This window comes from Haliotis asinina, chromosome 9 (assembly GCF_037392515.1).
Source record: "Haliotis asinina isolate JCU_RB_2024 chromosome 9, JCU_Hal_asi_v2, whole genome shotgun sequence".
NCBI lineage: Eukaryota > Metazoa > Mollusca > Gastropoda > Lepetellida > Haliotidae > Haliotis > Haliotis asinina.
In genome coordinates, this window is record NC_090288.1 from 19,219,032 (window position 1) to 19,287,463 (window position 68,432).

General features: G+C 39.9%; 4 protein-coding genes across 4 annotated transcripts; all 4 read right to left on the minus strand.

The window, feature by feature from the left end:
- Positions 1–1,114: 1,114 nt before the first annotated feature.
- On the minus strand, positions 1,115–11,642 carry LOC137295557 (uncharacterized). Its single transcript, XM_067826951.1, has 3 exons — positions 11,528–11,642; positions 4,858–4,924; positions 1,115–4,119 (listed from the first exon to the last, which is right to left on the minus strand). The coding sequence occupies exons 1-3, from the start codon at positions 11,540–11,542 to the stop codon at positions 3,647–3,649; spliced, it is 555 nt and encodes a 184-aa protein (XP_067683052.1). The 5' UTR covers positions 11,543–11,642; the 3' UTR covers positions 1,115–3,646.
- Positions 11,643–20,815: 9,173 nt separating this feature from the next.
- LOC137296230 (uncharacterized) lies at positions 20,816–35,886 on the minus strand. The gene is made up of 6 exons (XM_067827967.1): positions 35,726–35,886; positions 33,916–34,004; positions 33,118–33,389; positions 32,441–32,573; positions 27,103–27,363; positions 20,816–26,472 (listed from the first exon to the last, which is right to left on the minus strand). The coding sequence occupies exons 2-6, from the start codon at positions 33,995–33,997 to the stop codon at positions 26,222–26,224; spliced, it is 999 nt and encodes a 332-aa protein (XP_067684068.1). The 5' UTR covers positions 33,998–34,004; positions 35,726–35,886; the 3' UTR covers positions 20,816–26,221.
- A 6,325-nt stretch (positions 35,887–42,211) lies between these two features.
- On the minus strand, positions 42,212–57,229 carry LOC137295551 (serine/arginine-rich splicing factor 6-like). The gene is made up of 6 exons (XM_067826939.1): positions 57,084–57,229; positions 56,457–56,732; positions 50,350–50,594; positions 49,257–49,386; positions 48,240–48,446; positions 42,212–45,788 (listed from the first exon to the last, which is right to left on the minus strand). The coding sequence occupies exons 2-6, from the start codon at positions 56,545–56,547 to the stop codon at positions 44,995–44,997; spliced, it is 1,467 nt and encodes a 488-aa protein (XP_067683040.1). The 5' UTR covers positions 56,548–56,732; positions 57,084–57,229; the 3' UTR covers positions 42,212–44,994.
- Positions 57,230–59,994: 2,765 nt separating this feature from the next.
- On the minus strand, positions 59,995–66,426 carry LOC137296660 (uncharacterized). Its single transcript, XM_067828478.1, has 2 exons — positions 65,819–66,426; positions 59,995–64,682 (listed from the first exon to the last, which is right to left on the minus strand). Exons 1-2 carry the CDS (start codon positions 65,995–65,997, stop codon positions 63,707–63,709), a joined length of 1,155 nt encoding a protein of 384 aa, XP_067684579.1. The 5' UTR covers positions 65,998–66,426; the 3' UTR covers positions 59,995–63,706.
- Between the last annotated feature and the right edge of the window lie 2,006 nt (positions 66,427–68,432).

Here is a 68,432-nt window from a genome sequence, read left to right on the forward strand (position 1 = left end):
CTAACTTAAGAAATTCTGCTGGAATATCATCTTTGCCCGGAGCCTTGTTTCATTTCAGCATACCAATACTATCTTCAATTTCTTTTTCTATGATTTGACCCGTTAAGAGTTCATCAGTAAGGGTCAAGTTATTACAATGGTCACAGGAATGAGAATGTAAAAATAAGATACAGTTTCATCAGAAATATTGTCCTCACTGCCTGGCTCAGGACAAAATAATGATGTGAAGTGCGATAACCAGATATCTGGAGAAATGCCACTTTGCATACTCTTACCACATATCAGGGATTTCAAAGACTTCCAAAACGATTTAAAATCTCCATACCTTGCTGCAATGCATATATCATCCGCAATTTTCTTTTCATAATAATTTTTTTAACGATGGCAACATCTCTTAAATTAACGTTCTGCTGATGAGCATTTCTTTAAATAAAAGTGACACTTAAATTTACAGAAGATAAAGGTATACCGCACAATTTTAAAAACAAAATTCAATATACACATAATGATACCTCATTTTTCAAACAAATTTTGTTATTTGACCATTAGACAGACCATCACAGACAGAGACACACACACAAATACTCAAATATGTATCCTCACTTCTTTGAGTGACATTTGGAAGCTGGTGTGATGTTGTGCATCCATAAAACTCTACCTGTTGTTCGTGTACACATATGCACGCACTCATGCACACACACACATCACTGTTACATGAAAACAAGGTGTAAATCCTGCTACTTCTGATTACAACTTATATTGTGATAAATGTTTTCTACAATGTCCAGTGTCATGAAGAAGTGTCATGGCTCTGTAGTGGCCACAAAATTTCCGAGTCCTGTGCTGGGATTCGAATGATGGACCTACTGATTCGACGTTGGATGCCTTGTCCACATGACCAAAGAGGTTTACCCCGTCAGCAAGCTGACGAGGTAAGGATGTCGTCGGTGTGATGACTCCACGCCCTGCTACATTCTCACCCGTCAACAGAAGGCATGTCATGGGACGCATAGCTGGGTGCTGAAGCTGCAGTTCTATTCAAATCACAAAATCTTTGATACTATTTTCAAACACTAATCAAGAACAGTAAAAGGAAGTACCAAACTTGTCATCATTGATAGTTTCATATGATATTCCAAGTTTATTATCAGTTCTGTGATACTGCATTGTGAATATACAGTGAAATAATTGGCTTAAATCATCATTTAAGTCCAATAAACTTACTAATACTGTATTGAAAGGCAATTGATATATAGTACAGATAAAAAAAATAACTTGGCAAAACCATGATACTTAGTAACTAGTCACATTTAACACTGTCTGATTGAATAACATAATGTCCATGTCAGTTACAACACTGTGTCCATATTTAAGTCTCTCTATTATTCATCTTTACAACCAACAATTGCTTAGCATCATTACACCAGATATGTGTGTCACAGTTACTGCTGTTACATTTTTTATCCACATAAAACATAATATAATATACCATGTCCTTTTCCTAGGGGAAGAATATCAGATGAAAGAGAGAAGCATTATTCTTGATTCGGGATATACAATACTGTTCAAATAACAAAAATCAAGCAAGAATTTCATAGTTAACTTGATTGATTTGCTTTGGTGTTCACACGTCTATGATGCACACATCAGGAAAGAGTTAAATGTTGAAGTACAGTGGTCACAACACAAGGCCAACTAAACATCAGGAAAGAGTTAAATGTTGAAGTACAGTGGTCGCAACACAAGGCCAACTAAACATCAGGAAAGAGTTAAATGTTGAAGTACAGTGGTCATAACACAAGGCCAACTAAACATCAGGAAAGAGTTAAATGTTGAAGTACAGTGGTCGCAACACAAGGCCAACTAAACATCAGGAAAGAGTTAAATGTTGAAGTACAGTGGTCACAACACAAGGCCAACTAAACATCAGGAAAGAGTTAAATGTTGAAGTACAGTGGTCGCAACACAAGGCCAACTAAACATCAGGAAAGAGTTAAATGTTGAAGTACAGTGGTCATAACACAAGGCCAACTAAACATCAGGAAAGAGTTAAATGTTGAAGTACAGTGGTCGCAACACAAGGCCAACTAAACATCAGGAAAGAGTTAAATGTTGAAGTACAGTGGTCACAACACAAGGCCAACTAAACATCAGGAAAGAGTTAAATGTTGAAGTACAGTGGTCATAACACAAGGCCAACTAAATCACTCAGTTGGGCCAAGTATGGGCCCTGGCTTGGTGGTAACAATGATCCAACATGATGGGCCACTGTGCAGCTAAATGGGCCCATCATCAGTTTGACAACCATGGGCCAACCAAACCTGTGATGATGGGCCAACATATCAATGCTATCTGGACACTTGGCAATTTGGCAAAAAACTTGTCTTAACATCCATGGGCAATCCAATCTACTTTTTCAAATAAAATATTAGGATAAGATTGTATCTCAACCATCTTACTTACCAAAGACATATCTATGTCTTTGCACTAGCCAAAGATTACCAACTAACAGCCATTAATGGGGTTCCATACACTCAAAAGATGCGTCTCATGTAAAATCAGACAATAATTCTATACTCAGTTTTCAGTCAGGCTAGATAAAAATTACAGAATGCATTCATTTGCTTTTTCAAAATTAGTACTACATCATCCATTATCTGTGTCACAGTCCAACGTCGCACACTCACGATATTTGACTAACTGATCTGTTTAGTTGCTTCTCAAAACAAGTACAGGTTGCCTTACAATACTACTGGAAAGAGCCCTTCCCCTTTCATGATAACTGAGATCCTTGTTTAAACTAAATAAATTTTGAAAATTAATAAAAGGCACTCGCCTGCTATGTTTACAAGTAGTTTCACTAATCCATAGTTAACTAGTTAAGAATGCTCCGAATACTAACTCTACCCTAACACAGACCTTAATCAAATTTGTTGCCCTGAAAATGCATGCATAAAAATAAAAAAGGCACCAGTTTGGTGAATACATGAGCATGTGTATACAAAGTTTCTAGAATGAGATATTTCATGAACCTAAACATGATGAGCAAACAGAGCCTGTATACGTATACATCAGAGGGACATGTAACTCAGTCACTCTATCTTGGGCAGAAATTACACATGAAATGAAAAGGCTCTCCATGTTTCTATGGAAAGATGGGCTTTGTGATGGTTTGTGTCTGTCATTCTGAAACAATAATCTTCTGACCTTCACCTTCTTATTGTTCATCTGCTTGAAGATAATAATAAATCCAGACAAACATTATAATGACAGCATATAAAGACATCCTACTAAATTTTACAACATATACATTGGAGCAGTTATTGGGGAAATGTATGAAAATGGCACCACTTAACTGTGAACACTATAGACAACAGAGGAACTCAGTGGGAAGGTGGTGAGGTTGTACTCATTGTAGAATCAATCTCAGAAATCATGGATGACCTTCACCTTAGTCATTCAAGGGTTTTCACCTTTGTCCCCAGAGACCCTACATCTTTCATATTTTCTTTCACAATTTTCTAATCACATTTCACTTGCATTGTTTATCTTCTGCAGCAGTGATGTCAGACAGACACCTCAAGATGGTAGTTCACACATACTAAAAACCATTGTGTGAGAACGTCAATGTTTTCTGCACTGTCTGTCAGTTATATCGCACAGCTTCACCATAAGATGGTGGTGGCTCATTTGGTTCCAGGGGGTTGAAGTGTGTCCCTGCTCTCACTTGACCACCACCTCCAGCAGATCCTGTATTGCTGTTCAATAATGGTGCTGCACAGCTTGGAACAGTGTCACTCTGATAACCACGGAAACCGCTGCTTGTTGGAACATTACTTGGAGAAAGCGAGTATGGAAGAGGGGAATTGTCTGAGGATCCCGTATGGTAGCCATTGTTTCGGATTGATGACTGTAAGACTGCCTCGTTAACTTGACTGGTAGAGGTGGGGTAGTTCCCCCCCACTGTGTGATGACCTCCACAGGCAGGGTGGGACCTGCTGTCTACCTCTGAATTGTAGCAGTCCATACACATCAGCAGCAGCACCACAAGTCCAGCTGTGATGGCCACTGACACCAACATCACCAACAGCACTGTCACATCACTCCCGTCAGTGCCCACTAAGAGACAAACACATAAACATTTCAAATTAAACCTTTTCATTCAGGAGTATAGAGTCAGACAGCTTAGCGATTAGATCTATAGAATCAGTAGAGGCAAAAGGTGGTCCTGACACACAGATGAGGTTGAACAATGTTTTCTCAGTATGGCTTAGGTTATACACCAGATAACTGATGCTGATTGGACTATTCAGTCTATCAATTACCAAATGCCTGGACGAGTTTAGTAACCTTAAATCCAAACAATACATAAACACAAATACTTCACAAGAAGACAAATAAGCATGTTACCTGATACTGCAGCTGCCTGGGTAGGAGTGATGAGGAGACCCATAGGCATGTTACCTGATACTGCAGCTGTCTGGGTAGGAGTGATGAGGAGACAAATAGGCATGTTACCTGATACTGCAGCTGCCTGGGTAGGAGTGATGAGGAGACACAGAGGTATGTTACCTGATACTGCAGCTGTCTGGCTAGGAGGGATGAGGAAACACAGAGGTATGCTACCTGATACTGCAGCTGTCTGGCTAGGAGGGATGAGGAAACACAGAGGTATGCTACCTGATACTGCAGCTGTCTGGCTAGGGGGGATGAGGAAACACAGAGGTATGTTACCTGATACTGCAGCTGTCTGGCTAGGAGGGATGAGGAAACACAGAGGTATGTTACCTGATACTGTCTGAATATGTTACCTGATACTGACTGAGTAGGAGGGGCGAGGAGACAGAGGTATTTTACCTGATACTGCAGCTGTCTGGGCAGGAGGGATAAGGAGACACAGAAGAGGCAGCCAACCCAGACATACCTAAAAGTACAATATTACACATTACAGATACTGTTCCACCTCACCATCTACCTATCAACAAAGAAATCAAATGGGAGGCTAGGCCCAAATAATGTACCATGTGTGTTCCAATCAATTACTGTCATTGCAATACGATACCACAACAGTAGACTCCATGTATGATAAGCTGTTATCAAAAGTCAGCATATGTAACTTTATATGATCACTAATCATGGTTTGTTTTCCCTATTAATAAATGAATAAACTTTTCTTCTTTTTGTACTCTTTTAACCAATACATATGAATGAATTGTGGTTATTCTTAGAAAACTTGAGGTTAATTAACACCAAGCGATTAAAAGCTGCCAAAAAGTCATCTGCTTCACAGTCGCCTGCCAAAGAAACCACAGAGTAGCGCTATCACTTGAGCACTGCAGCGAACTGCAGTGACATCATGTGAGAAAGATTTTCAGTTAGTTGTATATTATAGGTCACATGCAACATAAAACACAACTTCGCAGATTCTGATACCTTTCGGTATGCACTTACCAAAACAAATCATCAAAAATGCCAATTCAGCCTATAAAGTTGAAGAAAAAATGCGATGAAAAAAAGTCTGCGAAATCAGAGTTCGAACGATTCACTAATTTTCCCCCAGTGCTAGGGGAAAAACTGGTTTCAACAGCTGTGCTCAAAACGTATGCGTGGTAAGTAGGTTCATGGAGTGTGAGGTCGTGAGCAGTAGCCTAATTATGGTTGTGTGTATCAAAAAAGTAAATAATCTACTCGTTACATGAAAACACTTGTTGATTGTGATAAGCACACTCTGTCAGAGAGAAAACTCAATGTCTGGTTTACTGACACCTATATGTCTGCCTTCCTGTCTGCTAATGACAATGCACAACTTCAATCATTGACCACATGCAGTTTGAAATTAACATCTATCGGGCTTTTAAGCCCAAAACAAAGACACGGCTTAGCGTATCAGCAAATGAACAAGTGGCCAATGAAATGGCTTTGGTACACTTGATTGCACACCTACCAGTTTTGACTGGGTTCAGTATCGCGACTGCTTCGTTTCGAGGGAGGAAAACCCAAGTACAAAATATTGCACTTTTAATTTCCAATTATATGCTTATTATTTTATTTATTTGTTTCTTTATAACTGTGTTTTAACTATGTTTGACTTTTTGGTTGCATGTGACCTTTAAATGTGTAAGGAACTTTGATGATTTCTCAACGTAACAGAGACATGCCGAATCATTGCATTGCAAGATACATATTTTACTACCATAGAAAATATTCAGATTTTTTAACTTGAAAACAATCCTAAACAGCTATTATACTCAGACTGGCAGATGTTTGCACCAGGGCACAGCCATTTTGTAAAATTGTGTCATCACAGTCTAAAGTCAGTTGAGAATCAGTTAGATCATAATTTGTTTTCACCAAGTTATAAGATTACAACTATTCCCCTGTTGAGAATATGTGATGTTTAAAACTGGCACCCAAGGATTGAATCTTTTGATCAAGTTTTGTGTATGACACAGCTGGACTCCTGGGGATCGATCCACAAAACGTTCAAAGCACTATGTCATTCGTATGATAATGCATGGGGTTAGGATGTGCCGTAATGTTATGAACCCTTTGTGTATGGGGACAAGGTATGTAGTGAAGGAAGTCACAGAGGGAAGAGTGCTAAACTCGTATCTTTATGAACTGCTTTTATCATTCAAGGCTGGCTTCCATGGGAGATTCTTGCACATACTCATTGACACTGTCTCAAAACTTTCACTTCCATGGTGAAATCATAATCAAATGACCTCACTGCCATGGAGCTGTTTAAACATACTTTTACCACCAAAACAGTAATTTTACTTTTCACAAATAAAGCAAAGGAAGAAAAATTTTGGATCATACAAAGAATCTCAACTTTGTATCTTTTGATATGAAGTAAATCAACACTCATCAATTGAAGCTCAACATTTCTGGAGAAGACCTGGAGTTTTGGACAACAATGTCCTGTTTGTATATAACAATGGTTTATGTAATGGATGAGAGGGTGAGTATTAATAAGTATTTCTCTTCTCAACTACAACATACTACTACTAGATATTGATAGCCATGGTGTCACTGGTGTTGCCACTGGTGAATTTGATGGCTGACCGTCTGTGTGTCTGATTTCCACTCAAAAGTGCATAGCATATAATTTATACAACAGTCATCAGAAGATGACATATCCCCCCAGGATCCAACATATTTGAAAGGACAAATCATCTGACAGTTACATGATGTCTCTTTAAGAAACAAAGCTCATCTGTCCATTTTGAGACTAAGTCCGAATTGTTTCCATGGAAACCTGGAAAAATACATATGCCAAAACTTTATAGACAGCAAAAGGCATGACTTTGTAGTCTGCCTCAAACATCTTTTGCAGAAAAATACTGAAAGGTTTTTGAGTTCTGCTCCTTAAACAAAGCCTATCCCTCCATTTTGAGACTAAGTCCGAAAGGTTTCTATGGAAACCGAGAAAATAATAAGTACCAAAAGGCCCCACTTTAGGTTCTGATTGATATATCTACTAAGTTTTGCAGAAAAATATTGAACGGCTCTTGAGTTCTTCTCCCGAAACGAAGCCCACCCCACCATTAGACTAACACCAAAATGTTCCATAAGAAAAACAAAAAAAATAAAAATGCCAAAACTGTGTAATAGCAAAAGGCACAATTAAAGGTTGAGATTATTATATCTATCCAGTTTGGTCTAAAAATATTGAATGGTTTCTGAGTTATGCTCAGGAAACAAAATGATTACAGATGGACGGAAGGACGGACAGATGGATGAGGCGTCGAGTACATTCCCCCGGCATGTAAAAAAAACAATTATGACAACCTTTTATGTGTACAGTCGTAGTTGCAGAGGCTGGATTTGTGCAAATCACTGTGAACATGGCTAGCTAAAAACTGGTAGTATACAAAATTTTAGATCTGGTTAAAGCTAGTACAATAAATTTACTTCACTGTTATCTTCGTTAGCTACCACCCCAAATGAGCCGCAGTGCAGATCCAAATGCCACTGGAAACACTTATTACATTGTCTTATATGTAATGTTAAGCACATCAGTGTACCAGGACAACTCATTTCAGGAGTAACCTCCCCATTTGTATGTTAATGTTGATGACGTCACAGGTTGTTGGGGACCCGCAATATGTCATGATGTAACCTGAAATTCTTGGACTACTGATTAAAACCGGTCAAAGCAACTACCTCTCGGTCGTCACTAACAAATCATGGTGTCGAAAGTGAAACACTGGCTGTACAGACCCAGGACTACAAAAGTGTGTGTGCACTGTAAACTCCTAACAGCAAACGGAAACTAGGACAACTTTGAAAACTTCGAAGCCCGGGAGCAATCGGCGTGCATGGCGAAGACTGCAACATGGATTGTTTACTCTGAGGTGAACAAAAGGTGATATTGTTCTGAAATATCAGCTTGAATCAAATACCTGAATTATATACTGTGAACTTAAGACTTTTATTTCATTGATGTTGTATAAAAGTGAACTTTTCCAGTGAGAATTTTAACAGAGGTCAGTAAAGCAGTCAAGGTAAAAAAATATGGCGGCGCTATTCCAACAACCATAGAGGAGCACAACACTTGACTGAAAGCTGTATTGGTGCAGGCTGCAGGAGTGACTTTGAACTTTGACGTTTTTTTATGACAAATGTGAATTTGCTCAAACTCAGAATATGTTCCTGGTTTTCATCATCAACGAATCAGGAATCAGAGCTGACCCTGATAAAGACAAGGCTATTAACGACATGCAAGAGCTGTCTTCTGTTGTAGAAGTTCGTCGTTTCTTCGGGATGGTCAACTTCCTCTGAAAATTCTCACTAAAATTAGCAGAAAAGTACAAGCCAATAAGAGATCTTCTCAGAGCCAACTCTGCATGGTGCTGGGATAAACCACAAAAGGAAGCATTCCGAAAGATCAAGGAAGAGACAAGTTCAATGAAAGTGTTAGCTCACTACGACGCATCAAAAGACACCAAGATATCTCCCGACGCTTCATCATATGGTCTGGGAGCAGTACTTCTCATGCTACATGACGAAGATTGGAGACCAGATGCCTACGCATCAAGATCACTGACAGTGACGGAACAGAGGTATGCCCAAGTGGAAAAGGAAGCTCTAGCTACAACATGTGCACATGAAAAGTTCTCAACCTATCTGACCGGACTGGACTTCATCAAGACAGACCATAAACCATTGGTAGCATTGCTGGGATCCAAGGATCTTGACTTGTTGGCACCAAGAGTACAGCGGTTCTGAATGAGGATGAAATATCGCTACTCTGTTGACCATGTACTCGGAAAAACGCTCGTTGTCACTGATACACTCTCTCGTGCACCTCTTAAGTCAACAGCCTTGAAGCCAGAGCAGGAGCTCAGTCAGGACGTTGATGCATATGTGAAACAAGTTACCCAAATGACTCCAGCATCAGAAAAGCGTCTTGATGAGCTGCGCAGTGAACTCCAACAGGACCAAGTGTCAACAAGAATGGCCTGACCACAGAAAACTGCCTGGAGCTATCAAACTGTTCTATCCCTTCAGACATGAATTCACTGCTGAAAAAGGACGCCTTCTCAGAGGCAACAGATTAGCCATCCCATGTTGATGCATCTCAGCATGCTAGACCAGTTACACAAGGGACATCAAGGCAATGTCAAGTGCAATGGGCAAAACAGTCGGTCTAATGGCCTCCACAACTATGAGAGTTAGTAGAAAACTGCATGGGCTGCATCAAGGAAAACGTAAATCGTCCTGAACATCTTTTGCCTTATATCTACCAGATTGCCCTTGGCAGAAGATTGCAATGGACCTCTTCCATCTGCATAACACAGACTATTTACTAGTTACTGACTACTACTCAAGATACATTGACATAACCAAACTATCTCCAGCTACAAGCTTGGATGTAGTGAAGCACCTGAAGTCTATCTTCGCCAGACATGGTATTCCAGAGATAGTCATGTCTGACAATGGACCACAGTTACTTCGCAATTACTTCGACAAATTCTCAAGGGATACAGATTCACTCATGTAACAAGCATTCCTACCTTTGCTCAAAGCAATGGAGAAGCAGGAAGAGCTGTGAAGACCGTCAAACTTCTGCTGAAGAAGGAAAAGGATCCCTATCTAGCCCTGTCATCCTACTAGACAACCCCCAACAGAATGGTTACAGTCTGGCTGAACTTCTTATGGGGCGGCGCCTACGAACAACAGTTCCTGTACTTCCGGAGCTACTTAACCCGAAACTACCAGATGTCAGCAAGCCGAGGTTAAAAGACCAGGTTACCAAAGCAGACCAGAAGCAGAACTTTGATAGGCGACACCAAGCAAGAGACCCAGGTCAGCCTGACCCAGGACAGTCTATTCAAGCACTCTAGGTCATGGCATGATTGCTCATCAGTCATACTACTCCAGGTCGCATGTCATCGACACCCCAGCAGGTCTCTATCGAAGAACTCGACAGCAGTTGGCATCCATGCCAGCACTTGCTGATCCAGATCTGCCTGCATCACAACAAGCTCCTGATGCTTCAGTGAAATAACAGCAGTTGTCAACATGGACCTGTTCACCACTGAAGACCAGATCCAGCAGATGTGTAGTGCCATCCAAAAAACTCAACTTGTGACTTTTAAATTTGCATGGTCTTTCACGTTGAGCTTAACAATGACATTTAATTTTAAGCACCTCAGAGTGAGTGCATACTAAAGTTGTGACTTTCAAGTTGGAATTTGTGTTGCGTCAAAGATTAGTTTCAAGACTTGTGTGTGCCAAAGTGACTTTTAAATATGGCCAATAAGATTTCCCTTCGTCAAAGTTATCAAAGGAAAGGGGATGTAATGTTCAACTCATTTCAGGAGTAACCTCCCCTTTTGTGTGTTAATGTTCATGACGTCACAGGTTGTTGAGGACCTGCGATATGTTTTGATGTAACCTGAAATTCTTGGACTACTGATTAAAACTGGTCAAAGCAACTACCTCTCGGTAGTAACATTATTAAACTTTCCATATTTTAAAAACAAGAATAAAAAGTTATAGGAATTCCTAAACATGTAACTTCAAAGCCCATGTTTTGATTCTGTAAAATATCTCAATTTTTATTTGGTCTGTTGGTCAAGCACTGTACAGTGGAAGCTGTCTAAACCGGCACTCATTGGGACTGAAGAAATAATCAGGTTTAGACAATGTACTGCAATGTGCTTATGATAAATGTACAAGGCACAGATGGGACTGAGAATTTAAGCCAGCGTTGACAACTTGCCGAATCAGACAGATGTCGGTTTTGACAGCTTCCACTGTATATCTTTATTATATAACCAAAAAATCATTGTTTCCCTTCTGCAAGTTCTGGATATTTGACTAGTCCAGCATATAACTAGACGACTTCGCACTATACCAAGGTGTGCTCGACAACTGAATGTAGGCCTTGGCTGGAATACAAGTTTATTCATATGAACGATAGATATTTGACATTTCAAGTAAACTCGACTGTAACCTAGCTTATTTTAGCAACACATTTTCGATACAAATATAGTAGGTTTACGGAGAAATTCACCTTATCAACTGTCATGACTCTGGACGCCGTCTTCGCATCTACAATAATCCTGGAAAATTCCGAAGCTTTGAGTTGGGCAATACCACCAACATGTTGCCAGTAGCCCAAACCCGGAAGTGTCTGACATCTAAGGGAAATAACTCCAAACTAGTACTCGGTTATTATGAAATCTTACAAATAGCTGTCATGACAGACAGGGTTTCACCAACCCTACAATATCGTCGATGGCGTGCAACTGCAGACGTTAAGTTGGTTAAGGGAAAGGCCGAAGAGCTGGTAACAATGCTAAATTTCTCAAACTGGTAATTTACTACTTATCTTGTGTATCAAACGATCCATTTACTACAGTACAATTGTAATTCGGTCATACACCATATGTTACTAGGCAATAAGGTGTAACGATGGGAAACAGCGTGTTTCAAGTGTTACGGACACTGTTTCCGATAGGGGCGTTGTGTCTATACAGTGCGTAGGGCAGTTCCGGATCACTTACGAAAAACCAACTGCATGCGCCTCCGCAAAAATATATCTGAAGCACCTAAGGGCAATTTCTGACTGAAAAATGTTTCATGTTACTTACACCAAAATATGAAATTAATCCTGACTGACTTATAAATATCGCAAAAGATACGCTCAGCCGTTACAGCAGTTCCGAATCATTTTAGGGTGTTCCGGATCACGTGACATAACGAGGCAGTGTTCGGTTATTGCTGCTCGTTTGGGGCAAGAGGGGTCTGTGTCAAACAGTCACACACGTTTAATTAAATAGATGCGTTAACAATATTCATAATGTTTGATAAACGAATAATTAACAAACATTGCAGTTGATAACAACATCCGCTTGGTAGATAGTTTTAACACTTGCTGCTCATAACAACATACTCCAGAATCATGATTCCAGGTACCAGTGTGGGCTGAAAAATATTTTCTTGGGGTTAATACATAAGTGGTTTATGGTACTGATCTCTTCAGTATTGATATATATTATTTTGTCGTATCTTTTATATGCGACTTTAACTTGTAAAGTACAACTATCGAGGCAAAATAACCCATTTTTTCAGAACCTTTAACGCTCCATTCAGTCAGGAGCTTTTTTAACATCACATCATCAGTTACTGATTGTAAAGCTAACGAGCATAATCTATTAATACCAGCCTATTTGAACTCTTTGTAGGTGTGTATCTTCTTGTGTTGAAAAATGAAACAAACTATAGTTCGAGTTTACTCCAACCTCATTGCTTCTGCCTCTGGCATAATTCATCACTAAAATTCATCAAGTTATTAAAAAAAAAGAATAATATGACTTGAAAATAAAACAAAACAATTTCAACCCCAAAGTATTGTCAAGTTATTTCCAATATTCTTAACCTTTTACCTGACAGACAGTTCTGTACCGCAAATTACTTTTTGGCGAAATGAAGGCCAAAACGTTTTATGTATGTACTCTGTGCAAAGAACATCTAAGACAGACCCTTGAGTGAGTGTATATTTTAAATAAAGGCAACTGAAGTAAGATCGTGAAACTAATTACTTCATTTCAACAGTAATTAACATTTTTCGGTGGTCTTGAGGTGATCCCTATTTTCTGGTGATCCGGAATTGACTTAAACATGTGGTCCCATAAATTGCTCATTTCTCCAAAAATATGGCAGATGTAGAAAAGATTTTTGTTGCTTTTTACAGGTGAAAAGTATATGCATGCAATGGAGAGTTAACGTGAAGCATCTTGATTCTAGTCTTATTTGAGACGGGCCATTCCGAATGAGTTACCTTTTCCTGATGTGCCAACGACAAATTACACAATGATAGGTATCCTCGTTACAGGGGGCTCAAGTAAACTTCTGGTTCAGATCAAGTAAAACAAAATATATGACCTTAAAGAGCAATGTCTCGGCTTTAAAATGAGAGATTGAGTAAAGAAATCCATCGAGATTTACAGTTTCTAGGGGGTAATGTCCATGGCAGTGATCCAGAATACCCTTACCCACTGTATTATTACCGCTAATTTTAAAGGAGCACTGATGCGGAGCGAATAATGTTTCTCTCCAACGGTCTAATTACGAAACCAAACTGCAACTTGGTCAGCGCCCGCTCCCTCGATCGTGGCGGACAAAGGAACTGGGCTCCTGTCCATATTAGCAGAATTTCTTCATCTAAACGGTCAGGAGGCCGGATGCCCATCATATGCCATTATTTAAAAATATCCATGGTATTCCTTGTCTGATCGTAACAAACATCCCAGCAGTGTAGTTTTTTTCGGATGCTTGGATGTTATAGTGACTGATCCAATTTGATCCTATTTCTGTGTTTTTAACCTTGATATTTAATCATGTTACGCGAAAATATGATGTCTACAGGCACATAGCAAGCCATTTGTTTCAGTCCGAAAGATTGCAAAGCTATATATTTAGATAGTTTTGAGTGTTGTTTCAGCTGTGATAGCAAATATCATAGCTATGGTAGCTACCCCGTTTTATTATCCCCCCGGCATGTAATGCGGGGGGATATAGTTGACGCCTCATCTGTCCATCCCTCCGTCCCTCCGCAATCATTTTGTTCTGAGCATAACTCAGAAACCGTTCAATATTTTTAGACCAAACTTGATAGATGTAATGCTCTCAACCTATAGCTGTACCTTTTGCTGTTTACAGAGTTTTGGCATTTTTATTTTTTTTGTTTTCCCATGGAACATTTTGGTGTTAGTTGAATGGTGGGGCAGGCCCCGTTTCAAAAACCATTCAATATTTTTCTGCAAAACTTGGTAGATATATGTGGCAGACCCCAAAGTGGTGCCTTTTGCTATGTACAGGTTTTTGTGATTTATTATTTTCTCGGTTTCCATGGAAATTTTTCGGACTTAGTCTCAAAATGGAGGAATGGGCTTCGTTTCTGGAGCAGAACTCAAAAACCGTTCAATATTTTTCTGCAAAACTTGGTTGATATGTGTGGCAGGCCCCAAAGTGGTGCCTTTTGGTAGTTCCAGGTTTTTGTGATATAATATTTTCTGGGTTTCCATGGAAATGTTTCCCTTCAAAATGAAGGGATGTGCTTTATATTCAATATTTTTCTGCAAAACTTGGTAGATACCAATCCAATCAGAAGCTGCAATGGTGCCTTTTGCTATTTACAGGCTTTTGTGATTTCTTAGTTTCTCGGTTTCCATGGTTAAACGAATCAGACTTTGTCTAAAAAATGAGAGGTGTGTTTCGTTTCCGGAGCAGAACTCAAAAACTTCTTAATATCTGTCAGTGTTACTTGGTAGATATGTGTGGCAGACCCCAGTGTGGTGCCTTTTGCTATTTACATGTTTTTCTGATTTATTATTTTCTCTGTTTCTATGGAAACGTTTTGGACTTAGTCTCAAAATGGAGGAATGTGCTGTGTTTCCGGAGCAGAACTCAAAAACCGTTCAATATTTTTCTTCAAAACTTGGTAGATATATCAATCAGGACCTAAAGTGGTGCCTTTTGCTACTTACAGGTTTTTGAGATTTATCATTTTCTCAGTTTCCATAGAAACATTTTTGACTTAGTCTCAAAAATGAGAGGTGTGTTTCGTTTCCAGAGCAGAACTCAAAAACTTGTTAATATCTGTCAGTGTTACTTGGTAGATATGTGTGGCAGACCACAAAGTGGTGCCCTTTGCTATTTACAGGTTTGTATGATGTATTATTATTATTCCATGAACATGTTGCTGACTTCGTTTCTGGAGCACTACTCGAAAACCATTTCATATCTTTCAAAAGACCTTGGCAGATATACAAGACAGATGTTGCAACATATGTCATATTTGGGATTTCACTTCCTCAGTAAAGTACAAATTCTAGTACTTTTTTGGTTGAGTCCCATTCGGGATTCGAACCCACACCCTCAGAGTCAGACACCTAATCGCCAGCACACAAAGTCAGCCGCCTAACCCGCTCAGCCACCGCGACTTCCACAAAATAAAAGTTGGACAACTGGTAATCTAGACTGCGTACTTTGTGTATCCCTCTGATAAGTGTGAATTGGCACGGCTCCCACGGCCGAAAGCTATGATTACACAATGCCATTTAGGAAGTGGTCAAATGCAACATATGTCATGTTTGGGATTTCACTTCGCAAAGTTGCGGTGGCTGAGCAGGTTAGGTGGCTGACTTTGTGTGCTGGCGATTAGGTGCCTGACTCTGAGGGTGCGGGTTCGAATCCCGAATGGGACTCAACCAAAAAAGTACTAGAATTTTTACTTTACTGAGGAAGTGAAATCCCCAATATGACATATGTTGCATTTGTCCACTTCCTAAATGGCACCGTGTAATCAAGACAGATCTTGAAATGGTGATTTTTTTCTGATTACAGATATATGGCATTTACATTTTTCATGAATTCCATGGAAACAATTCACACTTGGTCTAAAAACACAATAAGTAATTGTCGGATGATTCTTCTTTTCAAATATGTGGGGGCTGGAGGGATATGTCATATTCTGATGACTCTTGTGCTATTTACAGATTTTTGGCATTTTTATTTTTTTTGTTTTTCTATGGAACATTTTGGTGTTAGTGTAGTGGTGGGGCAGGCTTCATTTCCGGAGCATAACTCAAAAACCATTCTATATTTTTCTGCAAAACTTGGTAGATATATGTGGCAGACCCCAAAGTGGTGCCTTTTGCTATTTACTGGTTTTTGTGATTTATTATTTTTTCGGTTTCCATGGAAATGTTTCGGACTTAGTCTCAAAATGGAGGAATGGGCTTCGTTTCCGGAGCAGAACTTTCCAATATTTTTCTGCAGAACTTGGTAGATATATCAATCGGAACCTAACGTGGTGCCTTTTGCTACTTACAGGCTTTTGTGATTATCTTAGTTTCTCGGTTTCCATAGAAGCATTTTTCCTGAGCAGAACTCAAAAACCATTCCATATTTTTCTGCAAAACTTGGTCGATATGTGTGGCAGGCCCTAAAGTGTTGCCTTTTGCTAGTTACAGGTTTTTGTGATTTCTTAATTTCTCGGTTTCCATGGAAACGATTCAGACATTGTCTCAAAAGTGAGAGGTGTGTTCGTTTCTGGAGCAGTACTCAAAAACTTCTTAATATCTGTCAGTGTTACTTGGTAGATATATGTGGCAGACACACCAAAGTAGTTCCTTTTGGTATTGACAAGTTTTTGTGATTTATTGTTTTCTCTGTTTCCATGGAAACGGTTCAGACTTAGTCTCAAAATGGAGGAAGTGCTTCGTTTCTGGAGCAGAACTTTCCAATATTTTTCTGCAGAACTTGGTAGATATATCAATCGGAACCTAACGTGGTGCCTTTTGCTACTTACAGGCTTTTGTGATTATCTTAGTTTCTCGGTTTCCATAGAAGCATTTTGTACTTAGTCTGAAAAGTGAGAGGTGTGTTTCGTTTCCAGAGCAGAACTCAAATACTTCTTAATATCTGTCAGTGTTACTTGGTAGATATGTGTGGCAGATCCCAAAGTGGTGCCTTTTGCTATTTCCTGGTTTTTTTTCTGATGTATTATTTTCTCGGTTCCATGAACATGTTGCTGATGTCGTTTCCGGAGCACACCTCAAAAACCATTTCGTATCTTTCAAAACATCTTGGCAGATATACGAGACAGATCTTGAAATGGTGACTTTTTCTGATTACAGACATATGGCATTTATATTTTTCATGAATTCCATGGAAACAATTCAGACATGGTCTAAAAACGCAATAAGTAACTGTCCGATGATTTGTCCTTTCAAATATGTGGGGGCTGGGAGGATATGTCATCTTCTGATGACTCTTGTTATTTATGATAATAAAAACACACAGTTGATTTATTTGAATTCGTAAACGAAAGTAGATGACTTTGCCTTTGGTAGAGAAATCTGAAAATGTTCTTACATCAAAAAAAACTTATTACACCTATTTACCCAAGTACACAGCAAATGACAGTATGTATTCCTTATGTAACGAAGTTCCGTTGGTATCCTCAAAACAGTTTCGGCCCATAAGTGTTTTCAGGCTGCATGCGACACAGAGATTACATCTTCCTTGCTGTAACTCGCATTTGATGGTGCAAACCTGCACGTGTTATTTGTCATCATTCTCTGGATGGTCAATTAATGAATTTATAACAGGTATAATTAGTAGTAACACCACTTAGGTTATTGAACAAAGGTTCCCACTGGCATTTCTCCTGTATGGAGTAAATACTCAACATTATAAATTAACGTCTGTAATGGCAAATGTATTGTATGTTATGTAATATGTGCATTTAAGTGACGCAAGAGGGTTTATCAGCTGAGTTACAAAAACAAACATCGATCAAAGGATTAACTGATAACACACTGATCGATTAATTACTTTTATCATCTAGTGGGTTTGCCAAAAGTGTGTGTAGATGTACTCATCTATACTGACTACACCCTGTCGTAAAGTGTGTGAAAACAAGATCCTCCCTTCAAAGAATTGACCACCCTTGCGTTGATTGATTGCTCATTATTGGTTAAATAAATTACATGTGCTTAGAATGGTGGACACCATACAATTAGTTGCCAGGTGTGCTATCTTGGGTGACCAATGAGAGGTTTATCAGGTTTTCACCAATGTGAAAGACGTGAAACGATGTGTTACTTTTTCGCAAATTAGACTGTTGTAAGACACACGACATAGAGCAGGATTATTTACCAGCTGCAGATGAATGGAATACCATTTCTTTTATGTGGATATTGATGGATACATTCCTGAACAAGGTAGTATCCTGACATTGTTGCTATAAAATTAGTCAGTTTTGCATTCATTATTTGCATTTTGTTTTAATTTATTTGTTGTAGCATTCAGCAGAATCTATATGACAGAAAACACACACTAGATCGCGTGTGTGTGTGAAATAGGATCCACATTGGCAATCTATACAATGTATAAATGTTGCTGTCATGTTAGAAATTTGCTATATGTATAAGCAGACCGTGTGTTCTTTTATTAATTTTAAAAATCATACAAATATGACAATAAACAAATTAGGGTTATGAGACAAAATATAGAGACGTACATTGGCTTCGTTTTTTTTTCATCCTAATAGTTTTTTGACCATTTCTACCACTCGCAGATGATTAACCTTCAAAGTGTTTCATTTGTTTTCATAATACATTTTTAATAAAGTAAATATGACTTCACATTAGTTGATCTGTCTATAATTCAACTATCACAGTCAATGATGGATGTATGAGTCGTGTTGAGATCTCTTCACAGTGAATGTTGGATGTGTGTGTGGTGTTGAGATCTCTTCACAGTGAATGATTGATGTATGAGTGGTGTTGAGATCTCTTCGCAGTCAATGATGGATGTGTGTGTGGTGTTGAGATCTCTTCACAGTGAATGATGGATGTGTGTGTGGTGTTGAGATCTCTTCACAGTGAATGATGGATGTGTGTGTGGTGTTGAGATCTCTTCACAGTGAATGATGGATGTATGTGTGGTGTTGAGATCTCTTCACAGTGAGTGATGGATGTATGTGTGTCGTTGAGATCTCCTCACAGTCAATGACGGATTTATGTGTGGTGTTTAGATCTCTTTACAGTGAATGATGGATGTACGTGTGCTGTTGAGATCTCTTCACAGTCAATGACGGATGTGTGTGTGGTGTTGAGATCTCCTCACAGTCAATGATGGATGTATGAGTGGTGTTGAGATCTCTTCACATTCAATGGCGGATGTGTGTGTGGTGTTGAGATCTCCTCACAGTCAATGATGGATGTACATGTGCTGTTGAGATCTCTTCACAGTCAATGACGGATGTGTGTGTGGTGTTGAGATCTCCTCACAGTCAATGATGGATGTATGAGTCGTGTTGAGATCTCCTCACAGTCAATGATGGATGTATGTGTGGTGTTGAGATCTCTTCACAGTCAATGACGGATGCATGAGTGGTGTTTAGATCTCTTCACAGTGAATGATGGATGTACGTGTGCCGTTGAGATCTCTTCACAGTCAATGACGGATATGTGTGTGTGGTGTTGAGATCTCCTCACAGTCAATGATGGATGTATGAGTGGTGTTGAGATCTCTTCACAGTGAATGATGGATGTATGTGTGGTGTTGAGATCTCTTCACAGTGAGTGATGGATGTATGTGTGCCGTTGAGATCTCCTCACAGTCAATGACGGATTTATGTGTGGTGTTGAGATCTCTTCACAGTGAATGATGGATGTACGTGTGCTGTTGAGATCTCTTCACAGTGAATGACGGATGTGTGTGTGGTGTTGAGATCTCCTCACAGTCAATGATGGATGTATGAGTGGTGTTGAGATCTCTTCACAGTCAATGGCGGATGTGTGTGTGGTGTTGAGATCTCCTCACAGTCAATGATGGATGTACGTGTGCTGTTGAGATCTCTTCACAGTGAATGACGGATGTGTGTGTGGTGTTGAGATCTCCTCACAGTCAATGATGGATGTATGAGTCGTGTTGAGATCTCTTCACAGTGAATGATGGATGTACGTGTGCTGTTGAGATCTCTTCACAGTGAATGATGGATGTGTGTGTGGTGTTGAGATCTCCTCACAGTCAATGATGGATGTATGTGTGGTGTTGAGATCTCTTCACAGTCAATGACGGATGCATGAGTGGTGTTTAGATCTCTTCACAGTGAATGATGGATGTACGTGTGCCGTTGAGATCTCTTCACAGTCAATGACGGATATGTGTGTGGTGTTGAGATTTCTTCACAGGCAATGATGGATGTATGTGTGGTGTTGAGATCTCCTCACAGGGATGGATGGATGCTAGAGTGGGTATTTATATCTCTTCACAGTGAATGGCGACTCAGCTTGTCGTAAGAGGCGACTAACGGGATCGGGTGGTCAGGCTCGCTGACTTGGTTGGCACATGTCATCGGTTCCCAATTGCGCAGATCGATGCTCATGTTGCTGATCACTGGATTGTCTGGTCCAGACTCGATTATTTACAGACTGCCGCCATATAGCTGTAATATTGCTGAGTGCGGCGTAAAACTAAACTCACTCACTCACTCACTCACAGTGAATGAGTAAGTGAGTGACTTTAGTTTTACGCTGCACTCAGCAATATTTGAGGTATGTGGCAGCAGTCTGTAAATAATTGGACCAGATCTCTTCAAAGTGAACAATGGATGTAAGTACAATGTTGAGATCTCTTCACAGGGAGTGGTGGATACAAGTGTGATGTTAGAACCTCCTCACAACGAATGATGGATGTAGGTATGATGTTTGAGATTTGCCACCAAATTCTCTTTAGAACATGACTGAAATGACACTCTTAAATGAAAGCCAACTAATGTGTGTGTCTGTTAATCTTTATTGACTGCACTCAACCACACCCATCAAATTCAGTTGTGTGACATAAGAGTGTGCTACAAGTCGTAGTCTTGTAGATACATCAGGTACAAATTATTCCTGTGTTTTGGACTACATCAAAATGCTTGAGCAATGGACATTTTCTTTCATATCATAGTTTTGGCTTCTACAATAAAATTTAGGAATGTTGTGTAAATTTAACAATGGTAGAAATGCTACATTCTCGTCTAGCTATTGTTAGTCATTGTTACATAAAATAGCACCATCATGTTATCTGACACACTCAGTAGTTGTATTTTCTGGTATTATGTGGCAGTAAGTCTACTACAAGAGAAGAGGTCATGTAATATCCTCCATATAACATGTATCTATTGTGAATATCTTGATGATGATGCACTGTAACACAGTTTAGTGCCAAAACTGAATCTCACCAGATAACAATATGTCAAATCATTGGTGTTTTCACAGAAACAGAGAAAGGAAATTTTACCTTAAAACTGATATAACTGGAAGGCACCACATGAAAAGTCATCTTGTACATGGTGTTGAATAAAAGCTCAAAACAAAAAATTGCCAAACAAATGAATGTTTTTCAATCTTTTTCAATACGAAACATTTTCCAAAATAAAGGAATCAAAATCCATGTAACAAGAGTACTGGAGCTGCTGAAAGGAGCTGCTGCTGTTGGAATAGGAGAACATGGGGACAAGCAAACTACAGCTACATGGACTTGGTGTCCAAGTGACAAGGTCAATGTCCCAGCAATGTGTAACAGTTGCTGAACACAAATACTAATTCCTTAGCACAATCACAATAAAACATCTGCATTATCTCATGGCAATTAAAAAAAAGAAATGATTGGACAAAATAACCTGTAAAAAAGACAAAAATGGGACAAAATCCATGACAGTTTGAGAGATGATAATTACACTACAATGAACCTACCTGACCTTCTGTCTTATTCTGTTGGCAGAGGGCCACTGTTCATTCCAAGTATTGATAAGAACACATCATTGGTATGAAGCTAACAGCATGTTCAGACTTATGTAGTATTCACCGTAAGATACTTCTCTGTAGAGCACGTTTGAAATGCAACTGATGTTGTAACAGTATGTGCTGAGTGCGACACTGCATTTGTAGCAGGCCACAAGGCTTGAAAAGCCTAATACCTGCCTGTGCAGTGTGAAGTTCATAGGCTCTGTACAGTTGTCCTTGTAAATATTGTATGCTTACATATGCCATACAAAGAAGTGCTTCTGTAACATAGATGAGCATTAGTGTCCAATAATCTTCACAAGGACGTCTTCGTGTCCTACACATGTATCCTTCAGACTTTCATAGTACAGTCAATATCTGACTATGGAAACAAAGTTGGTTAGGTTTCGGCTGAAGCAATCAATTTTCTACCTCTACAATATTCACCATGAGCAAGCATCAATTTCTCAGACTTCAAATTATTTCTTGAACAACAGTAAATTTTGTCTACATATAATCTACATACAGTCCACCTCCAGTTTCTGCCACCATTTTCTTGTTGAGTTGCAACTACTTAAAAGAATGCCTTTCAAAGAACCCAACTACCTAAGTGATTAATACTAAGACTCCATACAATTACCAATTTTGGTGACATCACTTGGAGATGCAGACATGAAAAAAATTCTTTACATCATGATAATAGACCCTTTAAAAGAATCAAACAAAATGAAATATTGAATGTCATGGTTGCAAGTATTGGAAATATGGTGATTGTTACGAAGAAACATGGAGCTATTTACATGATCTACAAAGGATAAGTTGGACAGGGACACACATGGACAATGAGATACATTCACTTTATACACAACTCAAAAGGCACAAAATGCACAGAAGCCTTGTTGCCGTCCCTGCACTTTTCGCAGCTGTACAGGTTCATCACCAAGCTGGGTCATTTCATGGCAACAGTCACCAATCTTTCCTCAGCTCCACAAAAACTAACTCATGGACACAATCACAATACAATGTCTGTACAACCTCACTGGTAGGTAATGGAGATTAAAAAGGCCATCAGTAAAATATTTATTTTCTAAAAAAAGAGAAAAATAGCACAAAACTCGTGGCAGTTTCAGAGATCATAATTACACAACAATCTACCTAATTGGCTTTCTGATTTACTCATATACTGTAATCGTGTATATTTCCATGGAAAGTTTACAAAAGACCTATTAGCACAGTTTTTTTACGCATTTCAAACACCTGAGTGATGGTATCCATTTCATAGTTTCCACAACCGAGACCTGCAATTATCAAAGCTTGCCACCACAACTGAATTGTGTTTACTAAAACAATCAGAGAGAGGTGGAATTATACATGTGTCAACATGACAACAACCGTCCCATATGCGAGAGTGTTCACATGGGCAAACTGTTGATTGGCTGCATTAAAACAAATTGCATGTTGCTTCTACTTGAGTATTTGTTACCACTTACTCTTGCATATGTCATATGGTACGATTACTGATGCACGATCTTTTTGTGCAAAAAGTGTGAAAATTAATCTCATGCGAAAATAACTACGATTACAGTAGTTGATAGCCATTGTACAGTCCAATTTCTTAGTTTTAAAAAATCTGCCATGTCAGTTTTCAGAGAGCAAATGATGTGCAACGCACAAGTAAATGAAGGGAGTCGAATCAGTTGGAAAGCCTCATAGTTATCAAAGGATCAAGAACATTGTGATAATATGGATAAAACATACAAATTATGAAGCATGATCTCTGCACTAGGAATCATATGTTTATGTAACTGGAACTCATGTGCACATGGAACTGATGTCTTGAAAGTTCATATAAAAATGATTAAAATTGTATGATGCTGTAAAAAGCAAATATATCGTCTGGATGAATATGTGTAACAATGAAAAGGTACGACCTGTCAATAAGTCTTGAGACTTTATGTTGCCTTGGTTGCTGGAAGTGGATGTGAGCGTTTCTGCAGTCCAAACATAGCTATGACACTTGTCTCCACTGTATATCCAAATGATTACCAGACTCACACTCACATACTTGATACTGCCAGCAGGCAAGCACACAACAATCTCAAGTATTTCCCATCCCAAGCAGCTTTTCTTCGGCTTTTCACATTCTCACAGAAGTTTGATAAACATCTCAAACTGACTGGTACACATGATTATTTTGCTGTGATTCATCCATATTTCTTAATGTTACATTATTTATGCCATTTTAATGTTCGTGCCAGGAAATCCCTTCTTGACACCTGCCATACTGGGGATAACTGAAACAAACTGTAGCTGTAGGTGGCATCTAACCAATATTTCTTTCTCAGTTTGTATATGCACCATGTTCACATGTGTGCAAACTAAATATCACTGTACTCTAATGTCAGTCATTATCACAGAAAAACAGAAGTATACATCTTGACATGCTTAAAGAATTGCACATGATTAAAAGAAATTAGACAATATCCCTCTTTGGTTGTTGGCAAAAGATGAGTGGCATGACCTTCTAGTACTGTCACAGAAAGAGTGAAAAAAGAATAAAATGAAATAAACGCCTCTGACAATATTTCCAAGATATTTCTAACATGCTGTTGCCAAATTCATCAGTGTTGAAATGGCACTACTGAACATAGTGGAGAGATAATTAAACTTACACTCAATCATTTTCTAATGAGACACCCTTTTTTGACACAAGGTATACAGCGATATACATCAAGGAAATAGTGCATTGGCTGGCACTACTTTCAGCCTGGGCACCAAGACTAAGCTGTCAGGATGTACTCCCAGCAACATTACGCCGCACACAAAGGTGGTCTGATGCCAATGAATGTTATGTATGATTGCATGGCTAATTACAACTGGTGTGTCAAAATATACACAAACTGACACTATCTGGCAGCATTTGCATCTATGCAAACTAAAAAGTATTTTTGTTTCAAGTGAATACACATCTGCCTGTATAAATTAGACCAATCACTAAGCTGCAACCAGCTATAGAAAACTTGCATCTTATATAACTGGTTGCAATGTATGTAGCTATACACAATAGTTTTTGTGATATAGTGAAATAACTCATTAACATGGCTCAAGAGGAAGGAACTATATACAAAACAAATACATGACTGATTTGAAATAATGACAGCACTGTCATACTGGTCAATGAAGTATGACATCGATAAGCACATCACTAGTCCTGTAAACATCTACAAAGGCAGAGACTAACCAGCAAATGGTGATTAAGACAAACAAACTCTTAGTATGAGATACAGGTGGTGTGCAACCACACGTTTCTGTCAGGTTGTCATCATGCAGCATTACATGCTGTAGGATCTGTGGCCATGTTGCCTGGGTGTTCTCAAAGATTATAATTGAAGGTTCTTATCATCTCATTCCATGGCCAAAATTCCTCAATAATTCATGAAACCGCAATTGGGATTACAATTATGTTTAATTGTTAAATCAGCTGCTCAACCAAGTGTCCATGACTTCACAATGATGCCTACTGCTATCAGGGTGTGACAGCTCCCTCAATCTCATGCAAGAATAGACCTGAGCCTTAACTTAAAAGGCCTTTAAACAGAAGCAGTTGTAGGCCACCAGAAGGTCCAGAATCTTGTACATCAGAAACACATATCATGAACTGTTAGGACTATGATGTTAGTAACTTCAGAATATCATTCAGCGTGAAACATGCTACAAAAACTAGCCGTAGAGACCACAATCTTAAACAAGGTTCACACAAAGGTTACAGTGACTAAAATCTGTCCGTGGAAATTATGTGTCATTATACATGTATTCGAACAAAAATGACTTAAGTCAGTCATGTACACAAATTTTTGGAGCATTTGTTGGACTAACACACTTCACACACACAGATGTGAATCTAGTTATTCACAAGTATAAAGAATATCTTTTAATATTTTTTACTTTTTAAGAACCTTTTCCAGCAGAGACATACTCAGACAAGTAGTAATGAACACTGTATCATTACCACACTGAGGAGCAGTATTCAGTCCAAAATTAAAAAACCTCTGTACCCACTGAGAGGAAATAAAACTACATGAACAGGCAGTAGTAACTATGAAGGAATGATTAAACACGTTTGCAAGGCCACGGCAGCTGCACAATCAGGACTAGGATATGCACTTTGTCATAGCTTTTAAAAGTTTGCAAATCTCTGTTGAACTAGCAAATGGATGCTGTTGGTATTGACTGACAAAATTCAACATTTCACAACTCTTCAAGGAACAGTTTGCTGCCAGAATGAATTTGATATTGTTGCTGGCAACTGACAGGGTTGCATGCGAGTTTCCCCATCAGATATCTGTCAAACTTAAAACTGTGAACAAAATAGTCTCATGCAGCACAATCTTTAAATAACACAGTAAAACAGAACTGCACTAGGCGTTGGCATATATTGGAGAATCAGGTGGTTTTGGCATTTCAAGAGCTTCTTCATAAGATGGTGGCATGTCTCCCTCCAAGTCCAGTGAACCTTTACTCTCGGTGCAGTATTCTGGAGGGATCACATCCACATCTATGGACTGGGGCATATGACCATTAGTTCGTGAATTGTTCTGGTTTACAGTTAACAGTGATCTTCTCTCATCCTGCGAGTTGGTGCTGTGAATGCCGCCATTCCGGTGAGCACCTTGAAGCATATAAACATTGTAGTGAGAAACAACAGGCACATTCACACTGCAGTGAGAAACTACAGGTACATTCACACTAGGTATAGTCACACTGCAGTGAGAAACTACAGGTACATCCACACTGCAGCAAGAAACTACAGGTACATTCACACTGCAATGAGAAACTACAGGTACATTCACACTGTAGGAAGAAGCTACTACAGGTACATTCCACACTGCAATGAGAAACTACAGGTACATTCACACTGTAGGGAGAAGTTACTACAGGTACATTCCACACTGCAGTGAGAAACTACAGGTACATTCACACTGCAGTGAGAAGGTGCTACAGGTACATTCACAATGCAGTGAGAAACTACTGGTACATTTACACTGCAGCGAGAAACTACAGGTACCTTCACAGGGCAGTGAGAAACTACAGGTACAATCACACTGCAATGAGAAACTACATGTACATTCACACTGCAGTGAAAAACTACAGGTACATTCACACCGCAGCAAGAAACTACAAGTACATTCACACTGCAGCGAGAAACTACAAGTACATTAACACTGCAGTCTCAACCAGTCTCCTGGAGGCTGTTAGTTCTACTGACTATACACTTGAGGGAGAAGTATGTTGTTTATACCTGTATGAGTGTTAGCACCATTCTCCAGGGTCTGTCCTGGCACTGGTGTATTTAGTCCCCTGTCTTGCCGATCTAGCTCCTGAGAGTTGTACACGTACAAGGCTGACTCAATGGCTCGCTCAGCTCGCCTTTCTCGCAGGACAGAATTTTTCAAACGTATATATTTGATAAGAATAAAAGCAATTACTGCGATGACAGCAATAAGTGCTGCTGATATTCCAATAATGACAGCAACACTTGGACCTGTTTTGGGTGGACCTTCTGGAAAAAGCAAAAAGAAACTGAGGGTAAAAGGAAAAAAGGGAAATTTATAATGTAATTTTCTGAATAAAATTGATATTTTATACTTATCCTGACTCATGCTTAATTGCTTACCTCCTCTTCACTGGTGAAAGTAGTGGAATTACCTGAAATCCCTTGAAGTTCCCTTCTAAAAGAAGTGGACGTAAAATACGCTCAGCCATGAGTAGCCTCCTCTCCTTTCCTGAGCAAATGGTCAGCTGACAGACTATGCTTGTTACTCTCACCTTGTAAATCACCTGACATAAGAATTATTGGAATTCAGTGTGCCAGTGAGGGGCGGATGGAGGGCTTTCATCATGAGTTAGGATAAATATAAAATATCAATTTTATTCTGAAAATTAAATATTTTTCACTATCCTGACTCGTGCTTAATTGCTTACAGAATCCAACAGAAACAGTGGCTGGTCAGGCCAGGCTGGATTCTGGTGGTTGTCAAAATTACGTGCAATAACTTCCCACCTTAACGGGAACTTGTAACGGCGATAAATTCTGTCCTGTTCTTTTAATATTCATTGTAGATTCTGGAGGAATCACATTCAGTCAAACTTGTCTTCTGCAAAAGGCTTTGACTGGAACATGATGATATAAAAAATTACTGACGTTCTGCTATTGTCTGATGCAAATGAATGTCAAGATATTCACATCAAGACTATTTGCGACCATTCTTCATGTACAATTATCTTCATTACGAGTACAGGGTCATAGTCACTCATACTCGTGTGTTCAAGACGGCACATGGACTCATCACCATTATACTCCGCAGAGCGTCTGGCTTCCACAAGTCACGTGACAAATCGGGTGAGTAAACTCAGCATCTTCGGGGAGCCGTCAGCTGCTGTGCAACCACAAGAGGCCCAAATTGGTGAATGCCAGTGACGTCAAAGGGACTTGGCCCCTGTCCACATGAGCAGCATTTCTTCAGCCTAAACAGTCAGGAGGTCGGATGCCCATCACATGGCATTATTTAAAAATATCCATGGTATTCCTTTTCTGATTGTAACAAAATAACCCAGCAGTGTAGTTTTTTCTGATGCCTAAATGGTATAGTGACTGATCCAATTTCATTCTATTTCTGTTTTTCACTTCAATATTTAATCATGTCATGAGAACATATTTGTTTCATATAAGTCCAAAAGACTGTAAAGCTTTACATTTAGATAGTTTTGAAGGTTGGCTGTCGTAGCAAAAATTATACATAAATTTTGATAGCTATGGTTGCTACGGTAGCTACCTTGGTTTATAATCTATGATAACACAAAGACACAGTTGATTTATTTGAATTTGTAAACTAAAAATGACGACTTTGTCACTGGTAGAGAAATCTGAAAATGTTCTTACGTAAAAAAAACTGATTACACCTATTTACCCAAGTACACAGCAAATGCCTGTATATATTTCTTATGTAACAACAAAGTTCCATTGGTATCCTCAAAACAGTTTCGGCCCATAAGTGTTTCAGGCTGCATGCGACACAGAGATTACATCTTCCTTGCTCTAACTCGCATTTGATGGTATAAACCTACACGTGTTATTTGTCATCATTCACTTGATGGTCAGTTAATGAATATATAACAGGTATAATTAGTGGTAACACCACTCAGATTACTCAACAAAGGTTTCCATTTGGCATTTCTCCTGTCTGGAGTAAATACTCAACATTATGAATTAAGGTCTGTAGTGGCAAATGTATTGTATGTTATGTAATATGTGCATGTAAGTGATGCAAAAGGGTTTATCAGCTGAGTTACAAAAACAAACATCGACCACAGGATTAACCGATAACACACTGATTGATTAATTAATTCCACAGCGAATTTGTCAAAAAGGCAGTGTGTATGTATGTAGATTTACTAATCTATAGTGACTACACCCTGTTGTAAAGTGAGACTGTAAAAACAACATCCTCCCTTCAAAGAATTAACTACCACTGCTTTGACTGATTGCTCAACATTGGTTAAATAAACTACTTAGAATGGCGGACACCATACAATCAGTTGCCAGGTGTGCTATCTTGGGTGACCAATGAGAGGTTTATCAGGTTTTCAACAATGTAAAAGACCTAAAACGATGTGTCACTTTTTCGCAAATTAGACTGTTGTAAGACACGACACAGAGCAGGATTATTTACTAGCAGTAGATGAATTGAATATCGTCTTTTTTATGTGGATATTGATGGATACATTCCTGAACAGGGTAGTAGCATGACATTGTTGCTGTAACATTAGTCTGTTTTAAATTCATTGTTTACATTTTGTTTTAATTTATTTGTTGTAGCATTCTGCAGAATCTATATGACAGAAAACACACTCTAGATCTCGCATAGGGCGTGTGTGAAATAGGATCCACATTGGCACTCTATACAATGTTTAAATGTTACAGTCATGTTAGAAATTTACTATAAGTTGTAAGTATAAGCAGACCGTGTGTTCTTTTATTAATTTTCAAAATTATACAAATATGACAATAAACTAATTAGGGTTATGAGACAAAATATAAAGACATTGTTCGTTATTTTTCCATCCTATTAGTTTTTTACCATTTCCACTACTTTCACCATTTCTACTACTAACCTTCAAAGTGTTTCACTTGTTTTCATAATACATTTTTAATGAAGTAAAAATGACTTAACCTTAGCTGATCTATCTATAATTAAACTCTCGATTGCACATAAGGCTGCGCAGCAGAGGTCACGAACCAGTCACGAATTCTGGGATATCATCCAGGTACTCACGGGAGAAAAACAATAACAAAAGGAACAACCAGTCCACGGAAATTGCTCCGCATCAGTGCCCCTTTGAAGCTGATGTGGACAGACTATCTTCCAGGTGATGTGAATTTTTCCACCAAAGATAGTACTGTCACCTATTGTGATCGCTGGTGTAGTTTGCAGTGGTATCTTGTAGTCGTCTCGAAGAACCTTCGTGACGAATTCGTCGTTGAGAATTTCCCAATTCTTCCAGTAAAGTTGAAGACGACCATCCACTTGAGACGGTTGCATGGGAACGGCTAGGGGTAGAAGACTCCAGTCGTTCTGAACCTGATCTTCATTGTTTACCTCCTCTTCTGTCCCTGGACACTCTGGGGTTAAACTTCTTACCGCTAGATCTCTGGACTCTGGAGAATTTGGACTTGTTAGTGTAACACTGACTTGTCTGCTTGTACACCGTTGTCAAGGTGTCGATGGACTTGATCATCATGAGTCTTGGGCGACCGTCCTTGCTCCCTCTTCAATCTTCCCATACAATATTGTGGGCACTGACCACGGGGCTTGATATACGGGCCTTGTGAAAATCTCACTCCATGATGAGGCAGACAAGAAACCTTGTCGACAAAGTAGATTCAGTCCCGTACTAGTAGAGGCGAGGCGTTCGGACATAACTGCTGATCCTAAGTCCATACCATTCCTGATCCACAATGTAACTTCAGAGTCGGAGAAGAGGGCTTCCTCTGGAGATGATGATCAGTAGTATCTGTCTTCATCCATCCTTGAATGCGATGAATTCGATGGATGCCGACGATCCCTCTTATGTGAGTCCAGGTCTGAAGGGGACGACGACGCTGACGGCTCCTTCAACGAGCTGAGAGCACTCACCTGAGCGAGCGTCCTCCCTCATGCGAGCGTAGTCTTTCATGTGAGTGCACTCACCCGTGTGAATGCACTTACTCGACGTAGGTAGATCCCCAAACTGCGACGTGATGACAAGGACGACAGTGACGATCTTCTTGAGCAGATGCGTGCAAACGCCTCCTCTTCATCCCCAGGAGTACGTGCAGATCTAGCTGAGTGCTCACAGGGAGCAGCAGTCGAGGTAGTGTTCGCTCTTCAAAACGATGCTTTTCGAAGCTCATGTAGCATGAAGGCGTCTGCATAAAATGGCTGTGTTGAGTGTAGTGATGGCTGCCTCGTAGAGATGTCTGCTGGGATGACCAAGGCTGCTGACAAAGTCTACGCTGTCTGACAACACTCATAAGGCTTTCAGAGCGGTGACAATGCTGTCAGGGCAGATCTAAGTGACAACTTTCGTTGTCCTTATTTCTGTTGACATTATGCTCGTTGTGTAGTTCCTGTGTATCCGGATATGTTACTCCTGTAAAGAGACGATCTCGTAGCCGAAGGACTTCTTTGTTGAAGTATGTTGATTCTGCGACGACTCCGTTGCAGACGACTTCATCTTCAACGATGATGATGATCTAGATGTCTTTGGCTGCAATGGCCACGTCAATGAAGTTCCCTTCTGTGGTCAACGGTATGAGTCGCTGGACCCAAGGCATGCCCCAGAGACATGCCTGACTGGTCACTGGAATGAATTTCAGCAATTACTAATTAACGCTACCCAAAGCTAAATCATCTGACTTAGACATGACTAATGAAAGCCGACGTTGCCTGTCTCTCGCACGCCTGTGAACAGAACGAATTTATAAAGTAAATTCTGAAACAGATACATTTCTACAAAATTCACAGAGAATAGTGGAAGAACATATGGGCTTACATGCCAACGATGAGGAGGGAGTGACAAGCATGGTTAATTAGCTGATTGTTTGCATGGGAAAGGGGAGGCTACTTGTGGCTGAGTGTATTTTACGTACCTTTTAGAAGGGAACTTCAAGGCATTTCAGGTATTCCACTACCTTCACCAGGGAAGAGGAGATGAGCAATTAAGCATGAGTCAGGATAAGGAAAAATTATTCTATTATTGTGTTAGTTGTACACAGAACAGGTAAAATACTAAATTCTGAAAAGAGGTTTCTAACAAACAAATGGATACCCTTAATGAACAGTGCAGATACTGGCAAACAAATAAATAAGCAACATGGCGACCAAGGTTCAAAACAGGTACCCAATGCTGGCAATGAGAGGAAGGCTGTATGGATCTGGTCGTCAGGTGCTGTGACCTGGCTGATTGCATGTTTTCTGAAGTAGCTTGCATAGTCATTCAAAGTACTATCACACCCCATAATCATTTACAGGCCACCAGCAATAAAACCAGAACATTATGTTCTCACTAATAATGATCACATGGAAAATATGTCTCACCTGATAAAGAAACATTTATTCTGAAATTATAATTCCTCAGGTAGATATCCTCCCTGGAGAGTGTAATCTGAACTGTGTAATCTTTCTTAGCATAAAGAATTCTTGGGCTGGCCTGTTCACACTGTAAGTGCACCTGAAAAGTCATTAAAAGAAATTCTACATGAAGTCTCCATATATAAAGTAAGGTATAATCAAACTGCCAAAGCTGACACAACTCTAGCAAAGTGTACAACAAAACATCCAGTCATGGGAGCTGCATAAAACTAAACTCACTCACTCAAGTCATGGGACAATGTCGTGTTCGAAGCATTTGTTCTTAGTGTAGGTTATGTATAGAGATATAACATAAGAAATGCAAAAAAAACACATGTACAAAATTTGACATATAATAAAGACCTGGAGGAGAAAGCAGGGTCTGGATAGACATGCTTGAAGCCAGATTCTCCTGATGCACGCTGCACAATAACAGTCAGTGTCATGTAATTCAGTATTGTGCCTAGGCATCTTACATCGGTACCATTACCTTTGGCAATAATGGTGCACATATATTACAACCTCAAAAACAAAAACTGACATATTTTGGTACAGTACCATTCCAGCAAGAACCATGACATGGGTGTCATTAACATCACCTGTACTGAGTGTGAAGAAGTAGAAGATGATGAAAATATGAATACCAGTTTTGCCACATCCTGTTCAAATGTGCTGTCAGGAGACTGATCGATAGTCAAGGTGATGCCACAGTTGTTTATGTAGAAACTCTCAAACTTTAGGCTCAGATAGTCTCTGCCTTTCTTTGATAAAGGCTTGAACTTTATCTTGCAAACTTTTGTTGTAGCCTGTTGTATGACTAAAGTGTTTTTGCCAACAACTGATGCGCTCTTGCCATCTTCTATATACTTCATCTGTATCCCATCAGCCAGACATGTTGCCTTGTTATCCATCCCATCTGCAGCATAGACATGTTCACCATACACATCACAGCATCTTTGGAACAAATTTGCTAACCACAAGCTTGTATACAGGTATAGGTTGGAAATATAGCTGACCAACCAAAATTTCATGTCTGCGTTAAATCAGGAACTGAATAACAAACCTGTAGTTTTAATCAGGTCAACATGATTATTCAAATACAGGATCATGAATAAAATCCCTGTTTTTTTCTGTATGACAGGTGTAATTCCCACCTGGGAAGGTTACTAAAATCAACAGTGCCCTGTGACTTCCCTTGAATAAAAACTTGGAGGTGAACACAAAGACATCTCACTGACAAGCTTAATATATTGACAACTTCAAAGTTTTGCCATGACCTTGAAATTTAAGTGAAGGTCACCAAAATTGACTTGAATGGTCTTGAATATGAATTCATACATAAGTACGGACAGAGCCTAATACTATATCTCCCTACTCACTACTGCTGGTTTTACATAATGGAAGTCGTTAGATGTAGTGTCTGTGGCTCTGTATGTACTCACATGTCTGTGCATGTCCACCTGATTTGGTCCAAAGAGTGGCCACAAAAACAAGGAAAGTCAACAGTGTTTTGGGCGACTGCATTTGTCACCTGAAACACAACACAGAGAATAAACTATTGATAGTAGCCATGTTTCATGTTGAAGAGAGAGACATTATCACAGGTGTGTTTCCATACGTTGTATACAGTCAAGACTCATTAATCCAACATCGCCCGTTGCACAACAAATTGTCGGGTTAATGAGGATCTCGGGCTAAATAACTGAGACTAAACTAGGTTTATTCATTTTGTCATTATCCATTGTATTACATTCACTGTCTTCGAGTTTAGGACAGTTTAAGAGGTTCGGACACATGGTGTGTGTAGGCATTGTCCCTGATGACGTTGTTTACAAGATTGTCCTTCAGGGTTTGGAGTCGGGAATCAATGTTCATGTAATGCCTTTTCCTGGGTAGCTCACGCCAGTTGCCCTGCAACTATTGTAACTTCCTCCTCAACCCTCCTCCTCAAACTGACTCGATGAAGTGAATTCTAACTTGTGCATCTGCCATCAAAAATATGTGTATGACAGCTCAGCTTCAGTTTGCAACTTAAATATTATAGCATGGATTAATCTTCCTCCAATGTTTTTTTCTCATTAAATACATATAAAATGCGAAAAAGATTATGCCAATGTTTTGAAAATAAATCTCTTTACTTATGAATTAAGCTTCCTCCAAACAAGCATAAAATTCAAAACAAACTAAGAAAATTATAATAATGTTTTGAAAAGAAATCTCTCTACTCCCGACATAGTTTATGCTTCCGGGCACCGCATCTTTAGCTCTGGCAGTACTCCCCTAATTAACTCTACTGGGAAAACGAAATTAACATATTAGACTTCCCGGGACTCTGAAAAATAGATTTTGGCCTTCCCGATACGACACATAATTAGCACTATCAGGCCTGGCTTCCAGTTGTTTTCTTGTTTACTGCTGCTTTAGGCCCCTGAAAATTATTTTATTAACTGTTGGAAAATCATGCTTGTCATAAAAGTCAACTAACCAAGCAAGTGGTCAAGCTCTCTGACACCCTCTAGTCTGACATGGTCCATACATGTCAGTGTACCTTAACTGAATTGATGCTCCAAGTTTTAATTACTGCACGGTGTGATCATGACTTGATTATTCACAAACTGTCCTCACCAAGACGCAATGTTGCTGTGAGCTGCTACATCATACATACAAGTAAATCTCACATGTTTGTTCACAGAATGCTTCCAATGCTACTCAGATCAAGTTCAGATTTAATTTAACACATGAATTACAGTGTAAAGCATCATTCACAAAACATGACGCAAAAAAGCACACGTACTGTGACATAGGCCAACCAAAAACACATGAGGCAAAAGATCTGAAAACAAAAATACATGAACATTTAAACAAACAACACAATCAACATGATTGTGCTCTAAAACGTCTCTGTCGAAAGGTATCCATTAGGAACTACGCACCTTACAACCGCGACACACCTAGAATGTGAAGAATTGCTACTTACGACACGAGTTCTGCTTTCACTAATGTTAATAACCTGACAAAAAATATTGTGTCATAATGGGTTGCAGGGTGTTTAAGAACGGAGGTTATGACAGACAGGTTGAAGTAGTAAAATATGGTATGAAACATGAAACACAAGTGGCCCCACTTGACCATGCTGGCGTGATAAACAACAGGCCACAGCAATGGAACGAATATTGAGCACCCTGCTCAGCAGCAGGTTCTTACTTTTCGGAAACTGTTGCTAAAGGTTACACATTCCTGTAAGAAATTTACCTTGTGTGATTCTCACACACATTGAGAACAGATGTTGTGTCGGTGGGAACGCTTAACATGCACCACTCATCATCAACGTACACAAATATTTTATTTCTCTCTCGTAACACTTATCTAGTATGTCAACAAGTGCGCAGTGGCGCCACTCACCGATTCGGAAAAAGGGGGTTAACTCTAATTAGAACTGAAAACTCGTGCGCAACTTAAAACGAACTTAGTTCAACTACTGTATAGTCCTTACTCTGATATGAATCGCTCCCATGACACTGCAATGAACCCAGTTACATAGTCAACAGTTTAAATTGTTTCCAACACTTAAAGAACAACTATTTTTGGTACTCTTCTTACCACTGCATATGGAAGATTTCTGGTTAATACCAAGCGCTTTAAAGTTGCTAAAAAGCCGCCTGCTTCTCTTTCGCCCGCAAACGAAACCACAGATAGGTTGCGTAACACTGTCGCCTGAGCCCTGCAGTGACGTCATAGAGGGAACGATTTTCAGTTAGTTGCATAGAAAATGTGTAGGAAGATCGTCATTTTGCTGATTTCTCGACGTCACCAAAGGCATGCTGAATTGTTGTGTTGCCGTCAATTGCTCCTTGGGGTCAGGTGATGGTGTCACTATGCACAGATTTCCACCGGACCCCGTAGTTTATGCTTAAATTGGTTGTATGTGTGTGCGAAGCGAGCCAGACTGTCCGAGTACATCGGCAGTGGTGACCGTGTCCCAAAAAGGGGTTTCCGTCCTCAGAATGATATCCTCCCAAATCTGGTCTAAAAGTTCTAAGTCTACATAACTTCTAGACTGGCGACACCAGCTAATATTAGGTGTGTTGTTAGACAGTCTTCTTCATCAACATTTCCAGCTATTTTACTCAAATAGAACAACTAGTTCGAAAGCAACAGGTCCTTGAAGCATAATCGGGTATCGCAAAGGTGAGAGATGTTGAGGGTTGGAGTTCTGATTTTAAGTATGTGCTAACATCATTGTATAACAGAATATTTGCTTTTATACTATCATGTAAGGCTGTGTAACAGTAAATAATTTGTATTGCCATACATTGCGATTCAGTTACTCGTGTTTTGGTTGTATTTCGATATATTGGGAGCATAAGTATTTGACAGTGAATAACACCACTTGTGCATGTCAGTCCAGTCCTGTTTTCTGTATATTATAAGTCCCTTAAAATCTGCTATGGTTCGGAAAACAACAACCTCAAAATTTGGTTCAATTGTCATGGATTCTATTTAGATTTTTAATCAATTTACAGTATTACAGTATAGCGTTTTGTCATTGAATAACTGAGGAAAGCATTTGATGTTAATGGAAGTCTGTGTAGTTATCTTCTGAGCAAGTCAGAGAGAGTCCAGAACTCAACTGCCGAGTTGTGACACAGGCATAGAAGACAGAGCATATACCACCTGTTCTGATGATATTGCACTGGATACACATCCGACAACGTACCCAGTATAAAATATTGGAACTGATGAAGGCACAACACGGTACCAGTTTCCTATAGGACCATGGGCAAGCATATAAACCAACTCGTCAGCTGAGGTCATCACGACAATGCATGTGGTAGACAGTGGTCAGCCAGACCAAGATATTTGGTTTCTTGTCAGTTTGTTGGCCCAACTTTGTGGAACAAATTACCCCCCTCCTCTGCGGCGAGTAGAGACATTCAATAAATTCAAATCCAGGTTAAAAACTCACTTGTTCAGCATTGCATACAGGGCTCAGTAGTGCTTTTCATCAGTCTTTTTTAGACTGGATGTTAGTGCTATATAAATGTAATGTAATGTAATGTATTGTTAATATAAACCAGAAAGATAATCACAACAATTTCAAGTATGTTCTCTACCCAATATATCGCTTCTGAGAAAATGTATTGCAATACATTGCAATGGTTTGAAAAGCGTCTTGCGATATGCCGGTAATTCGGTGCATTCCTACCAACATGTATAGCAGAAGGAATGTATGTAAACGTATATATTAAGATGTGTAGCAGAAGGAATGTATCTACAAGAATATACTAACATGTATAGCAGAAAGAATGTATCTAGAAGTATATACTAACGTGTATAGCAAAAAGAATGTATCTACAAATATGTACTAACATGTATAGCAGAACGAATGTATCTACAAGTGTATACTAACATGTATAGCAGAAGGAATGTATCTACAAATATATACTATCATGCATAGCAGAAAGAATGTATCTACAAATATATCCTAATATGCATAGCAGAAAGAATGTATCTACAAGTATATTCTAACATGTATAGCAGAACGAATGTATCTACTAGTACATACTAACATGTTCAGCAGAACGAATGTATCTACTAGTGCATACTAACATGTATAGGAGAATCAATGTATCTACAAGTATATACTAACATGTATAGGAGAAGGAATGTATCTACAAGTATATACTAACATGTATAGGAGAAGGAATGTATCTACAAGTATATACTAACACGTTCAGCAGAAGGAATGTATCTACAAGTATATACTAACATGTATAGCAGAAGGAATGTATCTACAAGTATATACTAACATGTATAGGAGAAGGAATGTATCTACAAGTATATACTAACATGTATAGCAGAAGGAATGTATCTACAAGTATATACTAACATGTATAGGAGAAGGAATGTATCTACAAGTATATATTAACATGTATAGCAGAAGGAATGTATCTACAAGTATATACTAACATGTATAGGAGAAGGAATGTATCTACATGTATATACTTACATGTATAGCAGTACGAATGTATCAAGTTCAAGTTCAAGTACGTTAATTCATGCCTTTATGCCGTTGTCCCATCTACATGTACATTGCGATGCATAATTCTTATACAATTTTGACAATAATCACATATTCAATGACATTTGCCTTCTTTTAAGGCTATGTAACATATATTTACATACTTTGAATATTAGGGTGTCATTGTCTGCCGTCATGAGGAACTTAAATTTGAAGATATTTGGGTTACTACAAAAACACAATGGGAAATATAATTTTCTTAAATCATTATAATGTTCGCACACAAGCAGAAAATGACACTCGTTTTCCACGTCTAATTCACACAGTGGACATATTCTTAAACAATAGTCAACATTCGACCATCTGCCTTCATTCACGTTTAACTTTAGTAAACCAGCTCTTAATCTTGTACATAAAGGTACGATATTTCTTTATAGTAATGTCAGTTAAGTATTTTTCTGGAGATAGAAGACTTTTGTACTGCTTATATAATTTATATCTTGTGCTATTTTGTAGAACTCCATTCCAAGATTGATAAAACATGTATATAGCAACATCTTTGAAGCGTCGAAGAAATATCAACTTATTTCCAACTCACTGGCTAATCCATACAAAACCAGATCCATGGCTAAACAAAAAAGACGTATTGATGCAGCATAGCTTGTGTATGAATGTTTATCTAAATTAACCATCATGTCATATGCTTTCTTAGGTATTCGATTATTGAGCATTTCAATTAACTTTAACCAATATTTTACAGCGCGACATAAGGCATTGATATTTAGTGGATATAGACCATAGCCGTACGCTATAGCATTTAGCGTTTGTCGACCAACATTTAGAAATCTTTTACAAGCTGTGATATGTACATTTTCAATCTATTTAGTCCCCACACTTCAGAGCCGTATAAGAAAATAGTGTTATAGTGTCTACTTCAGGACAGCCATGTCCAAATATTTCTACAGACCAAAAACTACGTGGCCAGGCTATATGATATTTAGTTATTATTATTCAATCTGCAATCTTGATCTTTATCACTACCGCAGAGTACATTGTTTTGTCAGCTACCTTGTTCCTCTTTGTCACTTCCATTAATTACTGTATAGGACATTTATGGCCTTTATTGGTCATCCACTTGGCTGTGTCTGTCATCACATCAACTGTAGAAGGAAGTGCTATTGTCATATTGTAACAGTCATCCTATCCATGAGCCAATCCCCAGCCGAAGACCACAGCCCCCGCGTTGACAATACGTTCAACTCGTGAGTCAAAAATTTTAAAAAATACAGTGGGGTCAACAGTATTCATCTTATTCAAGTTATGGAGAATTTCCATCAATGCAGAGCTAGGTCAGATGCACATACAGTCATTTTAGAGGTAGAAGAAAAAATAATACCAAAATACCTCTATGTATTAACAGTTGAGATCCTTTCAGTTTTATAGAGCCATTTTTCACATGTTGCTAAACGACCACCCCTTCTATTTTGCTAAACTTCGTCCACACTTATCAGCAAAATGTTCTAAATCATTTAGTTGTTTCTGTAATCCAGAGATGGCATCGGATACTAGAATAACATCATCAGCAAACATCAGTAGTAATATTTCAAGCATATCAGGAAATAGATGAACACCATATTTTCCAAGATAATATCATCTGACAGTTCACTGATGAAAAAGGAAAAAGGATTGGACTTAATATACAACCTTGTGTCAGACCAACTGGACAGTCGAAGTAGTTTGTTCAACATTTCTTGCTAAAACGTACACAAGCTTTAACTGATTTATATATTCCTCAAAGAACTGCCAGCATTTTACCACAGCCACCTGTGTATCTACAAGTAATTGTTGAAATGTACAGCAGAACAAATGTATCTACAAGTATATACTGATAAGTTTTATTTCTTGTCAGTGTTAAAAAAAATTAATATCAATTAAAATGATAATCTTCAGAGCCCCGAAGGACGAGGGGAACATAAACTAACATCGGGGGCACATCAGCTCATGGGCCCGAGGGACCAGTGAACAGCTCACATTGTACCTGCTCAGCTGGTGCATGTATAAGATCACAGAAGAATGGCTTGCCTGTGAAGACAGTGTACCAGTTCCGATGGGTTGTATATTGACCACAGGAGACCAGCTGCCTGTGAAGGTATTGTACCTGCTCCGATGGGTTATATATACTCTGGGAAAAAAAAGAAACTTGACATGGTGTTTTAGGAGTTTACTTACCGAGAACATACAGCGGATTCAAACATGACATCATTACTCAGTTACAGCAAAACCGTCGACTTTTACAAATTTTCAAAACCTGATCATCTAGTAAGTGTTCGGTAAAACCATGGATGGGTTATTACAGCCACTTGGTCAGAGTAAAATGTCAGTATCTGATGTGACCACCAGGAGTATCGATGACAGCTTGGCAGTGGTGACCCACAGGAGAAAGGAGATGCCGAATGCTGTCTTCAAAATGCCACATCCATGGTTCTCCAAATGTACAGCTTTAAGCCACAATAGACGACAAGAGAAAGAGAAGACCGACAGAAGCTCATCGGCCTTTCACAAGGACGGGCATCTCAGCATGAGTTGGCAAGGCACTTCAGCGTGTCCACACAGACCATCTCAAATCTATTTACCTGATACACAATTTGTGTGGGATGTCCATGGGATACCCTCGCTCGATGCTAACTCCAGCGCAATCCGCCACCTCAGACACTACAAGAAATTCACAGCACTTTCGAAAAGATATCAAAACATCCCTGAAGCCTTCAGTCATAGACTCAAGCTCAAGGTGATGCACAATTTCACGATGCTCGTGCTTTTCATGTAGGGTGCGTATTAGCGATTGATTACAGACGTGATCGTAACGTTACATTTTTGTTCAACGTTTCTGTTTTTCAACCGTTTTGTCGTCCGCAGCCATCCCCTTACATGCTGGGATTCAGCACGGACTGACTTGTGTCAAATAGTTCCTTAAAGTTCACTTTGATCCGTGTCGAGTTTCCTTTTCTCGTTTTTAAAGAGTATATATACCACAAGAGACTGGCTGCTTGTGTGTGTACTGCAAATGCTCTGATAGGTTAGGTATGGACCACGGGAAACTGACTGCGTGCGTAGGTAACTGCTCTGATGGGTTATATAGGCCAGAGGAGACTGGTTGCCTGTGTAGGTATTGTAACTGCTCTAATGGGTTATGTACGGACCACGGGAGACTGGTTGCCTGTGTAGGTATTGGAACTGCTCTGGTGTGTTATATATGGACCACGGGAGACTGGTTGAATGTGTAGGTATTGGAACTGCTCTGGTGGGTTATATATGGACCACGGGAGACTGGTTGAATGTGTAGGTATTGTACCTGCTCTGGTGGGTTATATATGGACCACGGGAGACTGGTTGCCTGTGTAGGTATTGTACCTGCTCCGATGGGTTATATATAAAGACCACAAGAGACTGGCTCCTTATAGACACTGTACCTGCTCTGATGGGTTGTATATGGTTATATATGGTTATGTAAGTGAGCAGTTTGATAAATGCTGAAACAAATTTGGAGCTTGACCGCGTTCCAAATACAGGAAGATGCAATGTCATCGTAGAATATACATGCAAATAACACAGTCAGAGAAATGTTTACTGAAAATCAGAATGTCACCATTTTCATAACTGACCTCATACGTTCATGGCATAAATATTTCAAATTAGGTAAACAACAACAACATGAATGAAATGATATGTATATACAGTTTATTGTTGATTCGGGACACTGTATAACACCACGTACAAATAATGAAAGTGGAAAAATATATTCTATGTCCATGTTACTAAGTACAATAGCTCACTCATCTCCCAATGCCCATTCAACTTTGTAATAGGAACTCGTGTGACCCAGGCAAAGCATTTTTCTACCTTATTCCTACCTATTGATGTTTGTTTGCTTATCAAACGTAATAAAGGATTAAGTGGATTCATTTACGAATGTTACCTGTGAACTATGGAAGCCTACAGAATGTCTTCAACCACGCATGTCACAAATGACTGTTTTATACTTACTGCTTACTGAACCTTATGTATAGATGTGGTAGGTTGGGAAATTGCTGTGCTGTTTGATGTGCATACATCGTCGCCACAGAGGGTAAGAACACAGCTACTGAGCAAGTACCACTCTATATTTGGCATCTCTGAATAGGGTAGGACAAATCATATCTTTGAGGTATAATTGCAGAAATTCCTCATGGAAACGGGTAAAACATGCATAAGCAAAATGTTAACACTCTAAAGAGGGTCGAAGTAAACAGTGTTGAATAGAATGGTAGTGTTTTTGGTAGTGTCCACAGCATTACTCATGAATAAATAACTGGAAGTAATAAATACAATAACAAAGGACGTTCATAGTAACACAGTTTGAGGTTACACAATCTGAAAAAGGACTAAAATAAGTTTCAAAACAATTCATCAAGGCCGAGAAACGACAGGTCGTTCGTTTGCCTTTCAGTTGAAAAATATATAACAAACAATCAACAAGTTATTGATTTTGTTCTTATATTTTCTAAGAATTTCAATATCGCTAAAATGTATCGTGAAGGAATGAATTTTGGTTCTGACTGAGAGTGTTGACAACATAGAAATAAAAGTTTCCATAAACGTAGGAAGCGACGATATAAAACAATGAACAAAATTGTGAAGCACTTGAAGCAGTCAGTGGCATGCATCCATAATACAACAACACTAGCCTTCTGTTAAGTTTTGATTAATGGCATCCATGCTGAGAGCTTTATCCGGTCATTTGTATGTGATACTCGGGTGGATGTGTTTTAACACACCACGTGTGTACATGCTACTGCAGCTGGTACAGCTTCCCAGTAACAATAATCACTCACTGACCTTATCAACAAGCGCCCTTACCAACATGGACAAGAGACGGTCCAAGTATGTAAAAAGTCCGTAATCTAGATTGTGCTCAAGTTCTTCAAAGCTAAATGCTAATTACATGATCGGGAAGTGGTGTATTTATACTAAATCTTACCAAAATAATCCTGTTAAAAACAAAATGGTACCGAAGAACTTCAGCTCCCTGGATATGTAGGTATCAGCTCGAATGACTCGCTTGTTGCTTTTCAAATATCTTCTGAATGAATACTGACGACCAAAGCAAAACTAAGCATCTAAGTAAGTGCCTATATATCCTCAATGTTCCGAAATCTGCAATTCCGGAATAGCTATTTAGAATATTGTGTGAAGTTAGCGCATTGCAACAGTGTTCTCAATTGGTATATCATTATTATTATTATTTTGGCAGACTGAACTCTGGCCGAAAATATGAAACTACCAATGATTTTTCTAAATACATGAAGTTATGACAAAGTAAAATGTACTACTTCCTCGATTTGAAAGTTTATTTCATGAAACATAGGAGGATTCTGGATTCTGGGGAGAGGACCTAAACACTTGGACACCCACGAATACTTTGTCATACGAATACAGGCTTCGAACTAGGAACTATGCATGGGGTTAATATGACCCACTAAGTATAAGGCTTCTGGCCCTTATTGAGTTTATTTGTGAATCTGTTCTTCTGATTTACCGAAAATGACTGCCCTGAGGCAAGAATGAAATTCCAGTGTTGATACACTGCACAAATAAAAAGCCCTTTATATGTAAAGAAACAACCACACAGAATATTTAATGATTCTGTTGAGTCGTTTCGATGAAGTGAAAATGTAAACCGGTTATGGTCGATTGCGAGTAAATAACGCTAATTAAAAAGATCGCCAACTTTTTTTCATTACTGAGGAGAGCTTACTAAATACGGGCGTAGAATACAGTAATGAGCAGGTGTCAGTAGCTATGCTGTCATAATGTACAAAGATGCACGCCATGTGGCAAGGGAACGGTGGGCTGAGTCATGTCCTGTCATGTCCGAGGAACTCACAGTGAAATCTAAGTCGACCACTGTCAAAGTTGATGTATTTATACTTCCACATGCACACATATCCACCTCAGCAGCTTTCGTTGATTCTTTCTTGGAAACTATCCAACAGGCTAATTTCGAGGAAGATCCATCATAATTACAATGGTTCGGAAGGGAAAATCGTACGCACACATATGTTACTAGAGTCTGGATGTGATCCCATGCAATGGCGTGGAGAGTAGAAACATATCCCTCGGCGTGCCTGGTTGTGTTTTACCGTGTAAATTACACATATAAGGCATCATGTGGAACAGTGATCACATATATCGCCCTGGCACATACTAGACAACACATTTGCCATTTTCCAAATGCTTCATGTTAGGAGGTATTCGAGTATGTGCACACCATGTCTGAGTAGTACTCTGGAATGGATGCAAGTTTGGTGGATGGATAGGTGAGGAGCAGTTGAGACCGCACTGAAGAAGCACCAGTGACTCTTGGGTCACGAATCTCCGGTTTACCCACAAGGAAACACAAGTGAATGGGGTGTTCTCTCTGTATATTTGGACAAGGCTCTGCTGATACACAGCATTGATCTCACACTTGACTTCCATAGTCATCTTCCCTTGTCCTTGGCCGACTTCGGCGACCCCGTGAAGAAGGGTTAGGATCGTAAGACACTGTGCGTTCATCCCCACTGTCTCGACTACTAGTTGAAGAATTGCTGCTCTCTCGGGTTCGCCGAGAGATGTCGCTGATATTGTAATGTCTATTGCGTCCCTCTTTATCGAATGACGCACTTGAACTCTGACTATGAGGTGATCTGGACCTGGATCGTCTTCGGCTTCCACCATGTTCTCCGTTTGATCGTGATCTTTGACGACCAGAATCTCTATGACCTGAACGCGATCCATTCCCCGACCTTGACCTCCGACGACTTCCTTCTCGCGTTAATCCGCCTTTCTTTTCTTCATTGGCACTATTTCGTCTTTTGTTCGACTTGCTTCGGGCACTCCCGCGCCTTCCACTCCTTGACAAACTTCCAGCACTTCCGTTTTCCTGATGCTTGGAAAATCTTCTTTTTTGCGGAGTATCACTACTTTCAAAAGAACCATTAACATAGCCCCCGCTAGTGTCCTCACTTCCAGTACTGTCACGACTTCTGTCATGGCCACCGTCTTCAGATGGCACAAAGGCTTTATTGGAGTAACCTCCACCCCTGACTTTCACCTTGGGATCAGGGTTCATGTTCACAAATACCTGCCCATCTCCGGAGGATATACTGCTGTTATGACTGTCGGTGCTACTGGACTCAGTATTACGGGAATATGGCCCCTTGTAGTTGTCTTTGTGCTGGTCTTTGCGAGACTGGTACATCACTTTGGATGAGCCTACAACAAACAATAGGTTAAGTTATCGTAATCAGCTTGTTTTGATAAGGAGAGAACTCGTCAACAAAGACATGTAGAGGAGTTTGTAAGAGTGCGTGTTTATTGTGTGGCTTGTCACTAACTTACTATCTGTATCATGGCTCCATGTAAATGAGGCAAAACCACGGAAAGAATAGTCTTAAAATGATGGTTTCCTAACCTCATGCTTATGCATATTGCATAATCATTTCCCTTTCCAAAACTACTTCCATTCCCTTCCACGCTGCTTCCCAACCCAACCCCATCCTCTCCCTTCCCAAGCCCATCCCCTTCCTCTCCCTTCTCAACCCCATCCCCTTCCTGTCCCTTCTCAACCCCATCCCTTTCCTCTTCGCTTCCCAACCCCTTCCCCTTTCACTCCATTTCCCAACCCCATCCTTTCCTCTTCCAAATCCCTCCCAACATTATTCACTAAGTCAGTGTACTGTCCCCGAAATTTTTACCTTGCCCACTAGATATATAAAACCTAAAACACAATAAATATCAAAACTGATCTTTATTAATCGCTGAACACATGGAAAATGCTTTTGTAAATCATGATCGAAATTGTGACGTCGGTTCATAAATTGACGATTGGAGTAGTGAGGAATGAAAGCCGATTAAATTATGGTGACGTCATATCAAATGGTGGACTACACGTGGTCACACGTAATCTCGTCTCGGGCGTGACATCTCGTATCTCTCCCGTCGAGGTCGGCGGTCATCAGTAGGAACTGAAAGACAATGAGAACAAAGTATTAACGACAAAGTCAATACTTAAGTTAATACTTCAATTACAATGATAATACTTCCTGCTGTTAAACAGTGAATCAGACTCAGAAGAAACTAAGTTAATGCCGTCAAATCTCAGACAACAAAGCGGTAGGCAGGCAATAGGTAGAATAGCATTATTCTTAAGCACAGTCTCTTCTCCGATATTTGCACTACATCAGTGATCACAAGAAGCTTCGGGTTAGCAGGTTGCATGTGGTTGATGTGTTTCATGTCACGGAGACAGTTTGGGGCACCAGCCGGGGCTGAAGGGCTATAGGTGTAGATAATATAACACACACCAGAATTTAAACATGAAGTACTAATAGTCCATATTGTATTTGCCGCGTTGCCACGTGTATCGCCAAAATATGTGTGTTGACACTAGATGACATACAACTATAGGACAAAAGACATTTAGCTATTTTTCGCAGGTAACCAAACACTCCGGAACATGAAAAGAACATATATATTACACATGGTTCTTTCCACACCGAAACAGATGATAACTTACCAGAAATGTTGGGTGGGCGCATTTCTTCCTTACTGTCCCCGACACGGCCCGTCAGTCATCCGATCATGTGTGCATTTTTAAGATGTGTATGTACGATGAAATGAACTAATTCACAAATTAATACTGTACCGCTAAAGTATCAGTGAGAGAATTTGTTAAAAAGGCATATTTGGAGAGGTTAATTTGTTGGTTGGTTGGGTCGGTAGATTGTGTGACGACGCAGCAGTATTCCAGCTATATTGCCGTCGTCTGTAAATAATCAGATCAGACAGTCCCAGGGGTCAACAGCATAAGCACAGATCTACGTAATTCGGATATGATGACATGTGTACCAAGTCAGTGAACCTGACCACCCGATCCCGAAAGTCGTCTCTGGTCGTATAACCATTCTGTTCCGAATCCTCACGGACTTATGTGGAGAGATATAAGTTCATTGGAAGCGAAGCACTGGGTGGAACAGGTGATTTGAAACTTACTGTAAAGTGTACTGCTTGAGTCGGGAGTCGAGGGTGGGTTGTAGGAATGTTAGGGATGTTGTTGAGTCATTTATATCTCGTATGACAACATTTGGTAAAGCTGACTTTCCCAAAGTAATCAGTCACAGTACACAAGGAATGTGCTTCTTCTTCATTCACAGAAATATCTTAGCTGAATGTTATCGATAAACATAAATTCTGGAGCTATATATCCCATATCATTTGAAAGGCCAAATCTCAGGTTTCAATATGTCTTGAGTTGCAATATTGTGCTATATTTATGACCAAGGTCGTACTATTATCCTACACATGTTCATACGACTAAGCAGGGAAACCCTCGAAACCTTCAGTGTGAATCTGGAATTCGCTTTAATGCCCTGAATATGTGACCGTGCTCCACACTCACGCTATAGGAACGATGTGTGAAACCATCATCACGCAGTCAATGAACGTCCAAATAAACTGAATTATGCTCCAATATTCTGGACAATCGTAACGCTACCCATAACAGCATACATAACCCTACAACGGGTAACTGTAGGTGTGAATCATTCAGATTTATGATTTAAATAGAAAATCACTAGTAAACAGACACAAATCATTTTTGGAATGAAGGTTATCATGTAAAGTTCATCCCCTGTGGTATTGGTGCTTGAGTAACAAACTATTTACCTGTGGAGTAGACATTGTTCTCCGGGGGATACTTCTGGGCTTCGGCTTCTAGGTTCTTTTTGCGTTGCTTCACAACACAGTATATGGCGATGGCAATGACCGCAAGGAGCAGCAGGCCGCCGGCAATACTCAGCCCGACAATGGCGCCAACTGACAACGGCGAACTGTTGAAGTCTGACATGGTGCGTTCAAAGTCAATGTCAGGACCTATGGAAGAATAAACATAGTCAGACAACACTGAAATCGACCGATACAACAACAATATTCCAACACTCCGGGTCGTAATAAACCAAGCTGAATGTCTGAAACATTGTCTAGATTTCTTTTCGAGTTCAGTAAGAAACTGTGTTATGTTCTGAAAACTTGCATCAGTCTACATGAATTCCCAGAGGGTCCTGTTAGGTTTAACCAGACACTAGAGGATTTAAGAGCTGTAAGGAGTGGAAAGTGATCATTCTTGAGAAACACCATCTCTACAAATGAAACACATACATGGGTCATATTCATAGTCCATTACTGGTGTGTTCCACTTGAGCCTTCTCCTCTGCAAATGGCTACTAGGTGGCTTAAGTCTGTCTACTCGGAACAAACGGACAGCGCACACTTTTTAGAACGTGATGTATCTAGTGGGGATTTGTATTTTAAGCTCACAGAAATACCAACACTTCAAAGAAAGCGCTCTCTTTCCGGTGAATGTCAAACACAGGTGAAAAAAACTCTTCACGTCACATTCAAATATCCACGTTAAACCTTGAACTCATGGAAGTATTTTGTATTCGTCAAAACTAACACTGTATGCTTCAGCGAAATATCAAATACCTGTCTCCATGCTTAAGTGTTGTTGAGCCAGGATGTCTCAGGGAAGATATGAGACTCCTACTGCTTCTTCACAAGAAAGGGCGTGGCCCGCTCATTTTACCTATTTTGCATCGCATGGTTGTTCCCAGAGACAATGAATACAACCGCGTTAGAAGTATAATAGCTAACAAAATGGGTTTTTACTTGAACACGAATTACCTTGGTCAGTTGTCAAAAAGATGGTGTAGCGGAAGTAAACAGATGATGGCGACTGTTTCACAAGACGTATCCTCAATACGTTTCCACGGGAGTCGAATTTGTCAGGGGGCGATTCACACTTAAGAGTCCGCTGAAATAGAACAATAGGATTGTGTGGGACAGATAGAGATAGGGATACACATGTTAAATACACTTTCATTATATAATATACAGTGCTATATAGTTAGTAGTCACAAATCCAATACCGCGAGGCAACCATTACATCCTGTTGTGGCAGTTTGAACAAAACGAGTTCAGCGTGTTCTGCAAAAGGGTGACTATACATGAAGTGAATAAAAGGACGAGAATAATTGGGGAAAAAGACATTTTCTCAAATATATATCTTAAGGTATAAATATAGATTAGGGAAAGAGATTAGTTGAAAACTAAAGAGCTATCAATGAAACGGGAAAATATAACTACAATATTATTCCATGACACACTGGCATCTGGAATAAAGGCAAAAGCATAGAATGAAAACTGTACACATTTCACCAACAACTGCGCATGCACCGACGGAGCATGTTAATCAGCAAAGCATTTCATTCATTGACAGCGTCCTGGCAGCCTATTTCTGTTAAATAGTCTACGTTAATACAAACTGCAATTTATCCAAGCAGATGGTGCACGGAGCTTTACGCCACTCAGTGACGTCACACAAGCCAATGGCGATGACCTTGACCCGAAACACAAAATAGCAACAAACATTTAAATATATAAACAAATATACAAGTAGAGGTGGGTGGAGACGTGAGGACGGTAACAGCTACTTGGTCACGTGATCATAATCATACAACAACTAACTGGAAAATTTGAAGATCGGCGTTTGACATTATTATCCGATTCTTGAAAGCACGTATGACCCACCTACAAAAGGCTGGCTTTGTTGCTGAGTATGCAAAGAAAAATATTTGAGAACACGCGATCGATTTTATTTCACAAGATGATATAAAAAGCGTGGACTTATTTCACAAGATAATATAAAAAGCGTGGACTTCCGTTGTTTCATGCGCAGTTGTATCTAAATCCTCACATGTCCTCCTCCTCTACTTACACTGGGTTTGGTCATGTGGGTTCCACTGTCGAAGATTTGCAAGACCGTTCCACAGTCAAAGATGGTGATGTCCGTTACGTAGATGCGAAGACGGCGATTGGGGTCTGTTCGGACCTCAATAACGCACTTATCTCGCGTTGCCGTCCCCCCGGGCACCTGTGGGGGGTTTGCATACACCCGCATGATGTCAGTGTCGTCTAGGACGTATGGGCCTATCTTGTCACAATCTGCGCTCTCCATGTCAGCTGCAACCAAAACATGACACTGGACTAACGAGGAGGCTTCTGTTGTCAGAACTGGCCCGTTCTGCAGACTTACTCCAAAATGGTGTGTCATAACAAAATCATTAATTAATTACCGTGAAAGAGATTGGGTCGGTATCGCCAGGTGATCTTTTTTGCAGGTTCTGCGTATAGAAATGAATTTGGTTTACCGATCTACAGTGTTTGTGTTAACTGTGCAGCTTCTGTCCTCAGACTGTGATTGTTGCATTGCTATCACCTGTGCTTATGTTTTCTGCATTGGTTTGACCTAAGCAAATGTGTCCTACATTGGTTTGACCTGAGTCCATGTGCCATGCTCCGGTTTGACCTGAGCCCATGTTTCCTGCATTGGTTTTACCTGAGCCCATGTTTCCTACGTTTGTTTTACCTGAGCTCGTTTCCTGCATTGGTTTGACCTGAGCTCATGTTTCCTGCATTGGTTTGACCTGAGCCCATTGTCGTTACTTGTGACTTGTGACTTGTTACTGACGTCGCTTGTGACGTTACATTGTTTATCCCTGTGCCCTTCATTCTTTCATTGCGATTATTTATGTCTATGTTTCCTGCAAGGACATCACGTGTGCATGTGTCTCTTGCATTATGTAACCTCCTTCAGTGATTCTAATTTCCGTTCAACTTTCCGTCGGCGTGGTGGGCCAGTTAAGCTGAAACTGGTATCGTGTAGTTCATGCATCATCTCCACATCCTCCTTGTCATGGCTAAATAATGGGAGTGATAGTATCAACAGCATTCATAATTAGGACATGGTTGGCAAGTACAAATCTGCCCTTGTCACTGATCTGAGTACCGCAGACGTACCGCAGATTTAACACAGGGAGAGGCGCTCGGAAATGCCATACGAATGTCACACTGAGGTTTATTATGAGAGTAGTGCATGGTCCGCTTTGTGCATGGAGCACTCAAGTCAAGGCATACAGTCCGTCTTCGTATCTTTGAGTCTGTCCCTGTTTCAGTGTAGCAGACAACGCATCAGATAGCAAACTATAATTTAAGTCATAGACGAAAACGGGGGAAAACATGGGGAACTGACATGTTTAGATAAGAAGCCTACAGACTGGAAACATAAAGCCAATTCTAAAGTGTTCTCGTGTACGTTCTTGCGAGATAACACAGCACAGGTCAGGTGAGAATGACTCACGTGTCCTACTTCCCCGTTATCAGCTATATATTCCAGGTCTACACGTCGTGTTGGTTTGCACGGTCGCGGGCAAAGGGACAGTTATAACCAGCTCGGGGTACACAGCACACTGGATACAAAAGGCCCAGTACACGGGCTAGTGGTGACAAAGGGGACAGTATAGCCGGCTCGGGGTACACGGGGCAGTGGTGACAAAGGGACCAGTAGAGTCAGCTCGGAGTACTCGGGGCAGTGGTGACAAAGGGGCCAGTATAGCCAGTGGGACCAGTATAGTCAGCTCGGGGTACACGGGGTAGTGGTGACAAAGGGGGCAGTATAGCCAGTGGGACCAGATTAGTCAGCTCGAAGTACACGGGGCAGTGGTGACAAAGGGGCCAATATAGCCAGTGGGTCCAGTATAGTCAGCTCGGAGTACTTGGGGCAGTGGTGACAAAGGGGCCAGTATAGCCAATGGGACCAGATTAGTCAGTTCGGAGTACTCGGGGCAGTGGTGACAAAGGGGCCAGTATAGCCAGCTCGGGGTATACGGGGCAGTGGTGACAAAGGGGACAGTATAGCCAGTGGGACCAGTATAGCCAGCTCGGGGTACACGGCACAGTGGTGACAAAGAGGCCGGTATAGCCAGTTCGGAGTACTCGGGGCAGTGGTGACAAAGGAGCCAGTATAGCCAGTGGGACCAGTAAAGTCAGCTCGGAGTACTCGGGGCAGTGGTGACAAAGGGGCCAGTATAGCCAGTGGGACCACTGTAGTCAGCTCGGAGTACTCGGGGCAGTGGTGACAAAGGGGCCAGTATAGCCTACTCGGGGTACACAAGGCAGTGGTGACAAAGGGGCCAGTATAGCCTACTCGGGGTACACAAGGCAGTGGTGACAAAGGGGCCAGTATAGCTTACTCGGGGTACACGGCACAGTGGTGACAAAGGGGCCAGTATAGCCTACTCGGGGTACACGGCACAGTGGGAGACAAAGGGGCCAGTATAGCCGACCGTAACAAGGTCGGCAGTGCATGATTATCGCCGACGAGAAGGCACTGGAACGTAACGCCTAGCCCAGTGGAGATACAGATTAGAATTGGCTGACACATGTCATCGTATCCTATTTGCGTAGATCGATGCCCATTGTCGGTCCACACTCGATTACTTAAAGACCGTCGACATATAGCTGGAATACTGCTGAATGAGACGATAAACAACAACGAACCAACAACCACTTGGACCCGTAATATGTCTACTAAAGAGCGTCTGTTCATGTTCTCGGACAGGCAGTGGTGCACCAGAGATCAACAAGCCGCCAATATGACCAGACATGGGGTAGGTCGTCAGGTGGAATGACAGGCAATAAATGCCGAGGGCAACCATAGTATGCCATCTAGATGTCGTGCAGGTAGGACACACCAGATACTGATGACCATACCCAAATCCATTTACAAAGACGCATCCCTCATTACACCTGCGATGTGATCATTTCAGCACTTCTCGTATTTTTTGGCCAAAGTAGTATCATACTACTCAAGTTACATGACTTGGTAGGCAATAAGCCTTCTGTGAAGTCCTGTTGAGGCATGTCTACATGAATGTGGCACGTGGATGACATGGACACAGTAATTACATGTATATTACCTGTCAGATGCAGATGAATACCTTTTATTCATGAGTCGTATGTAAGTCATCAACATTCCCAGAACAAGCGACCTGTTTCCTGGTTTGTGGTTTGTAGGTCTGTATTTACTTGCTGCTTCAGCAGGTATTCAGGGTTCAGCCACAGGCCGAGGTCATACTAACCCCAGCCCATAAAACATGTCTCTCAGTTGATGAGTTTCAATGAAGGTATATGTGATAATTTACAAAACCACCTGTATCCTCGTTATGTCATTGTGAACAGTAAAGGGGATGCAGTGCACGTAAAGGTGATTTAACCGTGTCCGATATTTCCGTTATTACTCAGCCTGCTCACAGTACTCGGATATCCCTAATGACGTATCTCCTCCTCCTCCTCCTCCACAGGCTGGTGTACACGTAACTATACTACATCCAATATAGCAGTTTGGAGGTCTCGTTTGGGACTAACTAAGGGAGTTGTTGCAGCCCACCAGTGACCTGGCCTAGTCTGGTAAATGACAGCATGAGCAAAGCTCAAGGCGTCAATAAGTGCCCGTTAATCATAGAGCAAGACCAAACGCTACTAATAAAGAACTATTATCTCACTGGCGCCACGAAATCTGCACACGACAGACACGGGCTACTGAATAACGCAATATAGATGACTGCTATATTTTATACAGTCAAGTGCAGGTGAGCCGTATCATTGCATTCCCCATCCATTCTGTAATCACATCCGGCTGTGGTGAAAGTATGTGTGTAGCTCTGTAGCAGAAAGTTGAATGGATTCAGTGACTGACTGCACCATCATGACGTTCATGGATACCGGTCTCCTGCATTGCTGACTGTCTCCACTACTTCACTTTGCTTAGAAGACGTGAACATTTCTTTCTTTTAGTGTTATAACACATTCTCAGGCGTAACTAGTAACTGGTTATGCAGATCCCTGTTCACCCCTAACAATGGATACTGACAGTCTCCAACCGTGCAGACTTCACAATACAGTATCAATACTTTACTGAATGGCGATGCTATTAATATCCCATGCTATCAAACTATATTAACAAGATATGTGAATATCATTTAAAGGGGGCCATCAAATTGTGAAAATGGAAACCCCCATTTTAAGCTGTGGACCAACAATATTGTTACGCGAGAACTCCGTGTCTGATTACTATGTGGGGTCGGATAACAAGGAATTAACTCTTTCATATCAATATAACACGTCACATATAAATACTGCCATAAATTATTAGACACTTGTACAGGAGTGGGGAATAACAGTCCCAAGGGTAAATCTGGGTGATGACCACAACGTGGTATAAATCATTAATGGAGATTAAAACCTGTCTTATTTACCCCAGGCGGTAACAGCCTTGGCTTTCTGAATGTCCTCTAATGAACACCGATGTGTGGCAATTAGCAGTAGCTGCCCCTACACAAGGGTGCCCCCTCCCATGGGTCAGGTCCTGACGGAGGTCTGAATAACGCCCTTCACAATCTGTTTACCTCACCTTGAGTTTACTTCACAGTGACTACCCTATGTAATCCTTTGGCTGACTAGTAGCGTGTATCGTAAGTCTGCACATATACCGAGGTTTGTATTCACGGCTTTCTAACAATCATTTATGCGTGCATGCCATGCCCTTTGATGAAAAGTTGAGATTTAAGGAGGGCAGTTCGACTGCGCCATGTTAAATGATTCTTGTTATCGTGATGGAAGGCAGACTGCAACAGTCAACACATGGTGAAACAGTTCCCCGAAATCCGAGTCTGTTTGATAGCAAGTGCAGTGCAAATGTTGTGAAATATCGTGATCCACACCATGCATGGGTAAGGCAAAGGTAGCTTGGACAGACATCGGCTCCCTTTGAGCATACTGATGCTCATAGGAAGATATTAGGGCTTCGAACCTACTGAACATTACTGATTATACATCTGCTAGCCGTGTGTACGTTTGTTACCACAATTTAGTCACTATTTAACATGAACATTGCCACTTGTATCAAACAAGGTCTTTGATGGGATAAGTGAAGAAGTGCCTCCGAGTCTTCAGTATATCACTCTCAGCTAGACAATGAAGTACATGTATATGCATTATCGTGAGCATGATCCAATCAACACCAAAACAGATAATCCCCAGATGTACAGCTGATGGTTTATCAGTGTTACTGCCCTGTGCTGATGACTGGTGGGATGTTATCTGGACAACACATGGTATGATCATGCCTATGGTATGTACACAAGCAAATACCATAAATGACATCGACAACTCTTGATGAAGAACTTATGAATGGTGTTGTGTTATTATTTTTAGGTATAAGCATTTTGTTTCTAGTTCATACATGTTCTTTGTTTTGACGATGAAATGAAAGTAGAATATCTGCCTGTCCATTCCAGACACAACTAATAATTACAGAGTATCACCTCTCTTTCTCTCTCTCTCTCTGTATATGAGTGTGTGTGTGTGTGTGTGTGTGTGTGTGTGTGAGAGAGAGAGAGAGAGAGAGAGAGAGACTAGAGCAGACATCAGTGTTCACATACTGCACGTCTCATTGCAGCAACATCAGCACCATATCATTCAAGGACTTGTTCTGGTCATACCTACTGAACAGGGTCACAGGCATATATTGGGATAAAGATTCAGTTAAAATTAAATACAACATGTATGAAAATTATAGAAAGTGCACACTGAAACAAATACAAACCTTTTAAATATATGTTGTATAAACAAGTCCAGTAGTAGGGTTGATGAACACATTCTCTGGTCAGGTTCATGAGCATGTTCACACTGCATAGGTCATTGGTAGATTATACATTTCCATGAAACCATGAGTAACATAACTCACAGCATATTCGGCAATGACACGTATGTATACAATTATACAGCACTCTCAACTCTAAATGTGAAACGACTGACATGGCTGCAGAGTTCCGCTGTCTTTGTTTCTCCTGATGATGCTCAGGCTTCCAGGGTGTGGACGAATGCTTAATGGTGTGTTAGGTTTGGGTTAGAGTATACTTGGCGAACTGTGTTACACTATATGTGTATGTGGAACATACAAACACAACCATCTTTAAGTCTTACCTATCTGCGTCCAGGAAACAGACTGCCCCCTGGCTGTTATCAGCAGGACAGCAGGTAATATCCACAGCCATGGTTTCTGTTTGTCAGCCATCACTGTTCACAGGTAGACGTGACCTCGGCAAGAATGTGACCCCTGGTTTGTCGGTTTCACATGAGTGAGCGCAGCTATTCAAAAGTGGCTGCGCCTATTATGCTCCCACTCTACTTCCCCTGGACGCTGTTCACACCTGGGTAACTCACCTACAGGTGCTTGTCACGTTGCTACTGTTTGTCAGGCTGTAATCCCAAGTGAGACATAAATAACCACATACATATTACGACGGCCGCAAAACAAACGAAACGAAGTAACAAAATACTCATTGTTTAAACGTAATGTACAAATTATCGTGAAATATTCCAAGAAAACGATGATCAGTCATTAAGCGATTGATGAATTAAACTGAAAAGAGTTTTCAAGTAACATATACTCCCCTCCCCCTCCCCCTCTCCCCGGAACCAGTAACACTCAGTGAGTTAGTTAGCTGACCTGGATTTCCTTCAGGTAAGAAACTGGACATGAAACAATTAAGATAAGACAAACAAACAAGGTAATCAACACTACTGTATAATGAGCGAGGACACACTTACCTCAACCAGGTTATCGTAATCCTTCAGAATTGATGAACGTCACAAAACAAACAGGACAAACAAAGTAAGCTTTCTAATCATCCGGTTGTGGTCGCGCCCGTCACAGCAAGAACGCAGTTATAGCACCACCTGGTGGACAGGTAACCAACCAGACGGGACAGAAGGGCGACAACTCTTATGTTGTCATTGTATAAAAATCCAGTCCAGTGGGTCTGTTCTGTAGCAGGTGTAAATATATGTTTGCAATACCGTCTCATGTCTTCGTTGGACAAGCTTCAAATCCGTGTTTTCAAGTGAACCTCCCCCCCACCCCCACCCCTCTCTCTCTCTCTCTGTGTATATATATATATATATATATAATGTGTGTGTGTGTGTAAATTTAATGGCCGTGCTCATATGATGCTATTTTCAAATGAAGTCGTCTCTTTACTGTTGACACGAGGCTGCATTAATGTTACACGTAATAGAGACAGACTCAAATGGATTCTACTTTTCATTGAAATTACATTTTGTCCCTGTGTTGTTTTCATAGTCATCGATGGCTCATCTGTTAAACTGCCACTTAGACACTACATGTGTATATCGAAGCCTGTACCTCCAACTACACTGAACAGAGGACATGGCCCCAGGCAACACCGTGCGCCACCATACATTGTTCATGTCCCGCATGTGAAGGTCAGTGAATACGTTCTCTGGGAGACCTACCTTGTGCCCCAGAGCAATAACATGACAGATGTTGCATAATAGTAATGCCCCTCATGGGTAATCTCCGCGCAGGTTTCCAAATACAAACTACACTGCCTGGAAGAAATATATGTGCAGCTACAGTTAAGTCTTCAGGTGACACTTGACCAGACTCCATCAGTATCTACAAGTTGTATAACACCCCGTGTATCTGTATGTAAAATATAACATTGATACATTCTCAGTAAACACCCAGCGATGACGTGCCTGACTTTGACAGCGTGCGTCCGAATCCTGAATGGGATCAGTCCAACATAGTACAGACTCTGTACTTTCCTGACAAAGTCTAATCCCAAAGGTGGCACCCCATTTGTCATAAGCCACAGATAAACAAACACATAATGGCCGATAGCTCCTACATAAGAACCATAAGTACCTCTCTTGGTAACAGAATCTCACATATGAAGAGACCACAAAAAATCTAACAAGCAGATTTTGATTTATTCATATATCAAGTATAAATATATAAACAACAAATATATAAAGCATTCCGTTAGTACTTATGATTTTACATGAGGGACAATCTTGAACTTTCCTTGATTGTACACCACACAGTCAGTTTCACTTCCTAGATCTCTGGTGGATACATATATCCAGCAGCGACTAGAACTCCAGAGACGTTTCTGGCGGGTCCCAGAGTCTGTCGTGTCACGATACACCCGTTCCCTGGGGCCTACAGTATGCCCCAAATCCAGCTGTGCCATGTTTGCTGACTGGGACCTCTCAAATCCCAGGATTACCTCGATGAACCTGAAGATGTTGGGGTGGTTGCGAGGCACGGCCATCATTCGGTAATGGAACCCCTCCAGATTGTTGTTTGCCGTTCAAGGTGCGCAAACAGTGAATACGGTGTTCCTTTGTTGAGTTTTTGTTGTGAAGACAACACTGAAACAAAACTTGTGTCTCACCTTGATGTCACATACTCTACTTTCATTACACTTGTCATAATGATGAATAAATGACGATTCTCCCATCTTAAGTCAAGATATATGTAAGTATTCTCAAACAATCTGCAACATAATTGTGTAACCTTGAATCAAGGCCTGTCCTGTGCCTCACCTTGATGTCACATACTCTGCTTTCATTACACTTGTCATAATGATGAATAAATAGCGATTCTCCCATCTTAGGTCAAGATATATGTAGGTATTCTCAAACAATCTGCTACATAATTGTATCGTGAGGAGCATGACCCTTGGTATAATTAGTCGACCACAGTAGTTATTGTCAACGGCATTGCCACAGTAGTAATCATCAACGGAAGTGACACAGCACTTAATATCAACACTTATACTGATGAAGTTATTTTAACTGCATTACTCAAAAGTTGTCTTCAGTTTAATTGTAAATCTCAGTTATATTACTATGAACCGGGCTCACTCTGGTAGATGTTCACATTACCTTAGTAGTTACTTTTACCAGCATTACTCGAACTGTTTCTCTCATTGTGGTTATTTCCCATTACCCCAGTATTCATCCCATTACTGAAGCAAATACTTTCAACTGTAAATGCTCTTCAACATTTCTCTCAATCATATCATCCAAGTAGTTGCCTTTACCTACAACTTTCTTCAAGTGGTCACTCAGGACTCTTACTTCCAAAAGTTACTGTCAATGATGTTACTCCAGTTTCACATAAATAATAAACAAGCAACTACATCATCTGGGTAGTTGTGCTAATTGGTATTACCCAAGTAATGACGGAGTTGGATTTTTCCACTTGCTATCCACTGGATTACATAAGGCAGTTACTTTCAACTACATTTCTCAAGTAACATCTGCATATCCAACAATCACATTCTCTGGGCATATGATTAGAAAACTGAAGAAACTGAACTATTCAGAAAAATCAATGCCAACTTATAATCACACACGTAAAATTCTGAAATGGTTATGAAAATGATTCCGTAGCTTGTGTATACCAAGACGTTTTTACAACTTCAACCAGTGTTTTCAACAGACCAACTTATGTTAAAGGAACATTACATAAAAATATTGAATTTTATTTTAAGTTGTGTGAAGATGGAGAATGTTATTACTAACATTTCACTCTCAAAACATTTACAAATTGCATACCTGTACAAAAAGAGGTGGCCAAAGGACTTTTTCTCACAACACACGACTGGCCTGTCAACATCACATAGCAAAAACATGACAAACACATGGCTCATTTCATAAATGTTATACATTTTTTTAATCATTTTGTATGATAAAAACTAAAGAAAATATCACAGTCTGAGTGTTAAGCTGAAATCTCTGTTTTAACTGAAAGTACAATATCTTCAGGAAAACAACACACGATACACAAGCTATTTTCTATCATTCAACATCATACTAATTAGTGAACTTGAACTGTGATTTCTTTTCAACAGAAAATTACGGCCCAAAAATTGTTTGGAATCAGCAAGTCCTTACCAACATGAATGAAATTTCAAGCATTGTTCATTAACCATAATTCATGACCCTGGTAGTGGCTGCAACTAGCAATCTATCAGTTTGATGCCCTGGGCCTCGTCAGAGATACATGCACTATCAGGTAAGATCCACTTTCACAATACTCACAGGTAGTTTAATAAACACGCACACACATTAAACAAAAAACTGACGAACTGTACAATAAAAATAACCCACACATTCCTATTTTGGTTTCTTATGTATCACAATCAACTACTTTTGGTAGTTTCCTACCTGGTTTTGTGTTCTAGCATTTGATGTTCTGTAAATAAACTTTATCTGCAGAGGACTGAACTAACATTCTGTAGTCTTGGGAGATACTGTAAACCAGAGACATAGGTTGTGTTTGCCTGGAGATAGTACCACTGATGTACCCACAATATCTGTTTGCCATGTTGTGGTTGTCACCCCCTTCCAGCTGTAGTACAGCAGCATGTCCCAGATATCTGGGAAGCGAGGGCTGTGATACATGTCCTTGTCATGTATATACACCAAGGCTAAACACACTTCACTAAAACAGAAAGTTTTGGTACATGTGACATGGTGGACTGATTTGTTCATTCAATTCTATCATGTCTTGGGAAATGTGTTTTGTACAAAGCTGATTACAGTCATCAGAAACAATAATATCCTGTATATGCCATGGATACAACTTGTTGTGTGGTATGTGTAAAACAAGCTATTTTCATTATGTGCTATACTGAACAATATAGAATAAGAACACCATCAATGACAACCATACATGTTAATACAGTGAGATGCTGGATTATGGACATAGGACACATATCATTTTAGAATAAATCCTCCAAGTAACTGAATATCTGGATACCTGGATTTCTGTCATCCAGGCTTTGGTGTTGAAACAGTAGCAAGCTACACTTCTGGGTTGAAATCACTTCAAAACCGCAAGGTGGTTTTGGTTTGTCAATAACAATTCACTGTGTGTGAGATAGGCCTACTAATACCAATACCTTATTTATTTTAACAATCACCCGTAGTCACAATGCACAGAATATCTGGAAAAGAGGAAGTTAACTGATATCTTCAGCTATCTATGTACAACAGAAGAGATAATCAAACAAACCATCAAGCTCCAAAATGAAACTTGCCTGTATACTATTTGATTTTGGCATTTGACATTGGCAGATTGTTCATGTAAGTTGATTGACAAGTAAAGTCATGCAGAACAACAGCATTGCTTCCATGGGTCCACTGATCACTCAGTAAAGCCATGCAACACAACATCACTGGTTCCATTCCCAATAGCACTAAGTAAAGTCATACAGCAATGATTCCACTGATCAGTAAAGTCACGCAGCACAACAGCACTATATCAATACACACTGGTTTGACTGACTAACATATCTGAACATTCAATCCATTAACAGTTAATTTCCAGAAACCAAGCTCACAGCTAACCCTGGCCATGTAAACTTTCACTATCTTATTCCCATCCGAATGAAAGCAACAAACCAATTAGATTAGGTGTGACCTTCTTTATATTAAATGAGCTGGTCTGTTTTTTCTGAAGGAGAAACCACTAAATAATTTGGAAAAATATTATTATGTTCCAAACCTTACCCCACCAAGACATATTGAAGTGAAAGTAATCTCAGCATAAATACTTGTACATTTCAACTCTGAAGGGCATACCTAATCACAAACCTTTGCTTAAAATTCAAATGGAAGAACAGAACAGAACAGACAGTGAGAGAGAGAGTGAGTGTGGTTTTATGCCGCTTTTAGCAATATTCCAGCTATATGACAACATGAGAATTGGACACATTGTGCCCATGTTGGGTGTATTGAACCTGGGTCTAGGACATGATAAACCAACTCTTTAGCCACCATTCCAAATAACAGAAAATATAAAATGACAAATGAAACCTTCTGCTGTGGCCAAAACAGGTCCTAGTTTTTTCATGCACCAACTGCTTCCATGTTGGATTATTCAAGCTAATATTTGATTTCACTAATGTGTTTCTTACTTATGCTTTGATTTAATAACAAATGTGCTGATTATGACAATGCCAGTTATATTTTCCATTGAGATACCACACTGTAGTTTAACACATATACCCTACTCAGATACAGTCTACAGACTCGGGGGAAACCAGACCTCCTTTAGTCTTCTCAGCTCTTGAGACTACTGAATAAAGCCAAGCACTATAAGGGGTAAACCCCAAGTCAGTTGTAAGAAATGGTCATACCATGGTGCCATGGGAATTTCTTCATATCTCAGGATAGGATATAGCATGATTGGGAGGAAATCTATGCCTACAAGAAATACTATCAAATATGACAGAGTTCATGAATGAATTGATTTTGCTGTGATCACTTAACACAATCAAAGATGTTCAGAGGCGAAAAAATACCAAATACTGGAAACTGTGTCGAAGATAAAACAAACTTTCAATATCATACAGTAACAGTTGTTTAGATTGCTTGGCTGATGAAAAATATTCCTCAAATATTGTACTACATAAATAGCGAAAGTATATGAGATACTATACATGATAACTGGATAGGTGATCTAAATTACATTGGTCTAAGATGTTCAAAATGAATCACATTTCCAAAAAAACTACATCACTATTGGATATCCATATTCAATATTGGACATTCACTTCAATACTGTGATGGTGAAACTCGTTGTTGGCACTCCAGTAAAGCATTGTATTCCAATACATCCCAGTCCACAAACACATATCAATGAATTGCATATCTAAAGTAAAATGTTTTTGGAGTATTTGTAACACACTGTTACAAGAGTAACTTGCTTAGAACACAGCTGACCTACATTTCATGACATAATAATACCAGAACCCACAGCTATCTCAAATTTTGAAGGTGCAGTTTGTGGCAAATATCAACCCCAAAACACACAACACGTTTTACTGGGACTATTTACATCCATTTTCACAAAAATAATAGTAGTTTAGGCCAAAATGAGTTGGTGCAATGTTTCATATGGCTCATGCTATAAGTTTGTGGGATGCTGATGACAAAAGGTACATGATGGACTGAGCGATAATGCCAGCTTAGAAGTCATTCAGCCAGGTCAACAGGCACGATTATTCCAAAGGATGTAATAAGGTGGTTTAAGCTTAGGACAAATAAACAGTTTTCACATGTCATTACACAAAGCAGTATACATGTCCTTTGAGTTCTTGCACAGTTTCATCCTTTCACATGTCATCAACCCAGTACACAGCAGGTGATTACCACTGATGTTAATGGTCTTAGGTCAAACAAAGCAAATACTATCAGGTTTTGACATTATTAAAAGCATGTTTGTGCTTAGCTGGCTTGTACAATCGTTCATGCATTATTGCGGACTACACTGCAACCTATGGCAACAATATTCTTTTCTACCAAGACTCTCTTCAGAGGATTTGGTATGAATCTGAGCAAGTCAATTGAAATTAGTTCTCCATAAGGTCGTTGATCTCTCCCCTGATGGCAGACCTCTGATTCAGCAGGCGCCTAAGCTCTGATGCCACCTGCCCCAGTCTTCGGCCAAGTTCACGAACTTCCTGTAACTGCTCCTGGCGATGCCGTTCACGTTCAGCATTAACATCCAAAACTTCTTGCTGTCGTTGTTCTAATTCAGTGCTGAATGTGGTCATCAAGGAATCAAGCCTTGACCGACTATCATGAAGACGATCTCGAATCTGAGAGAGACTGTTACTGACTTGAGTACGGGCTGAGGGCTGAGTTAAGGTCCTTGTTGACACTTCAGAAGGCTGTAGTGGATAACTTGGAGTTGAAATGTTTGAATTGTGTACATTTGGCCTTGGGGAATCCTGCTGCAGCAACGAAGGAAGAGTTGGTACTCTACGTACAACCTGCTGAGGTGGTCTCGGGGTTGAAGGCGGTCGCGGTGTATGGACAATGCCATCTGAGGAGTCACGACTGAGAAAACTGTCCCTGCTTAACATATTGTTGTTACTGTCACTCAGGGAGCTTACATTGTTTAAACCTCTATACAGGCTGTTAGATGGAAGTGACGACCTTAAGTGTAGATGCCTGGTGGGGAACTGAAGACCAGTCCTGGAGCTGGACTGGGTTCGTGGTGTATTCCTTCTTCTAAGCTGTGGCAACTCAGTATCAGCATTCTCCACAGGACTCGGGTTGCTATTACTGTCATAATTTGTGTGCTTGTGGCTCAGCAAGTACATTAGCTTCCCAGTCCAGCTGCATCCTGCAATACTGCATTTTACCTCTTTAGCTTTTATCTTGTTGTCCAACTCTGTGTCACGAGAATAGACCCCATGTGTCCGACAAACTGGGCAGCGTGTTCTGTTAAGATGCACCCCACTTGTTGACCACACATAGATACAAGAATGACAGTACTTGTGCTTGTTGCTGCACTGCATGGTGTCCTTTAGAATCTGGTAACTGAAAAATCATATCATAAAAGTGTAAATACAAAAACTGGGCCAAACATGCTGGTCTAACTCTTTGTTACCCAATTGCACAGATTTTCTAAATAAACAACACTGGGACTCTGATATGTTTAGGATGTGTAGGATTTAGCTCTACTGCCTTAAGGCTTTGGCCCTTTTGACTTTTCCAGTTTGGGCCTTTTGTCCTTTGGCCCTTTTCACCTGTTCCCTTTGATAGTACATATCATGTTCATGAAGAAATTGTAACATAATATTTGCAGTTTCATAGGAGAAATTAACATTTTAATTGTGCATTTCAAGGTAGACACAAATACATTGACTAAAGTACTGGCTAACAACCAGTAACCACCATTTTTAGCAGTTTTTAATGATTTGCTCCACTGTTTCTTAACACAAATGAAAGAAACTTTATCTTGATAGATTAGCTATTCACTGACATTCCCTGCTTGTTTCCAGTTGCCAACCATATTTCTCCGAAACGCGGTCAACAGGAAGAATGAGTGTAGAATGGACTTTCCCAGCAACTAATAAGACCAGTTATCATCATTTCTGAATTTTTCATGTTATTTACCAAATGTGACGTAAGTTTGGTAATAAAATTATTGTGTTTCAAACCTTGACATACTGAAGAAAATTCACAGTTGGAATTTATGTTAAAAAAAAATTAAACGAACAAAACTCTCGTTGTGAATGATGACAGATGCCAGTATAAGCTGACAGGAATATGGAGATGTCACCATGCGGTTGAACTTAACAAAGTTTACTTTTTGAGTAGTTGTATGCAATTTTGATGTTTGTTTTCTCGGGGAAAAAAGTAAAGAAACAGGTGAAAATTGAAAGTTATGTTTTGTCAATTTAGTCTGCGTTGTATTTGTCGAGTCCATAAAACTGAGATGGAAAGTTAGGTTAATTCGTAGTAAGTGATTGAGTGTTGGCATTATGGGTATGTTCATACGAATTAAAATCTGCACTTTTCATAAACTTAACTGTAATGTCATTGATTCAAAACATAACCAGGAAGATTTTCATTCACTTCTCAACATTTAAGAAATTTCATGTCAAAACGCTAATGCTCACGTGACGTATTTGTTACACCACAGACAAGCATACAACAAGGTATCTACACACCATATTGAACACTCGAATTCCTCTTTATCTTCCTCGGTCAGATTTAAAAAGCTGTCCTCGGGATACCCTCCTGCCTTGATTGGATTTGTAGACCGTTTGGGCCTCGGCATGGGAGGGGCAGCTAGGCTCAAAACTGCTTCTATTAACGCCAAGAAACTGGACTCTGGAGGTGCCGCCATATTCTGAATTTGTCGAATGTTCACCCTGTCATTCACTGTCCAAGTGCCACACGTTCAAAAATTAGAAACATGTAATTAGGGAATATGCCATAATGCTTCGTCCTCAAATTCACAAGCAATCTCGGGGTCAAATGGATCTGGTTGATTTCTAGTCTTCATATAATCAGCAAGTTCCGTGATTCATGAAGAAATGAAACCAGCAACACGAAAGACTCAGGCAAAGTTCCCGTCCGCTTGTTTTCTTAAGGTGACGTCCCGTCAACTAAATTCTATTCAAGGCTGCAGAGAAATGTCTGTGCAATGTACATATATCTCAGGGTTGGTTTGTGCATAGTGGCTGGGTGACACAATAGCGTCTACGGGTACACGTCTGGCTGACAGCCAGGTAACACCGCACCAAACTGATCCTCTGACATCAGCTGAGTGAACACTAACCTATGTACCCATGACATATTATCCATTAGCCATTGATTTATTCATTGCGTTTCAACTTGGACTTATGGCAGTTAATAGTTATTTAATTAGCATAGGTGTAAGTGTCATTTTTCAGGTCATTTATGGCTTGATATCACTTATTGTTGAAGCGGTGAAGCGCATGTTCTTAGGCCAATAAGCGGAACGTCATACATGGGAAGCAAAAATACTTCGCACCGGACAATCACTATCAGCGCCATCTCAGTGTGTTTTCTAAAAGGGCAGACAAGTCACATTCACTTTAAGTCTTCATTATTAAGTGCATGATTTGCAAACAGACGTTTGCATTTGTTCAAACAAGACTGACTGTTCATATGCGACACTGAACACACATCCTGAAAAATGAAATGCAAGGAAACTTTGACAGGCAGTGTAACACTGAAAACATATCCGCGTTGGAAAGGTACCCGGTGGGTGCTTTTTGCAACATTTTAATACTTGGACTCATTTTCAGCGCCAGGTGTTTTTTTCCAACTACTCACCTCTTATTGAGAGGTAACGTGTACAAAGGATACCCTGGTTGAATAATGAATAATGTTTTTACACTGTAAATTTTAAAAGTCAAGTAAAGATAAACGTTTCATTATTCAACCTAGGTATCTTTTCAATACGTAACTCGGGTTACTTTCCAATCGCAGTCGGGCGATTACGCAATTTTGAAAAAGGACCCCTGGTGTTGAAAAGTGAGTCTGGGTATTGATATGAAGTTGAAAACGTACGCTCCGGGTACCTTTTCAGTGAGGGCATGTCTTCAGTCTTACAGCGGCACCGAGAAAGATTTGAAATCTTTGTTAATTTACCATGTACTGTAAATATATACTCCTTATAGCCTTTTATCAACAGACGTATTTTAGCATTTTAAACTATGACGTTTGTCAACGACAATGACTATTACTGTGAGCAATTATTTGGGCAAGCAACTTCCTTGTTATCAATCTATACTGCCTGACCTTTGATGAGGTGAATGTCGATCACATATATGGGTCATGTTCAAAATTGGTAGTATTTTGTGTCCGTTCCAAATTAAAAACATCTGTGATGGGTTTTGTGTGTTCGAGAAAACAAATTTAAACGTTTACTAGTTGTAAATGTGGTATATCATTAGTCCTGTCATTTTGAAATTTACACTTAATCACATTTTGGGGTAAACATTGGCAGATGTACTCTGTCCGGAGGTGACGGTCCTGATATCAATGTTCACAAATTATGAAAAAATAAATTCAAGTAAACCAATTAATTCATATTATGACAGTTATTTGCACATTTTGCCCCCCAAAAAACCCCGCTGACACCATTGAATAAGTATAAATGTAATTTGTTACCCTTAATTGTCCAGACCGTTACCAATGTATCTTATGTCATATATAGCTCTCCTTTTCTAACTTTCAATGGATATGTGGCCCAGAAATGGAAGAGGTGGTAAGCATGACCTTTGCAGGCTTTTATTGATCATTCATTTGTTTAGTTTAGATTTACTAATTGTCTTGGCCATTACTGGCCAAACGGTTACCATTCTGCTAAGTAACGGTCTGGACATATCTTTATTAAATTTCTGTATTAAAGAATATTTTCTATGGTGTGGTAATAAATTTATATTTACTTATCTATCTTCTTTACATAATAAAACCAAAACAAATGTGTCATGTTAAGTTCCCATTGTCTATAAGATCTATAGCCTTTATGAATTAAAGGTAACAGTCAGGAAATCTATGGTAACAGTTTGGACAAATTGTAATAAAGGTAAACAACTTAATTGTACTCTAGCCTTTAAAGTGGTTTTGGGTATAGTCTGTTTTGACTTAAACTGTGAGATGTGTAAACAGGGCTGTGGTTACCTTTTCTTAATAAGGGAGGCACTACTAACGTTAAAAGAGTGTTATGTCAATACTTTGAACCAGGAAAAATATTCTGTAAAAAATTATAAGGGGGAACCTGCCCCCTTCCACTCCCTGGTCTACCTA

Excerpts from the sequence above, each read along its gene's own strand:
- LOC137295557 (XM_067826951.1), bottom strand. Across the intron at positions 4,120-4,857 it reads CCAGACAGCTGCAGTATCAG|TGGGCACTGACGGGAGTGAT; the intron begins GTAAAATACCTC and ends TTTGTCTCTTAG.
- LOC137296230 (XM_067827967.1), bottom strand. The coding sequence starts at position 33,997 with ATGCAGTCGCCCAAAACACTGTTGACTTTCCTTGTTTTTGTGGCCACT. Across the intron at positions 33,390-33,915 it reads AGGTGGACATGCACAGACAT|ATGGGATGGATAACAAGGCA; the intron begins GTGAGTACATAC and ends TCTATGCTGCAG. Across the intron at positions 32,574-33,117 it reads AACAGGATGTGGCAAAACTG|GTGCACTTACAGTGTGAACA; the intron begins GTATTCATATTT and ends ATGACTTTTCAG.
- LOC137295551 (XM_067826939.1), bottom strand. The coding sequence starts at position 56,547 with ATGGCTGACAAACAGAAACCATGGCTGTGGATATTACCTGCTGTCCTG. Across the intron at positions 50,595-56,456 it reads TGTTTCCTGGACGCAGATAG|CTGACATGGAGAGCGCAGAT; the intron begins GTAAGACTTAAA and ends TTTTGGTTGCAG. Across the intron at positions 45,789-48,239 it reads GAACAATGTCTACTCCACAG|GCTCATCCAAAGTGATGTAC; the intron begins GTAAATAGTTTG and ends TGTTTGTTGTAG.
- LOC137296660 (XM_067828478.1), bottom strand. The coding sequence starts at position 65,997 with ATGGCGGCACCTCCAGAGTCCAGTTTCTTGGCGTTAATAGAAGCAGTT. Across the intron at positions 64,683-65,818 it reads GAATTCGAGTGTTCAATATG|TTACCAGATTCTAAAGGACA; the intron begins GTGTGTAGATAC and ends ATGATTTTTCAG.